General features: G+C 35.5%; 4 protein-coding genes across 9 annotated transcripts in view; all 4 read left to right on the top strand.

Moving 5' to 3' along the window:
• The window catches only part of LOC137407830 (cytochrome P450 2C1-like), a 1,883-nt gene extending 1,321 nt beyond the window's left edge, over positions 1-562 (top strand). Inside the window, exons 3-4 of the mRNA XM_068094210.1 lie at positions 1-164; positions 405-562. The exon at positions 1-164 is cut by the window's left edge and continues 361 nt beyond it. Of these exons, the coding sequence (XP_067950311.1) occupies positions 1-164; positions 405-562 (322 nt within the window). The remainder of the gene's footprint in view (positions 165-404) is intronic.
• Positions 563-5,697: 5,135 nt separating this feature from the next.
• Positions 5,698-9,025, top strand: LOC137407829 (uncharacterized). Its single transcript, XM_068094208.1, has 4 exons — positions 5,698-6,446; positions 6,562-7,042; positions 8,215-8,371; positions 8,814-9,025. The coding sequence occupies exons 1-4, from the start codon at positions 5,698-5,700 to the stop codon at positions 9,023-9,025; spliced, it is 1,599 nt and encodes a 532-aa protein (XP_067950309.1).
• Positions 9,026-18,173: 9,148 nt separating this feature from the next.
• LOC137408214 (cytochrome P450 2D28-like) lies at positions 18,174-63,172 on the top strand. 6 transcript variants are annotated; one of them, XM_068094627.1, is made up of 9 exons: positions 31,471-31,690; positions 32,083-32,127; positions 35,012-35,253; positions 41,321-41,474; positions 41,890-42,414; positions 43,796-43,939; positions 46,485-46,627; positions 49,924-50,074; positions 62,522-63,172. In XM_068094627.1, exons 3-9 carry the CDS (start codon positions 35,044-35,046, stop codon positions 62,695-62,697), a joined length of 1,503 nt encoding a protein of 500 aa, XP_067950728.1. In that variant the 5' UTR covers positions 31,471-31,690; positions 32,083-32,127; positions 35,012-35,043; the 3' UTR covers positions 62,698-63,172. The 6 variants fall into 6 exon arrangements, with proteins under 6 accessions (XP_067950731.1, XP_067950728.1, XP_067950729.1 ...); XM_068094628.1 differs by lacking the exons at positions 31,471-31,690; positions 32,083-32,127 and adding an exon at positions 32,486-32,525; XM_068094629.1 differs by lacking the exons at positions 31,471-31,690; positions 32,083-32,127 and adding an exon at positions 32,984-34,233.
• Positions 19,584-30,147, top strand: LOC137408215 (cytochrome P450 2D20-like). The gene is made up of 5 exons (XM_068094631.1): positions 19,584-19,683; positions 19,924-20,067; positions 26,260-26,402; positions 26,723-26,873; positions 29,626-30,147. Exons 2-5 carry the CDS (start codon positions 20,010-20,012, stop codon positions 29,799-29,801), a joined length of 528 nt encoding a protein of 175 aa, XP_067950732.1. The 5' UTR covers positions 19,584-19,683; positions 19,924-20,009; the 3' UTR covers positions 29,802-30,147.
• Positions 63,173-72,089: the final 8,917 nt, after the last annotated feature.

The following is a 72,089-nucleotide window of genomic DNA, read 5'->3' as shown; positions in this document are numbered from 1 at the left end:
GTACCTATACAACAGCTTTCACGTGTTACGTCCATTCTTTAACCGACATTTCGGTGTACACAAAGAAAGATTTGATGAAAACAACATCGGAGATGTGCTTGATAGATGCATCCTAGGCTCTTGCCAGCCTTTGCTTTCTAAAGAGGATCAGCAGTGTTTTTCTGGTAAGTGTAATCCTGTTGTAAATTTGATGCTAGCTTCTAATTGTTTATGTGAATTATTTTTGCGCGTATCCAAATTTGGCATTTGCTTGCCACTTGCATTTCATTCTTAAATTTTTTTCAAATGCCTATTTTATTTACTTTTCACTACAATCGGAGAGCATTGAATAATACGAATTGCTGTTGATATTTATTGATGACTAGTAATTCAAAAACATGTCGCTCTCTTTGCTTTTGTTGTAGATAACAATTGCATTAGCTTTTGCACCCAGCTATACAGTGCTGGAACTGAAACCACATCTACAGCCCACTCGTGGGCCCTACTCTACATGTGTCTATATCCTGAGGTGCTGCAAAAAACTCAGGCAGAGATAGATGAGCATTTAGGTAAGAAATCTTAGGCTATAATTACTTTTCCAAAGAAATAGGACATACATTTTATTTATTTTAATTTAATGTTTAAAAATAAAAAAATTTTATTATTAAATTAAAATAATTAAATTTAAATTATGAAAAAATAATTTTAATTTCAAAGTTTGATTTTAATACGTTAAAATTTTATGATTTTTGTGTTTGCTCAGAATTGAAAGTGTTTATTTAAAGGTAATTTAAAATAGCTGATCAGTAATACGCATGTACCTTGTTACAAGTACATGTACGTTGATGACCCAGTTAGTTCTGAGTCTATGTATATACTCGCTTATAAGCCGATCTTGCATATAAGCCAATCTCGCATGTAGGCCGATCTCGCATATAAGCCGATCTCGCATATAAGCCGATCTCGCATATAAGCCGATCTCTCATATAAAGCCGACCCAAGAAAAACAGTCCTAAAAGGGGTAAATTTATACAAATTTGCGTAGATGGCGACCTTGAAAATCATCGTATGCCGTATACACCTATCACAGCAAAAGGTTGCAGAAGAGAATTAATGAAAACGATAATCATTGTACTGCAGAGACTCGGACTGAGATAGATGAGCATTTAGGTTGTAGACAAAATTAACACCGTAATAGAAGCTTAATGAGCAGCCATTAAGTTCGCATCAAAACCTTTATTGTGTTGGTTTAATGACAAAATATAGTTGAATACGGTAGATGGTATCTAACATGATTTGCATTCCGTTTGATCACTATTGTGGTTGTGGTCAAAAGGGTTGTGACCACAACGTTCAACTAGTGCACTTTCAGAAAGTAAGCACATGGTTTAGCGTGAGTAGACTTGTGATTAAATCAATAGAATTGTTTATTGGACTTATTTTGTAAATAATTAAACGCTTATAGTGATCAAACGCACCACTATAAATAAGTCCAAAATAAATCTTATAAAGGACCTGCATACTTTTATTGGACTTATTTTGTGAATAAGTTATTGCCAAGGTATACATAAATGAATATATTATCATTAAGCGTAGCAATGGGTTTCCACTATACAGCCGTTGAATGATTCTGTTAAGCCAGTACAGCACATCAACATCACCTTTTTGGTATGGTTTTCACGCGTTAAGGTTTATTAAAACTTGCATGATACAAATTCTAGAAATTCCACTGTCATACAGCCCACGACCAAAGTGATATTGGAAAAAAGAAAGGGTACTGATGGTTGAGAAATGCAATATTAGCAGTCAAATGACACTGCAGTGCAATAGGATAGCTGCAATGGTAGCTGTAATGTACTGGGTGTGGGCGTTATTATATACAACAAACAGCAATAATGAAAGAAAAGATTATATGTTTATATCTCTTCCCCTGCAATAGGAGAAATGCAATATTGGCCAATATTAGAAGTAAAATGCACTGATACCGTATTATTAGAATAACCAAGATTATTAATATAGTAATAATATAAAACCAATGCACAATTTTGTTTACATTTCAAAACGTCGTAGCTAACAATATCAAAAAGTGATATTTATTATATAGCTTTTTAAAAAATCTATTTAAATAAGTGTTTGGTCATAACAAACAGCAATAATGAGAGGAAAAGATTATATGTTTATATCTCTCCCCCTGCAATAGGAGAAAGGCAGTATTAGAAGTAAAATGCACTGATATTATTAGAATAACCAATATTATTAATATAGTAATACAGTAATAATAGAAAACCAATGAACAATTTTGTTTACATTTAAAAACGTCATAGCTAACAATATCAAGAAGTATCAAAAAGAATATCCAAACTTAGTAATAGTAATACAGTAATAATAAAAAACCAATGCGCAATTTTGTTTACATTTCAAAACGTCATAGCTAACAATATCAAGAAGTATCAAGAAGAATATCTAAACTTATAATTAAATATCGTAATCTCATAAAAATTGTTAGAAAAAAATATCATCGTCATATCCTTTACTTACACTGCGTTGGACATCAGTTAGAATACCAAAGTACTCAAATGTGTCTGAAATGTCAGTTAATTTGAAATCGACAAAAATGAAACGATTTCAGTACTCCTACGTTAATCACCGAAACCTTTGACAATGCTATAGACTGGTGAAAAGTGCACGTTATTTTTTCGTAAAATGCGCACGATTAAATCATTCTATTCTTTGTCGCTCGGCGTTTCAATTTCCGGTCTTAACGATTTTCGTCCAAATAAATCTGTTTATTTGTGTATAATCCGATCAGATGGGTAAGGTTTAGGATATTGTTTACACTTTTCAAAGATTTGGTAAAATATTTAAATATGTTTATATGTGTTTTGTATTGTTATTATACTTTAATGACTCTACAAAACAATGGTTAGATTTGTTGATGAAATTTTGATTTAAGGGTTCGTCTCATTGTTGATGAATAATTTTCGGGAGTTGTGTGCACATGTGCATTTATCATAAATCTCCCAACCAATCGCTTCGCTCTGTTCGGTCGTGGGATTACTATGGGTGTGGTGAAAACCATGTGTAAACAAGGAGAACAAAAAAGTTTCCATAAAGGTTGACTTGCAACAAAATTCACATTACAGTTATTTGATATCAAAAAATTCACCATGTCTTACTCTGTTGTGTTGTAGGTGCAAAATATGTGGGAATGTGATTACAAGCTCTTAAAAGCTCAAAAACGAACAGTTAATCGCAGCCACACGAGACCGCCGTAGTTTGGATTCTCTTTCCAAAACGGCTCAAATGTGGCGTAGTTGTGGTAGATGGTTTCTGTTTACACTTTCATGCAACCTTATTCGTCGAAATATTTTCACAAATATACTTCACGCATTCAATAAAACTATGTCTATTGTTCTTATGGGTCTATTTTATCGTCATTGTAATGCTGTCACTTTTAGCACTGATATCTTATAACTTACCGTAAAAATTCATTTAATATTTTAACCTTAGCTCGAAGGAGTACATATCATTGTCTGATAATCATGACTAGTCTGTTGGTCACCTGTGATAATCGAAAAGTGCTGCAAAAATTATTTGCGAAGTATTGGGTCACATGATCAGATTACGACTTGATGATTAGATCAAGCCGAAACAAAACTGTAAAGTAGTGAAGATCTATATTTGATACGGGGTCTTCGGTAAAACCCGAAGTGTTTGTCATAAACTAGTGCTACGATAAGTTACATATCGAGCATCGAGCTTTTTATTGGCCTTTCAATTCACATGAGAACATCACGTGACAAGACAATAACCAAGCTGTAATGACTACATCAGAGAAATAAAGAGATTCCAATCTACGGCAGCTTTTCGTTTTTGAGCTTTTAAGAGCTTGTAATCACATTTCCACATATTTTGCACCTACAACACAAAAGAGTAAGACATGGTGAAACTTTTGATACCAAATAACTTTAATGTGAATTTTGTTGCAAGTCAACCTTTAAGCTGATTCTTTATTATTATATCTACTTCATGTATCATTTTTCTCTTTAGCATCATTCGTAAGCTTCAAGTGGTTTACTAGTCTTATTGTTAATCACGCATCACCTGCTCCCGAAATCACGCATCACCTGCTCCCGAAATCACGCATCACCTGCTCTCGAAATCGCGCATCACCTGCTCCCGAAATCTCGCATCACCTGCTCCCGAAATCGCGCATCACCTGCTCCCGAAATCTCGCATCCATCACCTGCTCCCGAAATCGCGCATCACCTGCACCCAAAATCGCGCATCACCTGCTCCCGAAATCGCGCATCACCTGCTCTCGAAATCACGCATCACCTGCTCCCGAAATCGCACATCACCTGTTCCCGAACTCCTCTGTGTAAATTGTGATTCAACTAGCCATGTTATACAGACAACCTTCGATTGTTCAGATTACAGGGACGACATAACAGGGTCAGGTCTGAGAATTGAAACAGTGTGGACATCGAAAAAGTCTGGACATTGAAAATTGAGTACTTTACAGTACTTTGTTGCACATTAAATAACCTATTTGTCTCTCACACATGCTCCTAAACAACAATATGGTACCATATACAGTATACATGAGAGAGTAAAATAATTTTATACCTGCAATAGGGTACAGTCAAAAGCTTACCACCTTTATAACGCCATTCGGCAGATACAAATGCAAACGCTTACTGTTTGGGATTAGTTCTGCACCAGAGATCTTAAAGCGGGAAATGCAGAAAGCATTAGTGGACAGCGAAGGCGTAATCTGTCAAATGGATGATATTCTGGTTTATGGTGCTAGCCAACAAGAGCATGACAAAAGAGTAGAAGCCGTCCTGCAGAAGCTGAAATTAGCTAGAATTACCTTAAACAGTGACAAATGCCAATTTAACACACCTGAGGTGGTCTTTCTGGGCCATGTTGTTTCTAAAGAGGGCATTAAAGCAGACTCGGAGAAAACTGAAGCAGTGCGAAGTTTTAAGGCACCTACCAACAAGAAAGAGTTAAGGCGGTTTTTCGGAGTCCTGAATTACCTCGGAAAATTTTTTCCTACATTGTCTCGAGGAATGCACAATCTACGGCAATTGCTACAGAAAGACAAGGAATGGGTCTGGGAAAGTGCGCAAGCTAATGAGTTCGATCAGTTGAGACAGACGATCTCCAAGGCACCCATGTTAACACCTTTCTGTTTGGAGGCACCAACAAGACTGAGTACAGATGCTTCTTCATATGGGCTTGGAGCCGCTGTCCTACAGCTGGTCAATGGGGAGTGGCGACCGGTGGCATATGCATCGCGCAGTCTCACTGCAGCAGAGCAAAGATATGCTCAAATAGAGAAGGAAGCACTCGCAATCTGTTGGGGATGTGAGAAGTTCCATTACTATTTGGCGGGTCGTGAGTTTGAGATAGAAACAGATCACAAGCCACTCATATCAATCCTCGGAGACAAGAAACTATCCAAGCTGCCATTACGTGTTCAGAGGTTTAGACTCCGAATGATGGCTTACAGCTACAAAATTATGTATACACCAGGGGCAAAGCTAGTTTTGGTAGATGCGCTGTCTAGGTCTCCATTGAGTGTACCTGAAGTTGAGGGGGGACGCAGATTTGGTTGAATCTCTTGTGTGTGAGTTGGTTGACTCACTGGCTATATCTCCTAATCGACTTGAAAGGATTAAGGCATCTCTTCTGGAGGATGCTGCGGGGATGAGATTGTTGAAATACATTGCAGAAGGCTGGCCGCAATACAAGGATGTAGACCCGACTGTGCGCAGCTTTTACACTTTCAAGGATTTCCTCTCAGTAGTACAGGGGATTGTGTTTTACAACAGCAGGGTGTTCATCCCAGAGCTGGAAAGACAGTCAGTACTAGCCTCAGTGCACAAGGGCCATCAGGGGGAAACGAAGTGTATACGTCGGGCTGTGGAACTAGTCTGGTGGCCAGGAATGACCACTGAGATCCGGGAACTGGTTAAAACGTGTCCTGAGTGTGCCGAGTTCCGTAGACGGCCCAGAGAACCGCTGATGTGCGCAGAACTGCCTGAGAGACCATGGTGGAGGTTAGCTGTGGACATAATGGAGAAAGAGTCTCGGTCATACTTGGTAGTAGTGGACTACTTCAGCAGATTTATCACAGTGCATGAGTTGGTTGACTCAACCTCGTCAGAAGTCATCGTTAAAATTCTCCAAAAGTTGTTCTGTCTGATTGGAGTACCAAATTCGGTTATGAGTGACAACAGTCCACAGTTTAGTTCTGAGAGTTTCAAAAGGTTCATGAGAAAGTGGGACATACAGCATGTCACAAGTTCACCTAGGTACCCTCAAAGTAACGGTAAGGCTGAGCGGGCGGTACAAACTGTAAAAGCTCTGATGAACAAGAATGTCAGTCTTGATGCGGCACTCTGTTCCTATCGAGACACACCATTAGCCAATGGCTACTCCCCTGCACAACTGTTGTTCGGAAGAGGGCTAAATTCGATGGGATTTTTGAATGGCCGCAAGATCGACTATGTGAGGCTACTGGAGACAGAAGTTGCAACGGAACTACCAAATGTATCAGTATAATCGAAGGTACAGGACTAAGGCACAAGAATCAGTCCCAATTGGACAAGATGTAGCCATACAAGACCCAGGTAAAGAGCCAGTGAGGGCAAGAGTTCTGGCAGCACAGGGGCGTGAGGTTGTAGCCATAGGACAATCACAAAGGCTGTGGAGGCGAAATCGGCACTTAACCAGACCTTGTAGGGATTCAGAAGCATCGGTTCCAGGTGTGGTAGCACCTCGTGGTGAAAACTCAAGTCCACAGTCAGAGTCAGGTGTGGTTGCACCAGCGGTTCAAGCTGAGTTCAGCACAGGGGTGGATGTAGAGGTACCAGCGGTACCCGACTCTAGACAGGTGCCGACAATTGCTGAACCGGAGCCATTGACGGGTCATGACAGTGGTACAACGGAGAGATGGTCAGAAGAGAGTCAACGAAGATTTGAGGTTCAACCCTGTGACCGTCGTGCCTCACCAACAGTGACCAGGAGGGTGACAACCAGAAGTGGCCGGGTAAGTAGGGCACCTAAAAGACTGAATATATAACTTTTGTGTGTGGTTTTTTTAGCATGAGAAATAGAGGTTATTATCGCTTTCGGCTTAGGTTTTTGAAGGATGGCCTTCACCCAACCCGAGAAATTGTGAGGCAGTGGGTGAGGGAGCTTAGGGAAGTCGTGATGCTGAATAATGCTAAATGGAGTGGTCTCCATTAGATTTTAATTATATTGCTGATAGGACAGCTAATTAGTTAAATGTACCAAGAAAGACCTTTTGTTTTTCCTTCAGTTTCATGAGAGTGACAGCTCATAAATGATGAAAAAAAATATACTAATAATGTAACTCCATGCACTACTCAACTCGTGATACTGCACCCGTGTTTGGATTGTCGGTTTTAGGTGTGGTTGCACCTTCACTAACACTGGATTGGAAAAGAGCTTAAGAGGGAGGTGTGGTAGTCCCGGAAGTGTGACGCAGCGGGGGACGATTCAAGACGCTCCAGCTCGCTCTCTCTGATCTGCTAGCGACCGAGAAGGACGTGCCTTGACCGACGCTCCGGCTACAATCAGCTATACTGCAACGCACTACCAGGTATAGTACACTTTCAAGTATGTGTTTAGTGAAATAAATTTGTATAAGTTAGATTCAGTGTTTATGTTACACGCTTGTCTCGAAAATAAGAACTCTCCACGTAGTACATTGTAATGTTGCTATGTGTGGTTGTGGAGAAGTGTTATGCATAACTAATCCGAATTCACACACAACATCAGTGTTGAACTTGCTTGTCATATTATTCTATTTGACTATGTTTAGTTTGTGCACTTTTGCTTAGCTTGTGAGAACTAATTTGATTATTACTGGTTCAGGTACAAGTGAAGGTGTTAAGCTATTATAAGCAATACTGATATTTACCAGTAAAAGTTACTTCTTTATTCTATAAGTCAAACAATTGAAATACGCAACTAACCAAATTCTAAACAATAATATTAATGACAAAAGGTTAAAATAGCTAATGAACGTTACATCCTTACTCGAACGGTCGTCCGTGTTTGCTTGGCTCGGTCCATGCAGCTGCGAGTTTCGATAGTCAGACGAGAGTCTTGGCAGTCCTTATATGAAGAAAGGTAGGTAGTTGAGATAGTGGTGTAGAAGAGGCTCAGCTGATGAAGGAAAACGAGGCTCCATAGGCAGAAGAGAGAGAGCAGCTCCTCAGCAGGCAGAGGGGAGAGCGTCCAAGGAGGTCTTCAGGAAGAGAGAAAGATGGAGTTAGAGATGGAGATAGAGATGCTGAGTCATTGGAGCTGTTCTCTTTTATAGATGTCTGGCATGTGGAATGGTTAGCCTGTGGGTGTAGGTTGAGTAGTAAGGTTCAATGCTTTCTGTCAGGCGTATGAAGATATACTATTTGCGTAAGTTTTCAGTTAGTGCACGTGATGTCGGCGTGTAGGGTGGAGCTCGTGACTTACTCCTGGTATCTAGGTCATGTTTGACAGGAGTGGCAGATCTGTATGTAACTCATTTAACTCGTCTCTAATGTTTCTCTGGTGGCTTTTTGATGATGGTGGTTGGTAGGTTTAATTGCTTCGACTTCCTTTTGACATGTTCTCCATCTGGTGTTGACGCAGTTTCTATGATTGATTTCTTCCAATTCTGAAGTTCATAATTTTCTTTTGACGTTTCCAATTATTGAATCATTTGATTAATTTTAGGCGTCCTGCTGCTTGTAGGTAGTATATGCTTATCCTGTGGTTTGGCTACATTCCCTGTTGGTATCTTGTTTTCGCAGTATCTCCATACAACAATGTTATATTTTGTAAATTAGACATTAGCAAAGAAATGAGGGTTAAAGAGTATGCACTAAGAAAAGAGGTTCGTGCACTGAGAGTTCAAAACTCTGATGTTGAATCCAGTATTAGAAACAATATAATTCAAACAAAAAATGAAAAGGGGAATGGGTTGCAGCCAGGTCTGCCAACCCTGGAGTGGGGAAAAGAGTGAGAGTCTATTTTGAGGGCAATGAAAACGCGAGGATTTGATAAGTGGGGTAAATTTTCATAGCGTATAAAAACACCACAGCAAAAGATAATATAACTCTATATGGCTAATTGAAGATTGGGAGCAAAAAAACAGGTTTTCTTGGGTAAAAGGGGCAATTGCGTGACACAGGCATTTGATGCGTGAGGCATGGGGCAATTGCATGTTTCTCACGCCCAATGCGTGAGAGTTGGCAGGCCTGGTTGCAGCCACGGGTACTCTGATCGTTGCGAAAGGCGATGGTGAGAAGAAGACGATGGGGAGTATTTAAAAAAAGGCAATGCTAAGCCCTTTTATAAACACATTAAACAAACTGAAAAATCGAAAAAAAACTTATCAGGCCAACTCTCCCAAATGGCAATACAACAGAAAGTCCGGTCCATTGTGCTACAATGTTGAATAACTTTTTTCACAGTCAATTTTGCCACGAACATCAATTAAAGGCATGCTCTAGTAATCAAATAGACCGGTAATAGTACCAGATGGTATTAAAAACTTACTTCACAACCTTCAAGCTAGCAAAGCAGCTGGGCCAGACATGTTCCGTAAGGAAGATCTACAAATAAATGTGAAATTAACTTCTAAATGCTTAGCTAAAATACACAATAAATCTCTTGAAACTGGAAAATTGCCAAAAGCATGGAAATCAGCAACTTTTACTTCTCTACACAAAAAGGGCAGAATGGACATACCAAATAGCTATAGACCCGTTTCACTAACAAGCATCCCATGCTAAATTCTAGTACATGTGGTGTTGAGAACACTTAATTTTAAACTAGACTCTATACTCCATGACCGCCAGCATGGATTTAGGAGAGGACTTTCTTGCAAAGTGCAGCTTTGTGGAACTCTCCTTGACATATTATACTCAGCTGAGGCATCAAACAACATACATGCGGTTGTACTTGATTGCGAGAAGCTCGCGATACTTTGATCGCGAGCTTCTAATGCAAAACCTTTTTACTATACAAAGTATTGACAGTTGTTTGTTACCCTACAGGATGAAATTATTCGATGGATTTGATAATTGGCGAACTATCGATTCCGCGGATTATTAAAATCTGGGAATAGTTGGTTTTATTTTTAACATGGGAGAATAACTACTACCTCAAATTAAAAATTAGCCGCTAGACAGAGTTAGTAAACATAGCTGAGTTCCAAACTCTTTTAACATCATTGCCAGGGTTTTGAGTTAAGTCCATTGCCAATGCATCACACTTCTTTACAAAATTATTCAAGGTTGTCACAAGTTATACAGAATTCGATACAGCGTCATCATCGTAAAAATCTCTCCTGCATTTCTTTACATTGAAATAACTCATAACTTACCACAAATTGTTGGTTCACCAAAGGCCTTCAAATCTATGAATATTCATAAAAACCTCTGGAGTCAGTCAAAATTTATAGCTTAACATGATCGACATAAATTTTTTAACTAAATAGAAACCTACGCATGTGGAGGTTTTACTCTATTGCTAGCTAGCTAATGTGTTCATCCCCGAGTAATTTATTTCGCGAATATACATGAAACGACAACTCTCACGAAATTTAACTCCGCAAATAATTTCATTCTGTAGGGTAACTTGGATACACGACTTCTTGTCTGAGCGAAATCAATGTGTGGTGCTCAATGATGTTAAATCTACTGTTCTGTCTGTGACCTCAGGAGTACCACAAGGATCTGTATTAGGGCCTACTCTTTTCTTAGTGTACAACAATAACCTCCCAGATTGCATAGACTGCTCAGCAAGTCTATTTGCAGATGACACTCTGATTTACCAAGTGGTCAACAACTCAACTGATGAAAATCGTTTTCAAAAAAACATTGATTCATTGCAACAATGGGCAGATAAATGGAAAATTAACTTCAATGCAACTAAGTGTCACACTATCGGCTTTGACAACAGTAAAGTAATACCAAAATACGCTCTTAGTGATCAAGTTCAAGACCATGTGGAAGACACATGTATCTTTGTGTCCAGTTACAATCTAACCTAAGATTTGACAAGCATATTTCTGAAAAAACAGTAGTTGCAAAGCGACAACTAGGCATGATTAAAAGAACCTTATATTGGGCTCCACAATCTGCTCGGCTGCTGGCATACAAGTCACTTTGTCGTCCACATCTTGAATATGCTGCAGCAATATGGGATCCATTTCTAAAAAAACACATAGCAGATATAGAAGCTGTTCAAAATCAAGCTGTATGTTTTATAAGCCACCTCAAAGGATGAGAAAGTGTTAGTGAAGCGAAAAAAAACTTGGTCTTGAGCTGATACAAAAGAGACGTCGTGACATCAGACTCCGACATGTAATGAGGATACTTAGTGAAGAGCATAAGCATGCAGCACTGAACAGTTCATACGACCAATTTATTAACCAATCCAAGCCTCACATTCAAACTTGAGCAAACAGTAAAGGACTACCATCATCCGTACATGCCACTAAAAGTTAAGCTTGCTACCTAGAACCTGAGTAGAACATACAAGAGTATAGGCAATCATGTAAACATTGTTCTATATAAAGCCTCACTTCCGGTGGCGGCATACGTTCAGAAAATTTGCATTCAATTGCATTGAGCTGAATTTTTCTTACACTTTTTGAAGCTTAGAACCAGTGCTAAAAATATAAATATTGATTGGAGGACTTTTATATTAGTATAAACTAACAAAGAAGTTTAAACTCTAATAATAATTAAAAAATTAATTATTAAGACGGATTTTACCAGTTATTTGATATACAATTTTGAAGTTTTTTTTAAACATTTAGGAAAAGAAAATTTTTAGTATATGGGAATCACCAATAAAGTAAAGTGTGGAGAAGTAGAATTGTTGTGGTTTAGTAATCTTAGATACTTTTTGAAGTAGGTTTTTGGAAGGTGAAAGGTAATGTTTCAGTAATATGTTATTAATTGGAGGTGTGGCATTTCCGCCGCCACGGCTAACGAGTTATGACATCATTGTCTAAACTCTTATAATCTTAAAGGTTGACTTGCAACAAAATTCACATTACCGTAATTTGATATGAAAAGATTCACCATGTCTTACTCTGTTGTGTTGTAGGTGCCAAATATGTGGAAAGGTGATTACAAGCTCTTAAAAGCTCAAAAACTAACAGAAACTCGCAGCCACACGAGACCGCTGTAGTTTGGATTCCCTTTCCAAAACGGCTCAAATGTGATGTAGTTGTGAGAGATGGTTTCTGTCTACACTTTCTTGCAACCTTATTCGTCGAAATATTTTCACAAATATACTTCACGCATTCAATAAAACTATGTCTATTGTTCTTACGCGTCTGTTTAATCGTCATTGTAATGCTGTCACTTTTAGCAGTGATATCTTATAACTTACTGTAAAAATTCGTTTAATTTTTTAGCCTTAGCTTGAAGGAGTACATATCATTGTCTGATTATCATGATGAGACTGTTGGTCACTTGTGATAATCGAAAAGTACTGCAGAAATTATTTGCGGAGTATTGGGTCACATGATCAGATTACGACTTGCCGATTAGACCAGGCCGAAACAAAACTGTAAAGTAGCGAGCATCTATATTCGATACGGGGTCTTCGGTAAAACCCGAAGTGTTTGCCATAAACTAGTGCTACGATAAGTTTTATATTGAGCTTTGTATTGGCCTTTCAATTCACGTGAGAACATACGTGACAAGACGATAACCAAATTTCGTGGTTGCGTCATCGAAATAAAGAGATTCCAATCTACGGAGGCTTTTCGTTTTTGAGCTTTTAAGAGCTTGTAATCACATTTCCACATATTTGGCACTTACCACACAACAGAGTAAGACGTGGTGAATCTTCTGATACCAAATAACTAATGTGAATTTTGTTGCAAGTCAACCTTTAAACTCAGCCTAGAGCCATATGAGACATTAAAATTCCTACAAATAACCACTCAGCTAAAGCACCATAAACTTATATAGCAAGTTAAGCTTGCACTACTGACTAACACTAAACTCAAGTAGTCGGAAATTGAAAACCACTGACAAAATAAAGTTAAATCATATGAGGCACACCACTTTCACATTAAGTGGTCTAGTGTGAAGACAACTACAAGGTAATACGAGGTAATATTATCTTGGGCCCGCAGATCCTAGCCTCAAAACTTATTAAAGTTATTGTAGGTACCTATAGTTACTAAAGTTAGCATAGTATTTTGGCACTATTTTTAATGATGATGATTTGTACCTCTAGCTTATGATATTAGCCTACATGCTAATTTTTGCATGCCAACACTTAAACGAACTGAAATCATATACATGTATACCAAATAATTTTGGATTGTAATCATAGCGAAATAGACTACATTTTATCATCACCTGCTAATTATTTCTCATTCACATTTAAACAACTTTACATTTTTATATTTCCTTCTAATTTATTTCAACGAAACACTTCTTTCAAGAATTTTATGAAATTTTAAATTTACAGTTGTTTGAAAACCTTTACAGTTGTTTTATTGATTTTTAATTTAGTTGTCCTGCAGAAAACTTTTTTTTCGTAATATGAAGTTTGAAAGCTACAGTCGTTTGATAAAGTTTGAAAACCTTTACAGTTGTTTTTATTTTCTCTCTTAATTTAATTCAACTACACAAAACACTTCTCTCATAATATGTAATTTGAAAGTTAGAATGGCAAATGTTGTTATATGTTAAATACAAATCAATTTTCTGTCCAAAGACTTTTTTATTACTCGGGCAATGCCCTAGTAGTACAGCTAGTCAATGTATTTACTGCAATGTTTCCATATAATGATAGCCATCAATAACAAATTAACATACAATCGTACGATATAACGAGTCCGATAAATTAGAACTGCGTAGAGCACTATTTACAGTCCTGAGCACCGCTGCAGAATACTTTTCACGTGTGCAACTAAAAATTTGTATTATGTAGCCTGCTGGACCAACCAGACATTCTATTACTTTTGGGCTAAGACTATAAAAAGCACAGTACATTGTATTGCAAGTATGCGGAACCGAAGGCTATACTATTCCTGAATGGTAAGCGGCCTTCTGTCGTTGAGGCAAACTCTTACAGACTTATTTTTTCATTTTTATCTAGATTTATCTGTTGAGTGCGCATTCAAAGCACGAACAATAAGACAGCTGAGCTAGTAGCACGCGGTTAGCGATGAGGGAAATGACTGTTCCTACCAAAGATTATGATGATGTCTCATCTACAAAAGGTGGTCACGTAAAAATTTGTAATTGAAAAAAAGAAATTTTTCTTTTACAAACTGTTAATGGCAAAAAGGTAATTATTTACATCAATGATGCATATATTTATAGTTTTAGGTAATCTGCTGTAATGCAAGCATTGTTTTAGTTCAAGTTGAGATTTTATCCCAATAGTGAAGCACACAGGTTGTGAAAATGTAAACAAATAGATTTATATCACCCTCTTGAAATATTATCAAGTTTTCTGATTTTGAACATGAGCTTAAGCATAAAGATTAGAGCGTATTTGCAAATATGGGAATCATGAGCATTGTCTAAGATTTCAATCTATGTTATAAATTTTCAAAAGTTATATTTCCAAATTAACTCTGATATTTACTTCATGAAATACTTTTGGGTGATATTTGTTAAATTTGCCGGTGTCTTCAGATTTGTATTGCAGTAATAAACCTATTGCCAATTCGTGAAGGCATTAGAACAGGAAGTGAACGAAAAAAGAAATACTGGGTATAGAATAGTTAATTATAGTAGAATTAACTATTGAATTAACTAGGTTTTGTTCCTTTGATGTAGCGAAACAGTTGTTTAGCTGATATTTGCTGCGGTCCATGTTTGCCCAAATGTTGTGATAGTTTTGTTACGGTCCAGCTAATTTCTGAGCCTGTTCCTGTCATTAGGTATAGCAAGCTACCAATAGCTCTCCGATATGGATTAATTTTTGACATTATTCTCCTCATTTGTAGCCATTCGTGATTGGTATAACAGCTGGCTTACAATCCATCACGTCGAACCTTTTTAGTAGGGCGGCATCGGATCTCTTTTGTGTTATTGGGTAGCCACTGCCGTCTTGTTTAAACTCTCTTCCTAAGAACCACCCCAGCTCGTCATGGTCATCAACCTTACATCTCTTATTCAGCTTGCTTTTGACTTCTAATAGTTCTGGTTGATTACTTGCAACTAGGATGTCATCGACCTAAAATTATAATATAACTTTACCATCACCTGTTTCCTTTGTGCACACACACACAAGTCAGTCAAGTTTGGTGAGTAACCAAGTGCCTTTAAGTAAGTTGTAAGGGTCTCGTGCCAGTTGCGACCACTTTGTTTTAGTGAATACCTTTTAATGATTTTAATCAGCGTCAACCTGGTCCAAAGAAAACAAGGAAAGTGCATCCATCATCCTCACAAACTATTTGAAATTTATGTTAGAATTGCACATATTGATCAATCGTAGTTCTTGAACTTTGCACCGTGCTGCCTGAGTGAATTGGTAGAAACATCTTTGCGTTCAAACGTCACAGCCCAGAACTGCAAAAATTGGATTTATGACTGCCAGTTCAAAGTTTACTACATTGGTTTGCGAATCAGGAAAATGCAGAACTCCACTGCACTGGTCTAAGAAGGCCTAAGGTGTTTCCTAGTAGCACTTCCGAGTCTTGTCTGGTAGCATAGACATAAACACTGGAGGCATGTGAGTTTGTTATAGGAATCCGTATTACATAGAGTCGAGCAAAGAGCTGGGCACCTTTGCAAAATTGCCATCTATGGAATAGGTATCTGCTCATACCAGTTCACATAGTTGTTCCCTCATAGCATTCTTCAAGCATTTTTTTCACGTTTCACCAAAAACTATGCACTTTCTTTACTTTGCAAAACTAACTTGGCGAAATAAATTTTTGCAAAAACACATGCATTTGCTGAGCTGAACTTAGACTTGTGTTCATTTTCACAACTTGTACATTTTTATGACGAATATGATGATTGCGGATATATTATCTATATATATATATATACACTGTATATACTAGAAATTCTCCTGTCATACAGCCCACGACCAAAGTGATATTGGAAAAAAGAAAGGGTACTGCTGGTTGAAAAATGCAATATTAGCAGTCAAATGGGGCTGCAGTGCAATAGGATAACTGCAATGGTAGCTGCAATTGTACCTGTAATTTACTGGGTGTTATTATGTACAACAAACAGCAATAATGAAAGGAAAAAAATGTTTATATCTCCCCTGCAATAGGAGAAATGCAATATTAGAAGTAAAATGGAAGCTACTGTGCAATATACACAGTTTGAAAGTTGGTTGTGTTGAATGTAGAATGGTTTTGACAGCGATCTGTAACAAAAAGCAAGCATTAGCATTCACGTGTGTCTAGAAGTTTTTTGCAAACTGGGGCAAAATGAAGAAATGGGTCATGATCACAGAAACCATGGTTAAGTCGGGTGTGTGAGATTTAGAGATATCTACACTAGCAGAAGGAGAAAATTCTCAGTTATTTTGCCAAAAAAAATCTGATTCCAGCTTAATTACAGCAGATTTTATGGTCAATAACCTTAATGCATGTTTACCATTAGTGTGAAAACATAGTTCTGAGAAAACATGTGTTAAAGTTTGAGAAATGAAAGCCAGTGCACAATTTTGTTTACATTTCAAAATGTCATAGCAACCAATATCAAGAAGTTGTGATATTTATCTAGATTTCTGTATTTATATCCAAAAAATTATACTGAATTTAAAAATCTAAAAAGATTTTAGTTGGTTGTCATAGAAATAGCCGTATATCTATAAGAAAATGTAGGCCTATTACTTAATTTTGCAGATATTAGAAACGGCTTGGCTGTACCACGATATTAGGCACAGCCGTAGTATCATCAACAAAGTCTTTAGAAAAATAATAACAGTAACATATGGCACACCATCGGTCACTATATACTTCGATCTTGTAAATTCGAATGATTATTCTTATAATTAAATCTTATAATAATCTTAAAAAATCGAATAATTATTCTTAGAATTAAATATTGTAATAATCTTATAAGAATCGTTAAAAAACTATCATCGTCATTTCCTTTACTTTCACTGCTTTGGACATCAGTTGGAATACCAAAGTGCTCATTATAAGTGTCCAAAATGTCAGAGCTATCTTTAAAATCGGCAAAAAAAAACGATTACTTTTCAGTACTTCTACGTTAATTACAAAAACCTTCGGCAATTGGACAATGCCATAGACTGGTGAAATGTGCACGTTTTTCTCGTGAAATGCGCACGACTTTATGGTTCTACTCTCTGTTGCACGGCTTTATTAGCGTTTTGTTGGCCGGTCTTAATTTTGATTAAAAAAGGCTTGTCAGGTTTTAATGGCGGTTTTAGGCCAAATTATTCTTTTTAGTTATGTATAATTCGATCAGATGGGTAAGTTTTAGGATATTGTCGACAATTTTCAAAGACTTGGTAACATATTTAAATAGCTTTATATGTGTTTTGTATCATTATTATAAAGCTCCCAAACACTCGTTTCACTCGTGTTTGGTAGTAGGATTATATGATGATTGCGGATATATTATCTATATATATAGTATATGATGACTGCGGATATATTATATATATATATATTATATGATGATTACAGATCTATTATATATATATATATATTTATTATATGATTGTGGATATGGATAAATGCATCAATGGGCTTTAAACTCTACAGAAGGACATGATCTGTTCACCATTGTTTATGAATGCCATTGTTAACTTGATGCATAAGTTGCAAATATACCACTAACAACTGTGTATGACTAGTAAGAAGATCTTGCATTTGGTTCCTGATCATTGGAAAAAGCAGACAAATCATAATCTCATGTTACTGTAGTTTATTGAGCTTACAAAGATGCATTTTTGGTATAGGTTGACTTGCAACAAAATTCACATTACAGTTATTTGGTATCAAAAGGTTTACCATGTCTTACTCTGCTGTGTTGTATGTGTAAAACATGTGGAAATGTGATTACAAGCTCTTAAAAGCTCAAAAACATACAGTTAATCGCAGCCATAATGAAAATGCCGTAGTTTGGGCTCTCTTTATTTCGATGACGTTTTCAAACATTGTGGTTATTTATTGTTTTAGGCTGAGGGAAGTGAGATCTCGGGCTCTTCAAAATGGTGCAGGACCTTATTCCTGATGTTGGCATTACACCTCTGCTTGTGTCTCTGTTCTTGGTGTGTCTCCTCTACTTCATTTTCCATGAAAAGTCTGATGGCTATCCTCCAGGACCAATCAGTTTTCCTATACTCGGGAACGTGCCACAAATATACCTGTCTGGTTCTATCATCAAGTTTTGTGAGGCCAACAGAAAACGCTTTGGAAATGTAAGTTTAACCAAGTAGTGTATTTGTTCAAAATTTGTACTTTTTGTATGGAAATACAAGTTCGCTATGCTAGATTAGCATGCTGTTGTTGAATAGGTCTACACTATACAGCTGGGAGGGCACAAAAGAGTTGTAGTGTCAGGGTATAATAACTTCAATCACCTTCTGGTGAAGAATTCTCAATATTCCAGCACTAGATCTGCCAAGGCTCTCACCTCATTGAATACAGAGATGGCTAAACACTCACCAGGTCTGTAATGTATCTAGTAGGTATGTTGTCTGGTTAGAGTTGTCTTTCCAGTTCATCATGGTCTATCATTCCTATTTAACAATAAACAGTCACCAGGTGAGTTTTGTAACTAGTAGATATGGATGTTTAGTTAGAGTTGTCTTTCCAGTTCATCATGATCTATCATTTCTATTTGAAAATAAACAGTCACCAGGTGTGTTTTGTAACTAGTAGATATGTTGTCTGGTTAGAGTTGTCTTTTCAGTTCATCATGATCTATCATTTCTATTTGACAATAAACACTCACCAGGTGAGTCATAGAACTAGTAGGTATGCTGTCTGGTTAGAGTTGTCTTTCCAGTTCATCATGATCTATCATTTCTATTTGACAATAAATAGTCACCAGGTGTGTTTTGTAACTAGTAAATATGTGTAGAGTTGTCTTTCCAGTTCATCATGATCTGTCTTTTTTATTTGACAATAAACATGTACTTACATATTGATGCTTGTATTTATTTTAGGTATTTTGTGGGCTCCTTTTCCACAATGGAAAAGCCTAAGATCTATGGCTATTAGCTCTCTAAGAGATGAAGGAATGGGCAAAGCTTTTCTAGAGCCAAAGATAATGGAGGAAATAGAAGAGTATATTAAACATTATATCAAGCCACACAGTGAAACACCAATTTCTGTACAACGTAGTCTTTCAAAAGCTTCAAATAATCTTATCAGCCAGATGGTGCTAGGACAGCGTTTCTCTTACGAAGATAAGCAAGTTGCTGCTATCCTCGATTGCTTGAATGAGATGTTTGCATTGGCTGGTAAACTATCAATTCTGGATAACATACCGTTGGCAGGTCTGTTTTTTAAACATCTTCGAGATAGGTACCTATACAACAGCTTTCACGTGTTACGTCCATTCTTTAACCGACATTTCGGTGTACACAAAGAAAGATTTGATGAAAACAACATCGGAGATGTGCTTGATAGATGCATCCTAGGCTCTTGCCAGCCTTTGCTTTCTAAAGAGGATCAGCAGTGTTTTTCTGGTAAGTGTAATCCTGTTGTAAATTTGATGCTAGCTTCTAATTGTTTATGTGAATTATTTTTGCGCGTATCCAAATTTGGCATTTGCTTGCCACTTGCATTTCATTCTTAAATTTTTTTCAAATGCCTATTTTATTTACTTTTCACTACAATCGGAGAGCATTGAATAATACGAATTGCTGTTGATATTTATTGATGACTAGTAATTCAAAAACATGTCGCTCTCTTTGCTTTTGTTGTAGATAACAATTGCATTAGCTTTTGCACCCAGCTATACAGTGCTGGAACTGAAACCACATCTACAGCCCACTCGTGGGCCCTACTCTACATGTGTCTATATCCTGAGGTGCTGCAAAAAACTCAGGCAGAGATAGATGAGCATTTAGGTAAGAAATCTTAGGCTATAATTACTTTTCCAAAGAAATAGGACATACATTTTATTTATTTTAATTTAATGTTTAAAAATAAAAAAATTTTATTATTAAATTAAAATAATTAAATTTAAATTATGAAAAAATAATTTTAATTTCAAAGTTTGATTTTAATACGTTAAAATTTTATGATTTTTGTGTTTGCTCAGAATTGAAAGTGTTTATTTAAAGGTAATTTAAAATAGCTGATCAGTAATACGCATGTACCTTGTTACAAGTACATGTACGTTGATGACCCAGTTAGTTCTGAGTCTATGTATATACTCGCTTATAAGCCGATCTTGCATATAAGCCAATCTCGCATGTAGGCCGATCTCGCATATAAGCCGATCTCGCATATAAGCCGATCTCGCATATAAGCCGATCTCTCATATAAAGCCGACCCAAGAAAAACAGTCCTAAAAGGGGTAAATTTATACAAATTTGCGTAGATGGCGACCTTGAAAATCATCGTATGCCGTATACACCTATCACAGCAAAAGGTTGCAGAAGAGAATTAATGAAAACGATAATCATTGTACTGCAGAGACTCGGACTGAGATAGATGAGCATTTAGGTTGTAGACAAAATTAACACCGTAATAGAAGCTTAATGAGCAGCCATTAAGTTCGCATCAAAACCTTTATTGTGTTGGTTTAATGACAAAATATAGTTGAATACGGTAGATGGTATCTAACATGATTTGCATTCCGTTTGATCACTATTGTGGTTGTGGTCAAAAGGGTTGTGACCACAACGTTCAACTAGTGCACTTTCAGAAAGTAAGCACATGGTTTAGCGTGAGTAGACTTGTGATTAAATCAATAGAATTGTTTATTGGACTTATTTTGTAAATAATTAAACGCTTATAGTGATCAAACGCACCACTATAAATAAGTCCAAAATAAATCTTATAAAGGACCTGCATACTTTTATTGGACTTATTTTGTGAATAAGTTATTGCCAAGGTATACATAAATGAATATATTATCATTAAGCGTAGCAATGGGTTTCCACTATACAGCCGTTGAATGATTCTGTTAAGCCAGTACAGCACATCAACATCACCTTTTTGGTATGGTTTTCACGCGTTAAGGTTTATTAAAACTTGCATGATACAAATTCTAGAAATTCCACTGTCATACAGCCCACGACCAAAGTGATATTGGAAAAAAGAAAGGGTACTGATGGTTGAGAAATGCAATATTAGCAGTCAAATGACACTGCAGTGCAATAGGATAGCTGCAATGGTAGCTGTAATGTACTGGGTGTGGGCGTTATTATATACAACAAACAGCAATAATGAAAGAAAAGATTATATGTTTATATCTCTTCCCCTGCAATAGGAGAAATGCAATATTGGCCAATATTAGAAGTAAAATGCACTGATACCGTATTATTAGAATAACCAAGATTATTAATATAGTAATAATATAAAACCAATGCACAATTTTGTTTACATTTCAAAACGTCGTAGCTAACAATATCAAAAAGTGATATTTATTATATAGCTTTTTAAAAAATCTATTTAAATAAGTGTTTGGTCATAACAAACAGCAATAATGAGAGGAAAAGATTATATGTTTATATCTCTCCCCCTGCAATAGGAGAAAGGCAGTATTAGAAGTAAAATGCACTGATATTATTAGAATAACCAATATTATTAATATAGTAATACAGTAATAATAGAAAACCAATGAACAATTTTGTTTACATTTAAAAACGTCATAGCTAACAATATCAAGAAGTATCAAAAAGAATATCCAAACTTAGTAATAGTAATACAGTAATAATAAAAAACCAATGCGCAATTTTGTTTACATTTCAAAACGTCATAGCTAACAATATCAAGAAGTATCAAGAAGAATATCTAAACTTATAATTAAATATCGTAATCTCATAAAAATTGTTAGAAAAAAATATCATCGTCATATCCTTTACTTACACTGCGTTGGACATCAGTTAGAATACCAAAGTACTCAAATGTGTCTGAAATGTCAGTTAATTTGAAATCGACAAAAATGAAACGATTTCAGTACTCCTACGTTAATCACCGAAACCTTTGACAATGCTATAGACTGGTGAAAAGTGCACGTTATTTTTTCGTAAAATGCGCACGATTAAATCATTCTATTCTTTGTCGCTCGGCGTTTCAATTTCCGGTCTTAACGATTTTCGTCCAAATAAATCTGTTTATTTGTGTATAATCCGATCAGATGGGTAAGGTTTAGGATATTGTTTACACTTTTCAAAGATTTGGTAAAATATTTAAATATGTTTATATGTGTTTTGTATTGTTATTATACTTTAATGACTCTACAAAACAATGGTTAGATTTGTTGATGAAATTTTGATTTAAGGGTTCGTCTCATTGTTGATGAATAATTTTCGGGAGTTGTGTGCACATGTGCATTTATCATAAATCTCCCAACCAATCGCTTCGCTCTGTTCGGTCGTGGGATTACTATGGGTGTGGTGAAAACCATGTGTAAACAAGGAGAACAAAAAAGTTTCCATAAAGGTTGACTTGCAACAAAATTCACATTACAGTTATTTGATATCAAAAAATTCACCATGTCTTACTCTGTTGTGTTGTAGGTGCAAAATATGTGGGAATGTGATTACAAGCTCTTAAAAGCTCAAAAACGAACAGTTAATCGCAGCCACACGAGACCGCCGTAGTTTGGATTCTCTTTCCAAAACGGCTCAAATGTGGCGTAGTTGTGGTAGATGGTTTCTGTTTACACTTTCATGCAACCTTATTCGTCGAAATATTTTCACAAATATACTTCACGCATTCAATAAAACTATGTCTATTGTTCTTATGGGTCTATTTTATCGTCATTGTAATGCTGTCACTTTTAGCACTGATATCTTATAACTTACCGTAAAAATTCATTTAATATTTTAACCTTAGCTCGAAGGAGTACATATCATTGTCTGATAATCATGACTAGTCTGTTGGTCACCTGTGATAATCGAAAAGTGCTGCAAAAATTATTTGCGAAGTATTGGGTCACATGATCAGATTACGACTTGATGATTAGATCAAGCCGAAACAAAACTGTAAAGTAGTGAAGATCTATATTTGATACGGGGTCTTCGGTAAAACCCGAAGTGTTTGTCATAAACTAGTGCTACGATAAGTTACATATCGAGCATCGAGCTTTTTATTGGCCTTTCAATTCACATGAGAACATCACGTGACAAGACAATAACCAAGCTGTAATGACTACATCAGAGAAATAAAGAGATTCCAATCTACGGCAGCTTTTCGTTTTTGAGCTTTTAAGAGCTTGTAATCACATTTCCACATATTTTGCACCTACAACACAAAAGAGTAAGACATGGTGAAACTTTTGATACCAAATAACTTTAATGTGAATTTTGTTGCAAGTCAACCTTTAAGCTGATTCTTTATTATTATATCTACTTCATGTATCATTTTTCTCTTTAGCATCATTCGTAAGCTTCAAGTGGTTTACTAGTCTTATTGTTAATCACGCATCACCTGCTCCCGAAATCACGCATCACCTGCTCCCGAAATCACGCATCACCTGCTCTCGAAATCGCGCATCACCTGCTCCCGAAATCTCGCATCACCTGCTCCCGAAATCGCGCATCACCTGCTCCCGAAATCTCGCATCCATCACCTGCTCCCGAAATCGCGCATCACCTGCACCCAAAATCGCGCATCACCTGCTCCCGAAATCGCGCATCACCTGCTCTCGAAATCACGCATCACCTGCTCCCGAAATCGCACATCACCTGTTCCCGAACTCCTCTGTGTAAATTGTGATTCAACTAGCCATGTTATACAGACAACCTTCGATTGTTCAGATTACAGGGACGACATAACAGGGTCAGGTCTGAGAATTGAAACAGTGTGGACATCGAAAAAGTCTGGACATTGAAAATTGAGTACTTTACAGTACTTTGTTGCACATTAAATAACCTATTTGTCTCTCACACATGCTCCTAAACAACAATATGGTACCATATACAGTATACATGAGAGAGTAAAATAATTTTATACCTGCAATAGGGTACAGTATAATATTAATAACAGTAATAATAACTAAAGAAAATTACTGTACAAAACTCGGACGGGAAACTCACACATTGCCTTCATCATCTGTCTCGAGAGCAACCTATCGGTTAAAGTCATCATTCTTTAGATAGATCTGGCCACATCGGGTGATTTTCTGAAATCCAGGCATCGTCCAGACAATCGAGAGTCTGTGGAAGCGAAGTAAAAAGAAACGGGATCCACGGTACTCGCTAGTAATCCTAAGTCAAAATGATATGTCAGCTCTCTAGGGTATTTTGATTTTTGTTTCAGACTTGTCATATATCAGTGATACTATATAATATATATACACTTACTTATGATTATTTTACCTCAATAATTAATTCATAAGGAAATGCGTTATTGCCGATGGCTGCTGCAATTGTTTTCACTGGATGCGATACAACTCCCAAGTTACAAACCCTTGGTGTTATGGAGTTACAAAACTACAATATACATTGTAAACTAGTTAACTAGTCCACTAGTTTATATTTTAGTTTGATCGTCATTTGCTGAACATGAGCAAAATTTATTGCATATATATCTATTTTGTCTTAGGGACAAAACAGTTTTAACAGTTCATAAGTTTAATGCTATAATTGTCTTCCAACTGCCAAAGGTGAACAACTCCTACATTACACATTTTAGTGAAATGGCACCACCAGCTTACCTCACTATTTTATCAAAAGGTTGAACTGCAAAAGTGCTGACTCTAAGCTTGCTTATAAAAAGTATCAGACAATATCTATGGGTCCTTGCTGTTGGTACTTTTATGGGTTGAACATATTGTGTAGGATGTGAAGAATATTTTGCACCTAACACAGGTATCAGAAATTTTTCCAATACATTTTACCCATTGTTAGCAGAATGCCAAAATTAAAGTTATCGTTGAGTTATTTAAAATCTAATTTAAAGCACATAAATTACATAATTTTTTTATTGTATATTTCAATACATCAGAGTCTTGGCTTTCAAATGAGCTATTGTTTGCCATGGTGAGACAGACGTTGGTTGGTGTTTATAGGATTCCCCAGAGCTCTACCGCGAAAAAGTTTACTGCCATAGTCTCGAAAATTGTGACGTCACAATTCTCATATTCGTTGTTGTGTGCTCTTACCGCTTATTTATCAACCACGATAATGACGCTAGTGGCAGGCAAAGGTAAGACAACTCCAGAGAACGAATGAAGATGACAAGAATCAGTGTCATTAGTTCTCCATGTACATATTATTTCTATGATAAGTACCTCAGACTCCAAGAACCATACTATATTTTCCCGATGATATTATGCACTAGCTCTTTATTTTTAATGTGATGTTGAGGGTAACGACTGAGACTAATTAATTTCAAGCACTGCGTGATCTCGCGAAAGTGCGATTCACATTTAGTCCTAGGGCCACGCAACCGCAGGTCATAATTTAATCGATGTGATTTCATTACCTTTATTAACGACAGTACATTTATTGAAGCATAATTAATTAACTTAGAACATGTGTTTGTATTGGTCGGGCGTTAGCACGATCGATCGCAGGCATTGTTGATTATCTAGAATTTTAGTTTATTATTAGCGCTCTTCGGGTTTAACAGCACCGATTGTTACAGAAAAACGCAGCCTCAATGGCAGCGAAAGGGATTGACGACCTAAGGCTAAATGAGAATTATGACGCCACATTTTGAGTACCTGAACCAAGTGTTGTTTTTTGCAGGACGTACTTTTGACACCCCGTTTTTCATAGTTCTATTATTCTTTGTGTATTGAATATAGGCTCATTCGAAAGCCAAGATTCTGATGTATTGAAATATATAATAAAAAAATTATGTAATTTATGTGCTTTAAAATAGCTGATCAGTAATATGCATGAACTCCATTTGGTGATGGCCTAGGTAGCTTTCGATTGCTGTGGCTCTAAAAGTCTGTAAGTGTGTGCTGGTGGCTGGACTAGTCTTGGCTATGAATGGCCACTGACAGCCCATGGTAGGTGTCATTATACTGTCAAGCAGATGGCGATCGCTCTACATTTGTATTTGAGTCTATGTAATAATTAAATCTAGTTTTGATGAGAGACGATTCCATGTTGAGAGTAATTGATTCATTTCAGGTTCAGACAGGTGTGTGACATCCAAAGAGAGGTTATCATTGCCATATACCGATGCCGTCCTGCTTGAGGTTATGAGAAAGGCCAACATTGTACCTGCGTCGATTCCTCACACTCTGACAACTTCTCTAGAGATCGATGGCAAGGTACAAAATTGGGTGCCAGGCATTGCAAGTGATTGAATGCATGAATGTAAACATCTTAGTAAAGCAAAGTTTTGACAATGCTCCAAGTTAACATGTCAGTCAAGCATACCTATTTAAAATCCTTTGTATCTGAAAAACGGCGCAATCGGAGAATACCAACAATGGAAGCAAACCGATGAAAACAGTTTTTTTGAGTTATTTTAGGTAATTCTTGTTTCATCTCTATTGTCTGTTCTCTGTTATCTATATTAGCTTGCATTTGGCAAGGACGCAGTGGTCATACCACACACTTCTGCGATTCAAAATTAGTATGTTTACAGATATTACCGTCAGGAGCAGATATACTTCTCAACATGACATCTATTCTCTATGATGAGACTGTGTTTGACGAGCCAGACAAGTTTAAACCGGAGAGATACTTGATAGGAGACATTGCTCTCAAGAAACAACAAACTATTCCCTTTGGCATCGGTAAGGAACTTTCTGCTAGCAACATTTGAGCAGTTCGTGTTAGCTGCAAGTTATATGGAGCTGTGCGTCTTCACCCTTTGCTGTGTTTCACCTACGTGGTGTACACTTTTTTGTCATGCACATGTTACTACGTGTCACAACAGGCATCCCAATGCCACCTGTCAGTTACTGTGTATCACCTATAAGGCTAGTGCGCAGAGACGGTAATGGCATCCCTATTATATGGCTAATTCTTACATGCAACTTCTCGGACCTGGTTCCTTCATGGATAGTTAGTTCTCATAGATAGATAGTTGGTTCTGACCTTTCCCAAATCTAATTAAGTTACTGCAAAGGTCCTTTCATTCTTTCTGGTAAGTTCTCCTTTTTCAGTTACTCTGTAAACACAGTTGTTTGGACAAACACTATTCTATTCCAAACTAACAGCACACTTGGACAAACACTAATCTATTTCAAATGAGATGTGATTTATAACTTTATATTAAAGGTTCGGCTATGTTCATGGTTTTCATGGAGTTTAAGTAGGTTGTTTTTAAGGGATGTAGTGCAACATTCGGGGCCTTAAACCTACCGCTGACCAGCTTCTTGCTTGGTCTGTTAATCCGCATTAGCTAATCAGGACACTATAATTTGCTGTCCATAGCCAAAAATAGAACTGGTGATTTAGTCGAATGCTAAGGATGGGAATTACCAATAGATTTTGTAGTTAAAGAGCTGTCCAGTTATTGAATCAATGTAAAATGATTTAGAGAACAGTACTACTTATCCGTTAGTTTTTTACTTGTTCACTATTGACAATTTCATGACCAGCCATTTTTAATCTTCAGCTGGCTACAATAATTTTATCTATAACTCCGTTTTTATAATCCGTTTTGAACTATATTTTCTGGGTTCATCAGCTAAATGAACCTTAGGCTACTCATCTTTGCTTACAGACAGCCAAGCTTACCTTCAGATTTAATTGCATCATCATATCTCTAAATATTATGCCAGTTACCCAACTACTAATAAAATTCATGGTGTCGGTGGCCCTGGCGTTTGTTCATGAAATAATGGCGACTGAATCAGATTTATCCACCTTATGTTATGGATAAAGATTTGCCTAAATTGCCACATAATGTGACTTTTTGTGGCTAGTAAACACCAGCAGTTCACATACCATAAAACCTCTAATTGAACACCATCTTTATTTGAATGCCACCTCTATTTGACCGCCACTTTCACATTATTTGATCTTTACGCACCCATAACAGCAAATGAAGAAGTAGAAAAGCGTCCACAAAATCGTGGTAATAATGACTCGGTTACATCAATAACAATTAATTCTTTCATTTTTTCTGTTCGTATCAAAGTCTGTTTTCCAACTCCAAAGCTTTTCAGTTTGTTTCGGTTAATCTTTGAAAAGAGCACCATAGTAACAACTAATAACTGTATCAGGCTAATAGTAGTTCCTTGTTTAATGCAGTTTTGATACTTCGTCATATGTGAAAGACAGTTTATATTTACAATGGTAAATGAATGACTAATTTTAGGCTAAAAATTGTGCTTCGTGCCCATGGGGCTAAAAAGTTTATCATTGTTTGGGCGAGATGCAACGCGTAAAAGTTTTGCTCTGCTAAAAAATTGTTTTGTCGCTAATATCGACTAGTTCAGCAGTGCAGAAGAAGAGTTGAGGTCAGAAGACATTGTGAAAGGTATTAAACAGCCAAAAGAAAATGAAATCATTTTCGACTAAAGCAAAAATTAAAATGTAACTGGTTGAGCAAACGACAAATATGAAAAATGTTAGTTTTTGTTTCTGCATGTATTATAAGTATGGCTTGTTTATGTCACTTGTTCTTGAATATATATTTGTAGCATTTGATGGACTAACTATTGTTATTGTATAACTTATAAATTTGCAGATTTATAGGATATTAATTGATAGCATCATAGCTGTTATCTTAGCTCGGCTCCTCTGTTGCGCATAAAAAGCCAGTTTAAGCTGCAAACTGTAGCAAACATATCGATGAGTGCAATGAGCTTTTATGCAACATTGTTAAATATATTTAGTTATAAATTAAAAATATGCCTTCAAATTCAGAATGAAATAAAAAATTAATACATATCAACTGGCAGAGATAATTCTCAGTTTCTTAATGCATAGTTATTAAAAGATCTTTGACAAGTAGGAGGTAAGTTAGCAGAAATAATGCATCCAAAAAGTTTAATATTGCTCCACCGGAAAAAGAAAGCAAAATATAGGCGACATTCGCTACGCCCATAAAAGGGTTAAATTTATTTTCCAACAATTCTGACGAGCCATTTGAAAAATACAACGCCAGCATCTATTTGATCGCCACCTCCATTTGCCCGCCATTATAGAGGAAGGGTTGAAAAATAGAGCGCCATAGCACTCAATTAGAGGTTTTACGGTAATTATTTGCATTTATGATGATTAGTATAAAAGAAAAGGCAATTGCTAATTTTATGTTTCATAAATAATAATATATGGTTGATTGTAATATAATCGTGACTTGTTCACTGAATTTGCTAAAGAAAAGCATTTGCCAAGTATCCAATAAACTAATCACAAATTCCCTTTAATATTTCAATAACCCACAAGCACTGCGTTTACAGTGACTGTAGTCTAGAAGACACACGTTAAGCTATAAGCATCAAGGATATTCAGCGATATAGTGTGAACCAGGCTATAGCATCAAGACAGCTAAATAACCTATCAGCAATAAATGTTTGTAATTTTATCTTGCAGGACGACGAGCTTGCCTTGGAGAGAGTTTGGCAAAGACGGAAATTTTTATGTTTTTTGTAACATTCGTGCAGAGATACAATATGAGTCTTCCAGACGGCTGTATGGCCACTGATGAGCCTGTGACTGCAGTTGTGAACACTCCTAAGCCTTACGAGATAATATTTACAGCTCGCTAGGTTACTGACATTCCGGTGGTAGGGTGAACATAAATCATATGCATATTCTTGTAATTACTTTTGTATCAGTTTTCTAGTCTGTCAAAGCTGCAGGTTCATTTCTATTTTCGTATTATATACATTATTATTTTGGTTGTATGCGGTTTATACTTTGTACATGTACACTGTTGTGGCTACTTTTTTACTTTTAACATCCCAACAATTTTTATAGAACTTACATACAAGTGGTGCTGTAATGTTTAGTCATTTTAAATATCTCTCGTTTTTTTAAAAGTATCATTAGCAATAAAAGTACCAACATATTCAGTATTGAATTATGTTGAATAAAGCGTAATATTGAATGTCGTACAATGTAGGGTCTCCTGAGCGCATTCATAAAATTGCTTATCTTCAGATATTCGTTTTGCATTATTCAAGAACTAGTTGAAAGTAGTATCTGATGACCATAGGTTATTTTAAGTGACACGATAAAAATAAACCATTTGTGATGAGAAACTTGTCTATCTGCATGCAGGTATTTAGTACCTAGTTGCGGCTGAAGGTTTGACTAGTAGAGAATTTGTGGTGGTCATCGTTTGAGATTAAAGTAAAGGGACTACTAATACTTGTTTCAGAAGGTCTATCAAGTTGATGGTGAACTGTGTTTTTCTCTTTTTATATCAAATTTCAGAGTTGGCCCTCTGAAATGCACAATTTGAGCAAACCATATTTGGAGACATTTGAGAACTAAAACTTGTTTTTGATGTTTTGTAGCTCAAGGAGTGTCGACTGATCTCTGAGATATTTACCACTAGGAAGGAAATTACAAGATCAAGAATAATACTGCACTGTTAACTAATCCAGATTTTGAAAAGCTGCATATGTTTTTGCAGTTGGGTATATAAGATTTTGGTTGAATTTATGCAAACATGTTGTAATGTTGTTTTTTGTATGATTGTAGTGGCAATTGTTAGAATGCAGACATTGTAGTGAGGGAACAAAAGTTTGTATTAGCTAGTAAATTTATGTGATATCAAAGCGCGTCACCTAAGCTATCTACAACAGAAAGACAGAAAACACACTAAACAGGGTGTGAGCAAGAACTAATTAAATATTGTTGTATGGAGATACTGCGAAAACAAGATACCAACAGGGAATGTAGCCAGACCACAGGATAAGCATATAATACCTACAAGCAGCAAGACGCCTAAAAGAAATCAAATAATTCGATAATTGAAACGTCAAAAGAAAATTGTGAACTTCAGAATTGGAAGAAATCAGTCATAGAAACTGCGTCAACACCACCTGTGAAAACCGCCAAAGGGAAGTGGAAGCAATTAAACCTACCAACCACCATCACCAGAAAACCACAAGAAAAACATTAGAGATGAATCAAATGAGTACACACATATAGATCTGCCACCCCTGTCAAACATGACCTAGATACCAGGAGTAAATCACGAGCTCCACCCTACACGCCGCCATCGCGTGCACCAGCTGAAGACGTACGCAAACAAGATATCTTCATATGCCTGACAGAAAGCATTGAACCTTAACACTCAACCTACACTCACAGGCTAACCATCCCACATGCCAGACGTCTATAAAAGAGAACAGCTCCAATGACTCAGCACCTCTATCCCCCATCTTTATCTCCGGCTCTAGTTCTCACTCTAGCTCTCATTCTCTCTCTCTCTTCCAGAGGGCCTCCTTGGACGCTTCCCCATCTGCCTGCTGAGAAGCCTCTCTTCTCTACCGATGGAACCTCCTTTTCCTTCATCAGTTGAGCCTCTTCTACACCACTATCTCAACTGCTGCCACTCTCTACATATGGCCTCTCAGGACTCTCGTTTGACTGTCGAAACTCACAGCTGTACAGGACTGATCAACAAGCATAGACGACCGTTCAAGTAAGGATGTAATTTTTATTCGCTCTTCTGATTGTTTGTCATTAATATTATTGTTTATAAGAACTTTGTTAGTTGTGTATTTTATTGTTTGACTTATAGAATAAAGAAGTAAGTTTGACTGGTAGATATTAGTATTGCTTACAATAGCTTAACACCTTCACTATACCTGAACCAGTAATAATTAAATTAGTTCCCACAAGCTAAGCAAAAGTGCACAAACTAAACATAGTCAAAATAAAATAATATGACAAGCAAATTCAACACTGATGTTGTGTGTGAACTCGGATTAGTTATGCATAACATAATTTCTCCACAACCAGACATGACAATATAAACAAGAAACATAAATATTACAACTATGAAATGGCAAACGCAATAATGGTTGTTTGCAGGGAAGGATGGATGATGATGAGACTAAGATAAAGAATGTCACACATGTAAGCTCGTAACCCTTGACATTTTGACAAGAAAGCGTATTAGTAGGTTAATATAAAAAAAGTTGAACAAGTATTTTAGCAGAAAATGTTCTGCGGTATAAATCTTCATTTATAGACAGACCGATAACAGACTCCAATTAGCGTTTCAATCATTCTGCACAATCGTTATTAAACGCTTTACAGTTCGTTGAACATGAGATCAATGGTTGGTCACAGCAAAAATGTCTTTACACCAAACTGCTGCGGTTGGGATAAATATCGATAAAACCAGAGCATTTTTGTAGCCTAATCCGCGAAATGATAAATCATTAGACGCTAATTTCAGGGAAGCGCGGCTATTTAAATTTCACGTGTCAAGGCTAAAGCGAGACCTTCAGCTGGACGATACTTCACCTCAGGTATACCTAAAATATTGTATGTTCGGTGTTATCGACTTCTCCAACTCTTTAGAGTTTTACTCATCTCTTTGTTTAGTATCACGCGGTACTACTTTGCACAACCGAACAGACTAAATTATTAGGTCGCTAATTTGGTTACTTTTTGCAGATTGAGTAATCGCGTTTATGGAAAGGTTTTGGTGTAAGGTATACTATTCTGTACTCAACGTTGACTATGGAATATGATACTACTCTAGCTGGTTTGCATTTGTCAAAAGCGTTTCTTAAGGCTTCAAACAACATACTGTGATATGTCAAACGCGTCCGAATGTCAGATTTGTCTGCTTATAAGCTTGCGCTGTAAGTCCTCATTGATATCAGATCTGTAGCGAAAACACCAGTTTGCATGCTTAGATTTAACATTGTAATATCTAGTTGTTTTTAATAATAGATGGTTTCAGATTTAAATTTAATCAATAACAGATTTGTTTTATAATTTTAGAAATACATAACTAATCCGAATTCACACCCAACATCAATGTTGAATTTGCTTTGGCATGTTATTCTATTTTGACTATGTTTAGTTTGTGCACTTTTGCTTAGCTTGTGTGAACTAATTTGATTATTATGGTTCAGGTACTAGTGAAGTTGTTAAGCTATTGTAAGCAATACTTATATTACCAGTAACAGTTACTTTTTATTCTATAAGTCAAACAACTAAAATACACAACTAACAAAATTTTAAACTATAATATTAATGACAAAAAGTTGAAATAGCCAATAAAAATTACACCCTTACTTGAGCGGTTGTGCATGTTCATGGCTCAGTCCCGTATGGCTGTGAGTCTTGACAGTTTAATGAAAGTCATGCCAGTCCATAGGTATGTGTAGGCTCAGCAGTTGAGATAGTGAAATAAAAGACGCTCAGCTGATGATAGGGGTAGAGGCTCCAACTGCAAGGAAAGAGGCTCTGCAGATGCAAAGGGAAGAGAGCTCAGCAGGTGGTGGGAAAAGAGGCTCCACAGGCAGGGGAGGCAGAGAGGTTGTGCAGGCAGAGGAGCAAGAGGCTGAGTCATTGGAGCTGCTCTTTTTTTCTCGATGTCTCTGTTAGCCTGTGAGAAGGTGTTTAGGGGCTCATTTTCTGTTCTTTATATTGCAGAGGGTTAATAATTGGGTGAACTTGTCTTAAGTACATCATTGGAGTGTAATGATTCAAACTAATGACTTACTCCAATTGTTTTGGTCGTGTCTGGTAGAGGTCTAATTTCTTTTAATGGTTTTTTGCCACGTCAATTGATGTCTGTTTTTTCATGGGTTGCTTCCACTGGAGGTTTCTAATCTGTTTGTAGATGGGTATATTGATGAATGTCTTTCCTGATGGTCTTCTAATGAACTAGGTGTTTTTTTGTTTGTTAGAATGTTGCATATATTTTCGGTGGTGTAGGTGTTTCTCCATTTTGCTATCCGCTTTTGCTAATATTTCCCTACAACAATGCAGACGATAAAACTCAGCGATCGGAATTGAATCATCTCAGTCATGTGACCATAACAAGAGGATAACTTCTACATATAAGTATATACATAAATTGTATTAGAATTACTTTACTGAACTCTACATTTTCTCTTTCAAAGTCATTCACTGTGTGACATAATCGGAAGGGTTTTGAAGAAGGATCTTTTCAAGACCGGGACAATGCGTGATATGGCTATGCCCAAAGATAGTGATACTGTGAGATTTTTGTGACTCGTCAACAGACCTATAAACTTCACAGTATTTTACTGTTAAGTATAGTTAACAGGTATATGCTCATCAACTACATTTAGAAAGCTCAAAAAACTCCCTTTTTTTAGACAATTTTATAATGCTTCAAAATAAACCACCCTGTCACTGTGCAGTTCAATGCTATCAGCAATAGACCAAATGCCATACTATATTGCATGATTAGTAAACTCAGGAAATATGGTAAACCAGTGGCATTTGCCTTTAATGGTATCATAAATACTGGAAAGAATTATGCACTTTGAGCAATTTGCAATTGTTTTTGCAGCATTCTAATTAGTATGTCTTCTAAAATCCTATAACCAGCATCCACGCAGATAATGAGCCACTGAAATCGATATGGAAGCAGTCACTTTCAACTCCAGGAGGCTCCTTTTTATCCTGTTTGTCCTACACAAAAATTGTACGAAGCAAGTATGCTTTTTGGAAACCAACTCAGCGAACTTACTGTACTTAACATACTTAAGGCACAGTTTTTATAAATACAGATCTTGCTCTTGGATCTTGGTATTGTTAGTCTATATCAGGATAAGCCAGATATGTATATGTGCGTATCCATGCTGAGGTTTTCATTCAAGAATATAAAAACAAACATCTTTACGACTTGTGGACCTTGAAAAAATCTTCCGTAGCAAAAGTAAAGTATATTTCAATCTTTAACCAGACTGGGATAATTTGAAAAGTTTTGGTGATTTCTACCGCTTTCATCTCTATTTGCGCGTTTTAGACTGAGAGAAGTGAGATCTCGTGATCTTCAAAATGGTGCAGAACCTTGTTCCTGATGTTGGCATTACAACGCTGCTTGTGTCTCTGTTCTTGGTGTGTCTCCTTTACTTCATTTTCCATGAGAAGTCTGACCACTATCCTCCAGGACCAATCAGTTTTCCAATACTCGGGAACGTGCCACAAATATACCTGTCTGGTTCTATCATCAAATTTTGTGAGGCCAACAGAAAACGCTTTGGAAATGTAAGTTCAACCAAATCAAGTCTTCTACAGAATACATACTTCTTTATGTTACTTGCAAATACTTGCTATGTCATTGATGAACCTCTGTAGGTACTTATATTCAAATTTGAATCCGCTGTGTTGTATGTATGTATAACATTTTATTGGCATTAATAATAATCATAATAATCAAACAAATAATCAATCATCAACAAAATAATGTTTTTCATTACATGTCAAAACAAAAATAAAAGGGCAGAAATAAGGAATTATTGAGTGAGTTGAAGAGAAGTGTTTTAAAAGTTGGTAATCTATTGATAAATGCATATGTGCACACAACTCCCGAAAAGTATCCATCAACGGCCATACCCAAACCCTTGTACCGAAATCCCATCAAAAAATTTAACCATTTTCCTTTGGAGTCGTTTAAGTATAATAATGATGCAAAACACTTATACACCTATTTAAATATGTTACCAAGTCTTTGAAAATTGTCGACAATATCCTAAAACTTACCCATCTGATCGGATGATACATAACTAGAAAGATTAATTTGCCCTAAAATCGCCATTAAAACCTGACAAGCCTTGTTAATAAAAATTTAAGACCGGTCAACAAAACGCCCATAAAACCATGCGACAGATAGTAGAACAATAAAGCCGTGCGACAGATAGTAGAAAAACGTGCACATTTCACCATTCTGGCCCATAAAACCATGCGACAGATAGTAGAACAATAAAGCCGTGCGACAGATAGTAGAAAAACGTGCACATTTCACCATTCTGGCCCATAAAACCATGCGACAGATAGTAGAACAATAAAGCCGTGCGACAGATAGTAGAAAAACGTGCACATTTCACCATTCTGGCTGGAATATCGTTTGTTGCTCTCTTGCGTTACTTGTTAACAACTTCGCTAGGGAGCGCATCACTCGATTAGCTATCAATAACCAAATCCTACAACGTAAAAGAAAGGAGACTAGACTGCGCGATCTTTAATAGAACACTGCACTTATCTAACAAAACTATTTCTATTATTTTCTATATGAACTTTTTCTAAACACTTTATATGTCTCCTTTTCTATATTTCTATTATCTTATGTTTCCTTTGTTATTAGTTCGTATACAAAATACTTTACATTTTCTTATATAGGGCCTACATATAAATCTATTTACAACATTATTTTATATCATATACCATTATGCCATTTCTATTACTTTATATACAACTTTACATTCCCCATATACTTTCCATTCACAACATTCCTAACATTTTTCTATACTTACACTTCTAAAATAGAACTTTTTCACCTTTATATATCTATTTATATTACACTACCAAATACAACTGTAATATCAACAATTAACCGATTACTCATATACCTGGTTTCAACCCAACATTACCTCCAAAATAAAGTGTTAGTTGTACCTTTTTGGAGTCGTGCTCTCTCAAATTTATTTTATATCTCGAACAACTCTTATTTGCACTATACTTTGTCAATTCCTGCTTACAACCACTTTTTCAACAACCAGCAGTACCCTTTCTTTTTTCCATTATCACTTTGGTCAGGGGCTGTATGACAGGGGAATTTCTAGCCTAATAGTATTGCCGAGGAATCAGGATAGTGAATTTTAGGTTGTAGTAACAGAAAGTTCATAAACTAAAACATACGATGGTGGATATAGTATGTTCGTGTCACAGAATACAAAATGATGTTTGTCATATATGTGGCAGGAAAGGATAAATACAAATATTCTGGGCATAATTCATGCACTATTTTGAAACCTATAACATAAATGCAGAAATGAGCAAGTTTGGATAAGGCAAAATGTTTTAAGATTTTGTGATGTGTTGGGTTGAAATGTGGTTAGCTGGAAATTTTGATATCCACATGCGAGATAATTTTATTTCCTATCTGGTATTGTTTATTCCTCAAAAAGTGGCTGTTCACCTGGCTGTAAAATCATTGAAGTTTAGATAAAAAATAATGATAGTAACTTCTTTCTCATTACTAAGACCACATTTGAAAGTAATTGAATATAAACTATAATGTGATTGCTTGTTCATGGAGGAAGTGGGTGGCATGTTCAGGGTGTATGCGTAGTGGTGAAGTGAGGGAGATAAGTGTGGGAGGAATGAGCAGTGTGAGAGATTTCATGGTATGTAAGCGCTTATGTATGCGCTTATAATTAATGGTTACTATATAAACAACTAAAAAATTTTACCACAGTAAATTGTTATACATTTTTTTAAATGCTATCATTGTGTGTAGAGCAAGTGGTTTTGATAATTTGATCACCTAACAGGAACATCTGAAATTCACATACATAAATTTGCTGTTGCATTTCAAATGAGTTTTTGTTTGGAAATATAAAATTTATTGTATTTTTTATCTAGAGAGCTCGTATATAGAGATTCCTCCAATTTGTGAAGGGGTTTACTGGTGCATTAAATATGAATAGGGTTACATTGGTGCCCTCAACAAATATATATATATATATATATATATATATATATACTACCTGAATGCCTGGGGTTGCACAGGTAATAAAATAATTAACCAATGAATTTGGGTAACTTAAGCTAGTCTTTGTATTTACTATAATAAGAGCCATGAAGCCAGCTTCCAATCGTTACGCTACGCGTGATGGTCTCTCACACAATCAATCATGATCTTCAAGCGTGCTAGTCGTGCTAACCAATCATATTTTCGCAAGTGTTTCAAGCGTAGGTATTTTAATCGGTGCAATGAGTAATAATCACAATTATTCCATTGTATAGCAATATTACTGCTTGGTCTGGTGGATAGCACGCCTGTCTGCAGACCCGGAGGTTTCGAAATCAATTCCAACGCGATGTGGATTTTCATTACCGTAACTTTATCATTGTAATTGGACACACAAACAATAGGCAGATGACAAACAAACACTAAGATATATATATAGATTTAATATATAATCGTCGTCATAAACTCCATTAAAAAATGTGTATAGACAATACTGAATGCTGGAATGTATTTTTTGTTTATGTTGACATTATTTGGAGGACAGATAGGTGAGTATTCTCAATTAAGTCAGCATTCACATTTGCTGACATTAATTTTGCAAAACGTTTATTGCGAGTCAGCAAAAATGAACAGTGGTTTTTTTTCAACATTGTTTGGTGACATTTTAGATCAGTAATTGCATTCACTTTTTGTTTCGTGAAGAGTGTTGCATTGCTGACGAAGAAATAACACCATGCATTTTTAAGTTCTGTTGTTTTTAAATGACCCAACGGTTTCCAGTTGGCATTATGTGCTACTAGTAGTAAGGCTGGAGATGCATTGAATCTTTTTAATTTTTAATCAGATGGTCTGTAGGTGGGTGTTTAAGAGTCTGGTTCTCATGAACCACGCAGAGTTTTGAAACCAAATATTTTTAGCAACGTGACACAAAGCATATGCTTTTGAAGTCTAAACAAAGTTGGCCAAAACTGGGAAAAACGTAGTGTTTACACAGACTAGTAGACACAATGACATAGCAGCTTAATTAAAGGTTGACTTGCAACAAATTTCACATTACAGTTATTTGGTATCAAAAGATTCACCATGTCTACTCTGCTGTTTTGTAGGTGCAAAATATGTGGAAATGTCATTACAAGCTCTCAAAAACGAACAGTTAATCGCAGCCATCACGAAAATGCTGTAGATTGGAATCTCTTTCCAAAACGGCTCAAATGGGACGTAATTGAACACAATTTGCTTCTGTTTACACTTTCATGCAACCTCATTCATCGAAATATTTTCACAAATATACTTCACACAATCAATAAAACCATGTATATTGTCCTTACATATTTCATCATCGTTGTAATGCTGTGACTTTGATCAATGATATCTCAAAACCTACCATAAAAATTTGTTTAATTTTTTAACGTTAGCTCGAAGAAGTGCATAACATCCTCTGATAAACATGAGGAGCCTGTTGGTCACCTGTGATAGTCGAAAAATGCTGCAGAAATTGTTCGCGCTATTTGGCCGGAAGTATGGTTCACATGATCAGATTACGACTAGATGATCAGACCAGGCTGAAATGAAACTGTGAAGTAGTGAGCATCTATATTTGATACAGGCTTTCCGGTAGAACCCAAAGTGTTTGTCATAAACTAGTGCTACGAGATGTTTTATATTGAGCCTTTTATTTCACGTGATAACATCACATGTAAAAGCAATAACCACAATGTTTGAGAACGTCATTGAAATTAAGAGATTCCAATCTACGGCGGTTTTGGGATGGCTACGATTAACTGTTCATTTTTGAGCTTTTAAGAGCTTGTAATCACATTTCCACATATTTTGCACCTACAACACAACAGAGTAAGACATGGTGAATCTTTTGATATCAAAAAACTGTAATGGGAATTTTGTTGCAAATAAACCTTTAATAGAGATATTCGTGCTGTTATACCTACATTTTACTCCCTTACAAGCATATGCAATGTACTTCTGCAGTACAAAATGATAGATAGTACTAGAATAACCACAAGCTTTAGGTCTAGCCAGAGCTACCAATAGTACCTAAAAGACGAGTATAGCAATAGTATATTACTAGCTGCATGTTTGTAAACTTAGAAGGAAAATTATATCAGAGCCTATTTCAATTCTGCAAAGAACGCCTACAGAGAGGAATGCTGAAATTTGGAAAAACTGTAATAAGTTTTACCTTGTAGTTTATCCAACCAATCAGTAACACTTTCTAGTTTATCCAACCAATCAGTAACACTTTCTAGTTTATCCAACCAATCAGTAACACTTTCTAGTTTATCCAACCAATCAGTAACACTTTCTAGTTTATCCAACCAATCAGTAACACTTTCTAGTTTATCCAACCAATCAGTAACACTTTCTAGTTTATCCAACCAATCAGTAACACTTTCTAGTTTATCCAACCAATCAGTAACACTTTCTAGTTTATCCAACCAATCAGTAACACTTTCTAGTTTATCCAACCAATCAGTAACACTTTCTAGTTTATTCAACCAATCAGTAACACTTTCTAGTTTATCCAACCAATCAGTAAAACTCTCTAGTTTATCTAATCAGCAAAACTTCATCGACGATCTAACCAATTAGCACCAGTTTGTAGTTTATCTAACCAATTAGCACCAGTTTGTAGTTTATCTAACCAATTAGCACCAGTATGTAGTTTATCTAACCAATCAGCAGCACTTTGTAGTTTACCTAACCAATCAGCAGCAAGTTATAGTTTATCCAACCAATCAGCAACACTATAATTTTATGAAGTTCACCGGCCTATTAGACATTCAGCTATTACACGATTGTGTGAAGTCATCCCTTAAAAGTTACTTCAACCAAATTTATAATGCATGTGTATATGCTTACAAAATATCATGTTAAAAATTTTAAAATACCATGATTTTAGGTTCCTGGAAAAAGGCTATCAACCAATCAGCTGTCACAGTATATGTTAGCACTTCTTAACCTTCATAGCGTATGACTATGTTGTTGTGCTGCTTCCTCGCAGTACGCACAGCAACAGGCTCGTGTTCAACGTTTATGGCTTGGTTTATGGCTTATAAACCAATGAAATGCTTTATCATTCAATTACTTTCTATTCTGTTTGCCAAATGTTTTCTCATTCAAAGCAATGCTTTTTAAGGAAGAAAGATAATGCATTCAAGTCTGTTATGAGTTTCTGAACCATTTTTAAATGTGTATGGGCCAATTCTGGTTTCAATCTTACTAATATCGTCATATTAGTATGTTGCCAATGTTTCATACCATGTTTTACCATAAAAAAATTTTTAAGTGTTCTAGTTTCTAGATAGGAATGTTAGAATTTTTCATTAAATGAGCAAGTCTTTCACTGTCTATCGCCATATCATATTAGTAAAGATATTGAAACCACAGTCGTTGTTCAAGGTATAGGACACAAATCCCATGAAACACATTTACCCGTTGCTGATTAAATTAGTTTATGGAGAAATGTAGATTCTCAGCAAATTTAACCAAAGCCATTGGCACAATGGAGTTTATCAATGTTTGCCAATTAAAGATTGAATCTGTTAGCTTGTTATCTTTCCCCAGGTGTTCACTATACAGCTGGGAGGGCACAAGAGAGTTGTAGTGTCAGGGTATGATAACTTCAACAAACTTTTGATTAAGAATGCGCAATATTCAAGCACTAGATCTGCCAAGGCACTGAGTTCATTGAACACAGAACTGGCTAAACACTCACCAGGTGTGTATTATAACTAGTTGCTATGTTGTCTGGTTAGAGTTGTCTTTCCAGTTCATCATGATCTATCATTGCAATTTAACAATAAACACATACCAGGTGTGTATTATAACTAGCAGGTATGTTGTCTGGTTAGAGTTGTCTTTTCAGTTCATCACGATCTATCATTTCTATTTGACAATAAACACATACCAGCTGTGTATTATAATTAGTAGCTATGTTGTTTGGTTAGAGTTGTCTTTTCAGTTCATCATGATCTATCATTGCTATTTGACAATAAACACTCACCAGCTGTGTATTGTAACTAGTAGCTATGTTGTTTGGTTAGAGTTGTCTTTTCAGTTCATTATGGTCGAACACTTCTATTTGACAATAAACATGTACATACAATACATATTGGTACTTGTATTTGTTCTAGGTATTTTCTGGGCTCCTTTTCCACAATGGAAAAGCCTAAGATCTATGGCTATCAGCTCTTTAAGAGATGAAGGAATGGGCAAAGCTTTTCTAGAGCCAAAGATAATGGAGGAAATAGAAGAGTATATTAAACACTATATCAAGCCACACACTGGAACACCAATTTCTGTACAACGTAGCCTTTCAAGAGCTTCTAGTAACCTTATCAGCCAAATGGTGCTAGGGCAGAGGTTTTGTTATGAACACGAGCAAGCTACGACTGTTATCGAATCATTGAATGAAGTTTTTGCCTTGGCTGGTAAGCTATCAATTCTGGATAACATACCATTAGCTGGTCTGTTTTTCAAGCATCTTCGGGATAGGTACTCCTTTATCAGCTTTCACATCATCCGTCCTTTCTTTACTCGGTATTTCGATGAACACAAACAGAAATTCGATGATAACAATCTTGGAGATGTGCTCGATAGATATATTCTAAACTCACGACAGCCGCTTCTTTCTGCAGACGACAAGCAGTGTTTTTCAGGTAACTATTACACTAATGAATACATACTAACACAGATGTGCAGCTAGACCCTCAAATAAGTTGTGTAACCAATAGGTACAGGTTAACCACATGGCATCACTCTGTTAAGTAGGTCATTCGTTTTTTATCTTCTTTGTAAAATACTTTTTTTTCTGATCTATGTTTCATAACAAGTCAAAACATTGAGATGTGAGATAATTATTAGTTAGCTTGCTGTGATTGGTCACTGTAACCTTGACCTACAATCACTTCGACATACATTTTCATCATATGATGTAAAATCTGAGAAAATATTTTACTCTAGATTAAAGTACCTTTAATTTTCATTTTCGATTCTGGAAGCATTGCAGTTCTGAAAGGAAAAAAACTGATGAATATTAAAAATGAAACTTTTAAAAAAATATATATAAAAAATAGAAAAGCAAATCACTTAAGTCAATTTATACTTTATTACTTAGGTTAGTTAATATTTTACCTAATCCAAGTCAGGATTATTTATCTTTTATCTATTTATACAAATGTCACCGTCTGTCATTCGTATGCACAGTTGTAGCGATAAAAAACCGGAATCCCCAGGTCTGCCGACAGATGTGCTACTACGCCACACGGCTCACTTGCCATACTATGGCATAATTGTGCATATGATTATTGCACTGGTTAAAATATGCACACTTTAAGCTCTTGTGAAAATACTATTGGTTATTACTAGCACACTTGAAGATCATGATTGCAGGAGAGATTGTGACGTGTAAAGCAACGATTTTAAGCACAATTATAAGTTCGGCTCTTATTATAGTAAATATTTAGACCAGCTCAAGTTACTAGCTTAAGTTACTCAAATTAATTGGTAAAGAAACTTAGTCAATGGCAACTACATTGCCTGTCACTGTTTATAAGCTGTTCTTCTATTACCAATGCAACACCGGGCATTTAGTTGGGTTGCATATTTACATCACCATCGCTATTCGACTTTCACCTCTACATCACCACCTAAGCATCACTTCTACTTCCATACTCGTAGAGTATCAAGATAAATGTTTTTGCATTGGTTGTTATTATTACATTATTCATTGAGTTTTTAAATTTATTTTCACGTAGTTTTAATACAATGTATTTGTTATATTGTTTTGTGTAATTCCCTGAAATATACACATAATTGGTAAATCTTTAGACTGTAAAATGAATAGCATTGTATTTTTATAAATATCTTTGCTCCAACATGTGACAATGTCAACGTACAAAGAAAATAATTAACAAATAAAGAAACAGATTAACTTTGTTTATCAAGATTGAATCAGATTTATTTGCTATATTTACTCTTATCGATCAGGGAAGGTTTCATATCTTTGCTGCACTCTTCTGTATTTTACACCCATTTTAGATAATAACTGCGTTAGCTTTTGCGCTCAGCTCTATAGCGCTGGAACAGAAACCACATCTACAGCCCTCTCGTGGGCCCTACTCTACATGTGTCTATATCCTGAGGTGCTGCAAAAAACTCAGGCTGAGATAGATGAGCATTTAGGTAAGAAATCTTAGGCTAGATTTACTTTTCCAGAGAAGTTGAACGCATAGGCCTATGTTATTTGTTTTAATTTTATGTTTTAAATTTAAATTTTCCACAAATTACCTAATTAAATTTTAATAGCTAAATTTTAATAACTAAATTAGTCTATTTAATGATTTAATTAATTTTAAAATTTAACTTTAATGTTTTACAACTTTATGATGTTTGTTTGCTCAAAGTTAAAAGTGTTGGTTTAAATCTAATTTGAAATAGCTGATCAGAAATAGCAATCTTTCAAGTAAGTTGATGGCCAAGTTAGCTTTCAATTACTGTACAGTGCATAAAAGCGAACGTGAAAATTGATTGTGCATTTTAGTATTCATTATAATATTTACTATAAATTTTAATTCATTATTCTAGCTTACTTAATATACTAGCTTCATTATAACTATACTAGCTGTGCTACTCGGCGTTGCCCAGCTAATAAAAAAGTCTTTGGATAGAACATTTATTAGTATTTAAAATATGTCAACATTTGCCATTCTATCTTTCAAACTACATATAATGAGAGAAGTGTTTTGTGTAGTTGAAATAAATTAAGAGAAAAACTAAAAACAACTGTAAAGGTTTTCAAACCTTGTCAAACAACTGTAACTTTCAAACTTCATAACTTGAAAGAAGTGTTTCGTTGAAATAAATTAGAAGGAAAAATAGGTGTTTAAATGTAAACGTGAAATCATTAGCAAGTAATGGCTAAATATAGTCTGTTTTGCCACGATTACAATTCAAAATTATTTGGTTTACAATTATATGGTTTTAGTTCGTTTCAGAGTGTTGGCATGCGAAAATTGGCATGCCAATTTTCGCATGCCAACACTGACATGCCAAAATATCGCAGGCTATAGAGGTACATAGAGTGATATAGAAACCCATAGTAATTATCTAATGCAATCACCTCCTGGTGAAAATCATCAAAATCATTATTAAAAAATAGTAACAAAACAATATGTTAACCTTAGTAACTATAGTTACCTACACTGTACAATGACTTTAGTGTATTTCGTGGTTATGATCTACAAGATATAACATTACAACGTACTACATGCAGAGTTCTTACCTTCAAGACAAACGTTTAGCATAAACGCTGAATCTGACCTAAATGAATTTAACTTACTTGAAGGAAGTTTTAGTACATATTTTAGTAAGCTTTAAACTTTTAACTAAAATTTTATCTTTTATCCATTTTGCTATCAGTTTTTACCATATCGGATAACGTATATCTCTTAATAACGTATATCTCTTAATAACGTATATCTCTTAATAACGTATATCTTTTAATAACGTATATCTCTTAATAATGTATATCTCTTAATAACGTATATCTCTTAATAACGTATAACTCTTAATAACGTATATCTCTTAATAACGTATATCTCTTAATAACGTATATCTCTTAATAATGTATATCTCTTAATAACGTATATCTCTTAATAACATATATCTCTTAATATCGTATATCTCTTAATAACGTATATCTCTTAATAACGTATATCTCTTAATAACGTATAACTCTTAATAACATATATCTCTTAATATCGTATATCTCTTAATAACATATATCTCTTAATAACGTATATCTTAATAACGTATATATCTTAATAAAGTATATCTCTTAATAACGTATATCTCTTAATAACGTATATCTCTTAATAACGTATATAATCAGTAATCAAATCGCCAAATTGGAAGTTCGACATAAATTATTGTTGATATCGTGGGGTGTGACAAATTAGCCCAAACGAAGAAAAAGACGAAGAAGCATCGTTTTGCATATACTTCGGTCCTAAAATATTTCTTAATAGGGGCATCATAACGTGTGGGTGCAATCCTAAAATAATTAGCGCGTGCATACGGTCTAAGGTATATGATAACAACTTAGATCTTTACGCCTTGTATGGCTCAGTGGTAGTGCTTGGATTTTAAACTTGCGGTAGCAATCTCTGAGTTCAAATCCATCAGATCTTGAAACTTTAATTCCTTTAGATGGACATACACAATGACAAATACACACACGACCAACTTTGAGAAATATATATATAGATAACTATATGTCTAACTTCAATTTATTAACCTTGGGTTTTATGATTGAGAACAACGTTGAAGGAAGAAATAAGAAAATGCTTACCTTGGCAACGAAGCTAGAGTTATTTTAATAAGTACAGGACTTATAAAAAATTTTGATGTTTTCTTACCAGGGGTGCAATAGACAATTACTACCGTATGTGTTTTTATACCCATCTATATGTAATTTCTGCCTTTAGATGCCAACACCGGAATGAATTAATGTTGTATGGCGGGGTCCACTGTACTTATAGAAAATTTGTATGCTTACTAATGGCTGGACTTGTCTTGGCTATGAATGACAACTGACAGCCCATGTTAGGTGTCATAATACTGTCCGGCAGACGGTGATCGCTCTGCATTTGTATTTGAGTTTATGTAACTATTAAATCTATATTTGCTGAGAGACAATCCCATGTTGAGAGTAATTGATTCATTTCAGGTTTAGACAGGTGTGTGACATCTAAGGACAGGTTGTCATTGCCTTATACTGATTCTGTGCTACTTGAGGTTCTGAGAAAAGCTAACATTGCGCCATCCTCAGTGCCCCACTCCCTGTGCAACTCTGTGGAGATCGATGGCAAGGTGTGAATTTATAATGAATGTACACTTTTGTATCGATATATCTAACAAGATCGGGGCAGCAGCAGAAACTGCAATTGAATTAAATTAATCGGTAGTTTAAACTTGCATTAATAGTGAAATTAATTAATTTCAGGTTTGTGAACATCATTAATAATTCAATTAGCAAATTATTTTCTGTTTAAATTGAATTCAGCATTAAATTACCAAATTAGTTTGAAGATTAATTGCACTCATAGTTGAATTAACAAAATAACTTTGATATAATCTAAATTAAGCTTTAAGTTAATCAATTGGTGTAAGAAATAAATACATTGACAATTGAAACAATTAAATTAAATTTTGCAATTAAATTTAAATCTACAGCAGTCTCGTGATGGCTGCGATTAATTGTTCATTTTTGAGCTTTTAAGAGCTTGTAATCACATTTCCACATATTTTGCACCTACAAAACAGCAGAGTAAGACACGGTAAATATTTTGATGTCAAATAACTGTAATGTGAATTTTGTCACAAGTGAACCTTTAAGTTTTGAATTGATGAGAAAGAATTTTGCAATTCAATTGTTAACCCTTTCGCGGGCAGAGCGACGATTTTGTCGCTTCGCGATACGGCTGCTAATGGGCAGTGCGACGTTTTTGTCGTTTCGGTAACGTATTTTATTATTGCCGTTTCTGGTTAGCTAAATGCCGTTTTTTATTTACTTTTTTACCAATAGCAAGCTACGATATAGTAGTTTCAGTTAGCCTCAAAATCGACTTTAAGGTTGACAAAAAAACGATCGTTTTTAGCAGTGATTAGTGAATAAACCTTCGAAAAAAATTAGAAAATTGTTCTAAATAATTTATCAACTTTTATTTTTCTTGATTCGGTTTTAGTTTTTATTTACTGAATTTTTCGAGAGTTTGAATTTAGTTTACCGTCATGGCGACTTCTAAAAGAACCTCCCGAGATTATTCTAATAAAGCAAGTACTAGTACCGAAATTACTAAGATATTCAGAGCTGACAGTGACTTTTTAGATTTAGTAGCAAGAGATGACAGTGAATCAGGTTCGGATTGTGATTGGAATGACTTTACATCTGGAAGTGACAGTGATGAAAAGGCTGGTAGCAGCAATGATGAGGATGTGAGTTGGAGTGAGGCCAGTGCCTGGAAGAATATAACCAACATGAACAGAGATAAATCTACAATTCAGCAGTTCATAGCAATGACAGGCCCAGTATTTACTCCAATAGATGCTCAACCAGTAGAGTATTTTGAAAAGTTTTTTGAGCCTGTCAATCCAGGAAGTACATTTTTGTGGGAGCTCTTTGTTACACGAATAAGTACATGGTGCAAAGACAGTGATGTGGGCCTTTGTAAAGGAGAATGCTTTTAAAAATATCATTCGTAAATAGACAATTATTATGAAAAGCATATATTTTATGTTATACATTTTTATTCGTTTATAATATATATATATATGCCTATGGACATATACATGTATACATATGCACCTTTAAACATAGATATATGCACATAATAACACACAGAAAAGTGTATGAACCTTTTAAAAAAAATTGATTTTTTGGAAAATTAATTCGCTCATGGGAGTCTGATTTAGTTTTGAAAATTCGCCCGCGAAAGGGTTAATTATTAATTTAAAGAGTAATTCAATGCAATTATTAATGCGCAATATTAATTGACCACAAACCTGGTCCTTAAAGGTTGACTTGCAACAAAATTCACATTACAGTTATTTGGTATCAAAAGATTCACCATGTCTTACTCTGCTGTGTTGTAGGTGCCAAATATGTGGAAGTGTGTGTGTGATTACAAGTTCTTAAAAGCTCAAAAACGAAAAGCCGCCGTAGATTGGAATCTGTTTATTTCTCTGACGTTGTCATTATAGTTTGGTTATCGTCTTGTCACGTGATGTTCTCACGAGAATTGAAAGGCCAATAAAAAGCTAAATATAAAACTTATCGTAGCACTAGTTTATGACAAACACTTCGGGTTTTACCGAAGACCCCGTATCAAATATAGATGCTCGCTACTTTACAGTTTTGTTTTGGTTTGGTCTAATCGGCGAGTCGTAATCTGATCATGTGACCCAATAGTTCGCAAATAATTTCTGCAGCACTTATCGATTATCACAATGTGACCAACAGGCTCGTCATGATTATCAGACAATGATATGTACTCCTTCGAGCTAAGGTTAAAAAATTTAACGAATTTTTACGGTAAGTTATAAGATGTCACTGCTAAAAGTGACAGCATTACAATGACGATAAAACAGTAATAAACAAAACGATAAACAAACAGACAAATAGACATGGTTTTATTGAATGCATGAAGTATATTTGGAAAGATATTTCGACAAATAAGATTGCATGAAAGTGTAAACAGAAACCATCTACCACAACTACGTCACATTTGAGCCGTTTTGGAAAGAGAATCCAAACTACGGCGGTCTCATGTGGCTGCGATTAACTGTTCGTTTTTTAGCTTTTAAGAGCTTGTAATCACATTTCCACATATTTTGCACCTACAACATAACAGAGTAAGACATGGTGAATCTTTTGATATCAAATAACTGTAATGTGAATTTTGTTGCAAGTCAATCTTTAATGTAAAAATATTACCAACTATGACTGCTGGAACGCCTTGGTCATACATACAACAGCAAGCGTTACAAATTGGAAATATTTTCAACAGGCAGAGGAGAATGAATGCCAGAATATATGGTAGCAAAATTTGTATCATTAGTCTTATTTCTGTTTTTTGTTCGATTTTATTTTCGTTTTATTATTGCTCATTTTTACTAGCCGTTAACTCTATTGATCCTTTGCTTTTCACTAGCCGTTAACTCTATTGATCCTTCACTTTTCATAAACCGTTAACTCTATTGATCCTTTGCTTTTCACTAGCCGTTAACTCTATTGATCCTTCGCTTTTCATAAACCGTTAACTCTATTGATCCTTCGCTTTTCACTAGCCGTTAACACTCTTGGTCCTTCTCTTCTCTCTAGCCGTTGACTCTGTTGATCTTTTGCTTTTACCAGCCGTTAACTCTATTGGTTTTTCACCAACCGTTTACTCTATTGATCCTTCACTCTTCACCAGCATTAGAAATGGGCAAACAAGCAGTGCTTCTACAATGTTATACTCATGTTTGAACTATATAAGTTAATAGTTTAATTGTGTCATTTGAGTTATTCTATTGTCTGTTCTCTGTTATCTATATTAGCTTGCATTGGGCAAGGACGCAGTGGTTATACCACACACTTCTGCTATTCAAAATTAGTATGTTTACAGATATTACCGTCAGGAGCAGATATACTTCTCAACATGACATCTGTTCTCTATGATGAGACTGTGTTTGAAGAACCAGACAAGTTTAAACCGGAGAGATACCTGACAGGAGACATTGCTCTCAAGAAACAGCGAACTATTCCCTTTGGCATCGGTAAGGAACTTTCTGCTGGCAACATATGAACAGTTTGAGTTAGGTATTGCTGACATGATCTCGTGTGTCACCCACATGTGATGGCATGTGTTACCCACATGGTGTGATGTGTCACTCACGTGCTCTTGCTTGTCACTCACAATGATTTTGTGTGTCACCCACATGGTGTAGTGTGTCACTCACATGATCTTGTGTGGCACTCTCAAGGTCCTGTGTGTCACCTACATGATCTTGTGTGGCACTCACAAGGTCCTGTGTGTCACCCACATGGTCCTGTGTGGCACTCACAAGGTCCTATGTGTCACCCACATGGTCATGTGTGTCACCCACATGGTTCTGTGTTTCACCCGCATGATCCTGTGTGTCACCTACATGGTCCTGTGTGTCACCCACACAGTCCTGTGAATACGTAGCGCACACATTTCTAACTCACTGACAAAGGACAGGCTCAGATCAGGACAGTAGTCAAAATCAATTAGTCACTTTTTGTGACTGAAATTCGGCCAATTGATTACCAAATAAATTTTTTTTAAATTAAGGTTTCAATATTTATCAATTGAGGTAGGGCGCTTTACATAGGTCATCACTAAATGTACTAATGTAGTATTTGACGGCTGTCATAAAAGTTCTCTTTCTGTCAACTGAGTGGACAACTTCAGTTTTCGATTAGAAAGAGTGTTACATGTACAACTGGGTGTTATCAGATATTTTTCTTGTATGAGGTTCTGGAAGGTGGTGCATCTGTGACATTCAGATTTAAGTGCATATTTCTTAGACAGTTTTTGTTTTTATTGGAGTGCAAGGATACACGACGACCAATTCGGGTACGCTTTGCTAACACTCGACAGCGGAAGGCTATCAAAGCATCAGTAAAGGCATGGCTGGCATAGCCTTAAATAGCTAATGTCTGCAGACGATGATAACCAAGGGCTTTTTCTATAAATAAACAATAATAATAACAACGTACTTGGTGAATGCTACAAATCCTTTTTTGCATTTGAGGGGTCATCCCATAATCGATAGGGTAATCACTGTGTCACTCGTTGAACCTCCCACATATTGAGGATAATTCCAAATTTTATATCAACACTAGCTATCAACACTAGAAAAGGTCTTTGGTCAGAAAATTGATTTGTATTTAATATATAACAACATTTGCCATTCTAACTTTCAAACTACATATCATGAGAGAAGTGTGTCGTGTAGTTGAAATAAATTAAGGGAGAAAATAAAAAAACTGTAAAGGTTTTCAAACTTTGTCAAACAACAATAATTTTCAAACTTCACATCATGAGGAAAATGTTTTGTGCATGTCAAATAAATTAAAAAAAATAAAACAACTATAAAAGGGTTTAAATGCAAATGGGAAATAATTAGCAAGTAATAGCTAAATAGACGTCATTACAATAAAAGTAAACAAATCATTACAATAAAATATGATTTGGTAATGATACAATTAATACGAACTGAGAAAACAAAATAAAATCATGAATATGTTGAATTAATAATAACAATGTTTGCATAGAAGTGCGTGTGTATAAGAAAGGTTACTATTCCACTGTTGCAGCAAAAGCTATCCATCAAAACTTTAAATACGGCTATACTTGTCTCTTGATACTGGTACAAATGCAGAAATAAGATATCGTACTGTGTTTGTCTGGCCAAACGGAAAGAGAATTTTGAGGCTCTTCTTATGGAGATAACACAATTGTCCGCGTGAAAAGAATTGACCTTGATCGCAAATATAGCAATTGAACCTTACGAAAAACCGAAAATAGGAGTTCAAGAAAACACGAAAAAGCATCGTGTTTCATAGAGTTAATAGAATTCATAGAGTTTCGAATAATACGTCATTTAGCATGTACATACGGTATATGATATAGTGATATGATATGATAGTGCCTGCGATCAATGCACTTTGTATAGTTCAGTGGTAGAGCACGTGGATTAATACCGTGCGGTTGCAATCTCTCTCTGAGTTCCATCATAGTGCGGAATTTTAAATTCTAAGATTTTAATAGCTATAGCTGGACATACACAGACACATGCCAACTTTGAGATATATATATATATATATATATATATATATACAGATTTAGTGCTAAACATGCACTCATTCAACATCGTGTAGATATTCTATCTAGAAAGCATCACTAATGCATAGATCTGTACATGTGACACTCGCTAGCAAGTGGCCCAGCAGTTCGTTTTTAACCTCTAATAAACTAATTTTCTTTATATGTTATTTCTGTGTACTAATTGTTAGATCATGCAAAATATTGCAACTAATATATAAAATCTATAGATAAGTATTGTAACCAATGTATAAAATATATATATATATATAAATATTGCAATAATGTATAAAATATATATATATATAAATATTGCAATAATGTATGAAATATATATATAAATATTGCAATAATGTATGAAATATATATATAAATATTGCAATAATGTATAAAATATATATATATATAAACATTGCAACTAATATATAAAATATATATATTGCAACTAATGTGTAAAATATAGTACGATCGTACGCGATCGTACGATTTTAGTACGATCGCGTCTGATGAGTGCTTCGCACGAAACAAATTTGTAGCGCAAATACTAAGTTTACTTTTTTCGCAATAATTTTTCAAATATATATATATACTGCAACTAGTATATAAAATGGATTGGAATATTAACCGTTGTAAAACCTATGTTTGTACACTTGAGAAAATAAACAAGGAAGTTGATTGAAGCAGGTTCAGTTGATAAAACACTTCTAGTCATTCTAGCAGTTAACTTCAAATAATTTATTTTTTTAGCTAGCAATTGTGACCTCTAATAGGTCAAGCTTATGCTTCAACAAGTAGAACAACTTATCTCTCTGTGCATACATACTCTCTTCTCACATCTTTGAGAGGTAATTCTGTAGTTCAATCGCTATACACTGTATGTGCCCTTCTGTTCTGTTCGTTTATTCGCATGCTTTTATTTTACTCAAGTTGCAAATGGCAACTCTTACTTTTTTTTAATTGGACTGCACGTCACAATGTGTGTCATAATTTGGGTCAATGTCTGTACGGAAATACCATTCATTGCTATTCAACTAAACCTGACTTTATTTTGATTACAAATAGCAAAAAAGGACATCCTGATTGGCTAGTCAGGGCTAACAAATGATCACACCGCTGACCAGTCGAAGAACAAAGGCGACCAGCTTTGTTATGTAGCTTGCACTCAGCATAGGGTGAACATTAGCTCTATGTTGTGATGACAGCAAAAACTAGGAAGTTGGTCAGCTGTAAGTTGAAAGGCCACTAATGGAGCGTCACATCCCGATAAACAACCAATTTCTACTCCATGAAAGCCTTGAACATGGTTGAACCATTCTTATAATATTGTAAAACATGTCTCGTTTGAAAAGCGCTAGTGTTTGTCCACGTGTGCTGTTTGTTTTCATGTGATGATACACTTGCAATGACATGCCTATTTATTAGCATCTGAAGCATCCTAAAAGCTGTGTTTACACAGTTGACTAAAAATAGAAAACGTTAGGTAAATATCAAGGGTGTAGTGATCTTGGGTCGGATTGCCAGTGACTAAACTGGCACCACTAGCTACATGTATAAGCTGGGGGTGAATTTGGACATTTTGTTGGAACGAAGTATGTCAGTATGTCTGGAACTGTTACTGCCCGATGGAATACATCTCTGTACTACCGGAAGAGGAACTCTGGTCATGCAAAAGCCAGTGTTCCTTAATACCTTTTGTATGCAGTTTTATGGAAATGGCACAAATCAATAATAATCATAGCGGCTCGAATGCCACCCGGCAGAAAACAGAGCTGCACGGTCAGTGATAAACACAGTCATTGTCAAAACTACTGACTGCGAGAAAGTGATTTGAGAAGGTGTGAGAAAGAGCGTAGCAGGAAGAGAAAGCACTTGCCAGTATATAATATACATCTATGAATATTTTGATGTTTAATGAAACCAGAAGTGACCTAAAAGCAAGAGTTCATTTAATACATTCAAGTTTTATTATTTAACAACTCAATATTTTGGTTTAGTATAATAAGATTTGTAGTAAATTATATTGGGAACATTTATGAAAAAATAAACTATTTAGCCTCTTGTGAATGAAGGATTATTCAGTTTTTAGGATGCTCACACTAGACGATTTTGTAAAAAAGAATTTGTTACAGACTCCAATAGCGCATTCTCAGCTAAATCTCATCTCTGTAAATTCGGGATAGCGAGTGGCGCCTACTAAACCAGTAGGCGCCAAAACCAGGCTGCCAGTCTCCTGTGATCTATCTGTGCTCGGTTGGAGTAACTTAACTCAGTTATGTAGCTATAAGCTGTGCTCGGTTGGAGTGACTTAACTCAGTTATGTAGCTATAAGCTGTGCTCGGTTGGAGTGACTTAACTCAGTTATGTAGCTATAAGCTGTGCTCGGTTGGAGTAACTTAACTCAGTTATGTAGCTATAAGCTGTGCTCGGTTGGAGTGACTTAACTCAGTTATGTAGCTATAAGCTGTGCTCGGTTGGAGTGACTTAACTCAGTTATGTAGCTATAAGCAAATCGGTTTTGTTTTTAGCCATTACTCATTGATTTCTATTTTCATATGACAATTCGAAGACTTGAGTATTTCTGTTTGTGGATAGCTCGTTGATAAAAGGAGATAGATGTGTCTAGCATCAACTAAAAGGGAATCACATGCCAACCTTAATTGCCATTCTCTCAAAATATTTCACCACAAATTGCTTAGTGTAAGCCAAAAGCTTACAAAAGCTTCTTTACTGCTTAGTCAAAAATTTATAAAATAATTACTGGTAGATTATCTACTATATAAACGGTTCGGACTATTACCCGCTACTAGGTATCTAGGGCGCGTTAATGGGAATCTCCGGTTAGTACACGTTTCTATACATGACCTATTCATCGTTTGCCGTTTTCACACAAAAATGACATAGTAATGGCTAACAACTCTATGGCTTTCTCTTAGCTTCATGACACGCGATGCTTTTTTGTCCTCGGCGTATTAGGGCTAATTTGTTTTTGGCAAGACGATATCGATAATAGACTCTCTCGATATTAGAATTTGGCAATTAAATTTTATTAACTCTATGCCGTTTTTGTGAACCTCTATTTCTGGCTTTTCTTAAGGATCAATTGCTAAATCGCTGTTAAGGTCACTACTTTTCACGCGGACAATCGTATTATCTCGAGTAGGAATAGCATCTAGATTCTCTGACCTTCGGTCAGACAAAGACACTACAATATTTTATTTCTACATAGCATATCGTCGTACCAGTATCGTCGTATTCAGAGTTTTGATGGATAGCTGTTGGTGGAACTGTAACTGTTTTTATACACACACTTCTATGCAAGAACTGCTATTATTAACTTAACATATTCACGAATTTTATTTTGTTTCCTCAGTTCGTATTGATTGTATCATTACCGAATCATCTCATATTGTAATCAGACCTGCCAACCCAAGAGTGGGGCAATGCGTGAGATTTGGTTTTGGGGCAATTGATGTATCAATGATAGTATATATGAAATTGTGGAAATTGGGGCAAAAATCTCACGCATTTCTCACGCATTTTCATTTTTTCTTTGGGGTGATTGCGTGAGTCTCACGCCCAATGCGTGAGAGTTGGCAAGTATGATTGTAATCGTAGCAAAACAGACTCAAGTTAGCTATTACTTGCTTATTATTTCACTGTTACATCTAAACCTTTTTATAGTCGTTTTATTTTTAAAATTTATTTGACCTGCCCGAAACATTTTTCTCATGATATGAAGTTTAAAAGTTGTTTGACAAAGTAAGTGTGAAAACCTTTACAGTTGTTTTAGGTAGAATGGCAAATGTTGTTATATGCTAAATACAAATCAATTTTCTGTTCAGTTTTTTTATTACCCGGGCAACGCTGGATTGTACAGCTAGATGTATTAGCTGACACATCTTTCCTTTTAAACCTAGCCAATTAGTTTTTCGTAATTATTTTCACATTTAACCACAAACATTTGTAAGATTACTGTAAGATTTATCGTGTAAGATTGCAAGTATCAGTTATTCTCCACTCTCTTATATTTACATACATTTACATACTTTGAGAAATATATATATAGATATATAAATTTAAATTCTCTTATTACGTTTACAAACTTCTTATGACTTTTGAATTTATAATATAAGTTTTTTAAAGTTTGTTTCATCGTTGTTATTATTTCAACTTGCATTCTTTTAAACATAAATTGAGTATCGTGTTTGAAGTTAAAACATTATTCATTTTCCTTTCACTGTTATTATTACTTGATTAGTTTCCAATCTTTATTATTAATACTATTCTTTTATTCAACCATTTTTGGCAGACATGTTTCTAATAAAATTTCAACTACAAAATACTATGATATTCTGTCATATTTTTCAGTATCGTCGTATTCAAAGAATGGATGGATAGTTTCTGATGGGACAGTAACCTTTTTATACCCACACACTTCTATGCAAGAATTGTTATTATTAATTCAACATATTCACGAATTTTATTTTGTTTTCTCAGTTCGTATTAATTGTATCATTACCGAATCATCTTTTATTGCAATTGTAGCAAAACAGACTCAATTTAGCTATTACTTACTAATTATTTGAAATTTACATCTAGTCCCTTTTACAATTGTGTTATTTTTTTTAATTTATTAGACTGGCATAAAACCTTTTCCTCATGATATGAAGTTTCAAAGTTACAGTTGTTTGACGAAGTTTGATAAACTTTATAGTTGTTTTTATTTTCTCTTAAATTATTCCAACTACACAAAACACTTTTCTCATGATAGGTTACCTATCATGTTTTCTTATGTTACCTATGTAGTTTGAATGTTAGAATGGCAAATGTTGTAATATATGTTAAATACAAATAGATTTTCTGTGCAAAGACTTTTTTAATACCCGGGTACAAGTACAGCTTATGGTGTAAAATGTTGAAAAAATACTTTACCGAAGTTGTTTTCTCGCTTTGAAGCGGATTAAAATTTACATTATTTTATTTCAACGGGAAAAATTGTTTCAGATCTCAAACTTTTGGAACTGATTATGTTCGAGAACTGAGGTTCCACTATACGTTATCAAAAGATGTAGGTCGCTGAAAGTTATGAAATTTTAAATTTACATTGGTTTGAAAACCTTTACAGTTGTTTTATTTATTTTTAAATCAGTTGTCCTGCACAAAACCTTTTCCTCAGGATATGAAGTTTGAAAGTTGTAGTTATTTGAAAAAGTTTGAAAACCTTTACAGTTGTTTTATTATTTTTCTCTCTTAATTTATTTCAACTACACAAAACACTTCTTTCATGATATGTAGTTTGAAAGTTAGAATGGCAAATGTTGTTATATGTTAAATACAAATCATTTTTGAGTGCAAAGACTTTTTTTACTACCCGAGCAACGCCGGGTAGCACAGCTAGGCTTGGGGCCGTGGGGTCACTCGGGTATGCGCGGGAGACCTTTTTCGCTCCGAGTACAGCGAGAGTCTCTAGGCGCGGCTTTCTGGATGAATGAGTTGGCGAGTGCTAGGCGATTGATTGCGAGGCGATTGGTTGCGAGATGATTGGTTGCGAGTGCAAGTTGATTGATTGCAAGGCGAGTTTGAGGTGAATGATTGCAAGGCGAGTGCGAGGCGATTGATTGCAAGGCGAGTGCGAGGCGATTGATTGCGAGGCGATTGATTGCGAGGCGATTGATTGCGAGGCGATTGATTGCGAGGCGATTGATTGCGAGGCGATTGAGTGCGAGGCGATTGATTGCGAGGCGAGTGGGAGGTGATTGCAAGGCGAGTGCGAGGCGATTGATTGCTTGGCGATTGGTTGCGAGGAGAGTGCAAGGCGATTGATTGCGAGGCGCGCAGGCCGATTGATTGCGAGGCGGGTGCGAGCCGATCGATTGCAAGGCGATTGATTGCGAGTGCGAACCGATTGATTGCGAGGCGAGTGCAAGAGCGCGATTGTCAACTGCAAATATAGGCGGGTGTGAACGGATGCATGAATGTAGACACATGAATCTAGAATATTTACTAGGAGTTGTTTTACAGTATGAAAGACAACTCTCAATAAACCTTATGCTGCACGTGAATCTGCTCCTGTAGGCGGGTAATGCAGCTAGTTGACTATAAACTATTTCAACCTTAATCAATTAGTAAGTTTCATATTATATTTGTAAAATTGTTCTACAATTTTAGACTTATCAATATTAAAAGAAAAAATTGAACAAGTGAATAATTTTAAATAACTACCCGAATACCCGGCGTTGCACGGGTATTCCAAAACAGTGGCAGGTAATGTAGTTGCCTGCCACTTGCCATGAGCCTTGCACATTGCCAATGGCTAATTTTAGTAAGCTACTACTATGTATACGTATTGCTAAACTCACCAATAAGAGCTGTGAGAATAAGCTTTAGTGACGTTGCGTAACACGGAATGCTATGCATATTTTAACCTGGATAACAACTCAATTCGCCCAATTAATCCATTGCACCTCTTGTAGCTTATTTGGTAAGTTATTGCCTGGTGAACGGGAGGTTCCGAGATCAAATCTTCTGCGATACGGATTTGTCATTACTAGATACTAAGCAGCTATTGCTGAAAAGATGAATGACGAACTTTGAGATTCATATACTGTATATATACGTTTAGATTAAGATGATCGAGTTACTAATCCATAAAATTTGTATAACGTTCTCATGTAACCTTGGAAGGCAAGTAATAAATTAATATATAATATTGGAGATATTAGATTGATATGAGATATTGGATTAATTGCCATAGACATGCATAAAATGGACATATCATTAGAGCAATTCTGTAATTTTCACATATACTGTAAGTCCTCATGCTCAAGCCGCGCGGCTTGTCGTTGGGCACGGCTTCTGGTTCAAGGTCATAGACCGCAGCTAAAGCCATTCTTTTAAAACTTACGTGGGGCTCTGGGAGGCTTCTCGATAAATTCGGTCTCAGCTCCCGCGATGTAACCATAGAATCGCATTCATGATACACTTTTGTCTTGTCTTCACATTTTATTCAAATTATCAGTGAAGATTTTACTTAGTTTGAATTCATGACATTAAATTTCTTGGGTATGTTTTTTTTTTTGAATAAATTTAAATTCCAAACGAAAATTCTATCTATGAAGATGATGAGGCATGTTTAACTCACCACAGTCATAGGTTATTAACACCTTTTCATTCTTGACCAGCATCTTTCCATAAACATGAAGCCTTCTAACAGCGCAATAAAAATCTATCTGAGACATGGCAAGTAAGTTCTTGATGCAAGGGTTCAGGAATTATAATTCGAACTTGGAAGTAAAAGAAAATTCTTTTCACATGTACTGATGTAGCCTGTTTTCTTATTCAAGAGGACGGGGGTATAGCGAAACTTGTCTCAACACTTTCCCTCACGAAGGGGTCAAGGACGACAAAACCTCAGTCGTTAGCCGCTGTCTGTGGGCATACGCGGCTTGTTGGTAAGGGCGGTTAGATACCACAGACGGCTTGTTGGAGGGTAATTTTTTCCTTTGTGAGTCATGATTGTGAGGACTTACGATAGAGCTACTTCGCATACAGCTTTGGACCACTGTTATAATGCTCTGTGTGTTCTTCTGGTTTGTCAGTACTATTTGTCGCTAAGTTCCTCAATTAAAAAAATGGCAGTGCTAGACTGTTTAGAATTTTCCAGTGACAGATGCTATTGAAAGAGCTATTGCGCTACTTAAAGGTTGACTTGCAACAAAATTCACATTACAGTTATTAGGTATCAAAAGATTCACCATGTCTCACTCTTTTGTGTTGTAGGTGCCAAATATGCGGAAATGTGATTACAAGCTCTTAAAAGCTCAAGAGCTTTTAAGAGCTTGTAACCGTATTCCCACATATTTTGCACCTACAACACAACAGAGTAAGACATGGTGAATCTTTTGATATCAAATAACTGTAATGTGAATTTTGTTGCAAGTCAACCTTTAATGTTTATGATGTTTTAGGAGCAAAACATACGAATGCTTACTTTTGCTTTTTTTCCATCATCATAAATAGAAGAAACAGGATCTACCCGTTTTTATTTATAGTATGCAGTATACAGTACAGTTCATGGTGTGACATGTAAAATACTTTACCGAAGTTGTTTTCTCGCCTTGAATGGATTAAAGTTTACTTACATTCATTCTAATGGGAAAAATTGTTTCGGATTTCGAACAACCTTCTGGAACGGATAATGTTCAAGAACCGAGGTTCCAATGTACATTATTAAAAGATATACATCGCTGAAAGTTATAAAATTTTAAATCTACAGTGCTTTGAGAACCTTTACAGTTTTATTTATACTATTTTTAATTTAGTTGTCCTGCACAAAACCTTTAGTTACAGTCGTTTGACAGAGTTTTAAAAGCTTTTCTGTTTTTTTTATTTTCTCTTTTAATTTATTTCAACTACACAAAATTTTATATACATATTCAAAATTAGCAACAAACTAGTACGTTAACCTTAGTAACTATAGTTACCTACAGTAACATGAGTGTATTTAGTGGTTATGATCTGCAATAAAATGTAACATTATAATGTACTACGTGCAATAGCAGCAGTACGTACCGGCGGGAGTGCTAATCTTCGAGATAGACATATAACATAAACGTTAAATTTAACTAAAGTGAATTCAGCTTACTAAACACATACTTGAAGCTAAGTTTTAGTATTAATATTACTACACCAAACTTCAACTTTGTCATCGTCTAAAATTTTATCACCTGTTTCCGGTTTCGCTTTCAGTATAACTTGTAATGAATAACGCTGAATTGAGAAAAAGAGCAAGCATCGTAACACTTTCAGACGTTGTGAGAGGAATTTCGGCGATTAGCATATCGGAATCTTTGGCATTTCAATGTACTCGGCACACCAAATGCCAAACTTAATTTTGAGAGAGACTTTTGTTGATATTGTTTAACCGAAAAATGTTGTATAGCGAGGACGGAAAACATTGTATGACATCGTAAGGCAAACGAATTGTATAACAGGGATGCTTTAACCCGGGGCCCATTGTATACTCGTATATAAATCTCAGTGTTTGTCTGACTGTCATCTGTTTTCCGTGTGTCCAGTTCTAGCGATTGAAATCTAGGAACAGAAAATCTGCTTTATACTGGAACTTCAGTGTTACGGACGACCTAACCACTATACTATGCTGTCCTTGCCATACCATGGAATAATTGTGCATATACTTATTATACTAGTTATAATACGCTTGCTTAGAGCACGTGCAAAAATACTATCTGTTACTCATGTAATGATTACAAGTTGGCTTCACAGCTCTTATTATAGTAAAGATTTAGACTAGCTTAAGTTACTCACTCAAGTTACTAGCTCAAGTTACACAAAATCATTGCGTAAAATTTTAGCTAATGGCAACTACACTACCTGGCAATGTTTAATAGTTGTTTTTGCTACCGGTGCAATGACGGGCATTCAGTTAGTCTTTACTAAAATGAGAGTTGTGTCTGAAGTACCAGTTGAAGGTTGGAAAAGGACTACACCATACAGGGTTTGAACCCTCTACATTCAGTTCATTAGACCCACACTCTAACAACTGCACCAAGCCATCCATTTGGTATTTTAAAATAATTGTACACATAGTTATTACATCTGACGTTCGCTGATGGCACACCAGACTGCCAGAGTACTAGTAATAGTGATAATCATTAGAATGAAAAAGAGATTAGTTCTGTTTCATGATTAGTGATGCACTCTTTTTGATAAATCATGAACTACATAACTTTGCTAAAAACATTTGCCAAGCATCTAATAAACAAATCATTAATTCCCTGGATATTTCATCAAGCCGCAAGCACCGGGTCTCCTGTTACTTCAGTAAAAATGACACAGGTTACATTATAAGGTTCACACTATATCACCATATCTCGTCGTTTACTTCGGTGATCGTCGATGATAACGATGTTCACACTATCCGCAAACCCATCTTCGTTTGCATCAGCAAATACTCCGGGATGTAGTGTTCTCGTTTTCCTTTTTAATTTTGGCAAAGAAATCTTGTTTTTTTTCATGTGTTCGACTCCAATTCTAGTCCCGCAGCAACTATTATAAACAAAAACAAATAATTTGGCGCTTTTCGCAACCACGAATTATCATTGCCGAAATGGTGCACATTGTACAAGCTGCCGTCGATGTTTGGCAAAATATCGGGGAAACTCTGACAGCTGCAAACTTTCTCGACAATCCCACGTTGCTTCATCGATGCTATCGGTCCGCGATGCGCATAGTCGCTGATAAACGCCGAGAAGACAACTCCAACTAACAGCGATATAATGTGAACCAAGCTTTAGCATCAAGACAGCTAAATAACAAATCAGCAATAAATCTTTGTACTTTTATCTTGCAGGACGACGAGCTTGCCTTGGAGAGAGTTTGGCAAAGATGGAAATTTTTATGTTTTTTGTAACATTCGTGCAGAGATACAATATGAGTCTTCCAGACGGCTGTATGGCCACTGATGAGCCTGTGACTGCAGTCGTGAACACTCCTAAGCCTTATGAAATAATATTTACAGCTCGCTAGAAGGATACAGACGTCTTGGTAAAAGGGTGAACATAATTTATATGCAAAATTATGTAATTACCACTGTATCAGTTAATCAACTGTCAACAAATTGGGTATACATTTATATTTTCACATATATATTATTATTTTTATTATTGGTGTTTTATTACTATTGCTTAAAACTTACAACCAATTAAGGGGTGCTGTAATGATCAGTATTGTCCTACATCTCTATTGTTTTTCTAAAAGCATCAATCATTATAGTAAGCATACATTATTTAAAAATATATGATTGACAGATTATAAATAATGGCCGGCCAATGACTATCAAGGTCGTGTTTATGAAGCACAGAACAATGGATCGCAAAATGATTGAAATTTGTTTTGAAGTTGCATTCTTTTGTAAAATGGTTATTGACTTTCATTGGTTGATCACTAAATTACTAACATTGCTAACCTTGAAAAATGTTTCTATTTGAAATAAAATTATTGTCAATAAAAAATATATATAATAAAACCTCGACATGCATGTTTGGTTACTAACATGACATGTTAGTAACCAAACATGCATGTTTAGCACTTGTACATAGTTAGTTAGAGTACAAGTAAGAATCTATGAGCGCAAGTGTTATTATAGGTAGAAAAATCAATATCCAGCAAAAGTGGCTGATGCAAAATAAACATTCATTATTATAGATGCTACTGCGAATCTGTCATGAGACAGCAAACGAGTGAAGGGTTGTCCTTCGAAATGTTGTTGTTAGGGCAGCAAAACTTTGCTTACTCCAACCGATTTGTTTTTCGTAGAACTTCTAAGACCTTTTCAGATTGTATTGAAGTTATTTGATTTTAGCACAAATTTACACGTTTCATCATCAACAGTAGTAGTACTAGCTATTATGCTAGGGGGTATTTTATAAACTGCACAACCTGCTATACAACTGCTACATCCCTAGAACTACAGGGTACATGACCATAGAATGCTACATCCCTAGAACTACAGTGTACCCGACCATAGAATGCTACATCCCTAGAACTACAGTGTACACGACCATAGAATGCTATATCCCTAGAACTACAGTGTACACGACCATAGAATGCTACATCCCTAGAACTACAGTTTACACGACCATAGAATGCTACATCCCTAGAACTACAGTGTACACGGCCATAGAATGCTACATCCCTAGAACTACAGTGTACACAACCATAGAATGCTACATCCCTAGAACTACAGTGTACACGACCATAGAATGCTACATCCCTAGAACTACAGTGTACACGACCATAGAATGCTACATCTCTAGAACTACAGTGTACTCGACCATAGAATGTTACATCCCTAGAACTACAGTTTACACGACCATAGAATGCTACACCCCTAGAACAACAGTGTACACAGTGTGTGGATTCTTAGTATTCAGAGTACGGCGTGTTCAAACTCTTAGACAAACAACAAGTAGATATTTTACACTATTTCTGACGTAGACATTTTTTTACCATCTTCTCTCCTAACAAAAACATTTAGTTCATTTCAAGATGAAATTAAATCAAGTAGCAAAATAATGGCCTTGACCTCTCCTTTTACTTAGGTGCTGTTTACCAAAGCTTTTTTGTTTCATAATTAAAGTTCAAGTTTCATTCACAAAACTTACCTTTAAATTTATCAATCACAAACCCTTTCGGTGCAAAAAGGTTACTAACAAAGTAATGTTTGTTTATTTAAGTAATATCGATAACCTTTGTTATAGTCCTTGCTGGTTCATCGACCAGCAAAAATACACCGCAGTTAGTATTTGTATTAAGTTATTAGACAAGCTAATGAACATGACGCTAAATTTTATTTCAATGTATGTTTAAAGTAAATTTTTACATGCGACTTTTAATTTCAATTTTATCGAATTATAATATAAATAAATGGGTCATCCACGTGCAAGCATTACTTTGATCACACATTTATTTGAGCAATTGCTTTTTATGGTTGTTATTCATTACTACTGTTGTTATTGCTTCATTAATCAATCAGCTAAACACAAAGGTGCTGAAACTTCTTTGAAGTTGATATGCACTTTTGTGACATTGTTGCCTCATTGCTTTGAACTTTATGTGCATTTACATATTTCTAAGGTATGAATTTTTTGGCTAGCGGAAGACTTGAGAAACTATTGAGAGTTGACTATCAGATTTCCTTACAGGGAGTGTATAGTTATGATGGTGACATGGCTTGTATATGTTATTAGTAATTCATCGTGACTAATGGTTATGTTTGCAGATCATCTTTGAAGTTTTATATCTGTTTTATGTTATAGATATACATTCTAAAATCTGCAAAGGTTTTAGTTTTTCTATTCTTATATATTGAAATATAAAATAGCTATTTGCTGAGCTAATTTTCTAAATTGTATGCAAGAAGATCCCTTAAAGGTTGACTTGATTCTCAATTAGGCAGAAGTAAACAAAAACATGCTATTCATTCGTTAGCCTTATACTCTGATCAACCAAGTGTTTTCTCACTGAGAAAGTTTGCTATAACAACGACTGTACTCTTTAAAGGTTGACTTGCAACAAAATTCACATTACAGTTATTTGGTATCAAAAGATTCACCATGTCTTACTCTGCTGTGTTGTAGGTGCAAAATATGTGGAAATGTGATTACAAGCTCATAAAAACTAAAAAACGAAAAGCTGCCATAGATTGGAATCTGTTTATTTCTCTGACGTAGTCATTACATTTGGTTATCGTCTTGTCACGTGATGTTGTCATGCGAATTGAAAGGCCAATAAAAGGCTCAATATAGAACTTCTCGTAGCACTAGTTTATGACAAATACTTCGGGTTTTACCGAAGACCCCATATCAAATATAGATGCTCGCTACTTTACAGTTTTGTTACGGCTTGGTCTAATCTCTAGTCGTAATCTGATCATGTGACCCATACTTCGCGGATAATTTCTGCAGCATTTTTCGATTATCACAGGTCACCAACAGGCTCGTCATGTTTATCAGACAACAATATGTACTCCTTCGAGCTAAGGTTAAAATATTAAACAAATTTTCACGGTAGGTTATAAAATATCAGTGTTGAAAGTGACAGCATTACAAGGACGATAAAATAGACACGTAAGAACAATAGACATGGTTTTATTGAATGCGTAAAGTATATTTGTGAAAATATTTCTACGAATGAGGTTGCGTGAGAGTGTAAACAGAAGCCATCTTGTACAACTACGTTCCATTTGAGCCATTTTGAAAAGAGATTCTAATCTATGGCAGTCTTGTGATGGTGAGATTATCTGTTCGTTTTTTAGCTTTTAAGAGCTTGTAATCACATTTCTACGTATTTTGCACCTACAACACAGCAGAGTAAGACATGGTAAATCTTTTGATACCAAATAACTGTAATGTGAATTTTTTTGCAAGTCAACCTTTAAAGTAAATTTGAACTGAATAACTAGGGAAGTTCCAAGTTAAGTCACAGCAGACAGAAGTCTTACACACAGTCAAACATGTTCATACATACAAAACCTTTGCTATAATAAGAGCCATGTGAGTTCGAAGCCATTGTTTGAGGCTGCGAAAAAATATTACACCATACAGGATTAGAACTCATGACCTTCAGCATGGTAGACTAACACTATGAACAGCACACTTTCCAACAATGATAATTGTGCAGTTACCTATTACACCTGATGATCTTTCACAGCATGTAAGACCTCCAGGGTAGCAGGTTTGATAAGAAGAGACATAGGAGATTACTTCAAAATGCTTGCCTCTAGTGGATATAAGTCTGGCATATAAAAAAGGAAAGACAACTTTAAGGAGTTTTTGCTAAAGGACAATTAAATATTAAAAAGGTTTTTGCCAAATAGATATTTAACTTACCGGTCTAAAAGTTACCTGAGCAGTGGCAGCAGATATCTTGAGATTATAAACTAAGTATGTTGTAATAGATAAACTAAAAATTGGCAGCTGGCTGACAACATGTATGAATCATCACGAGCAGTGATCTATTTATATCTGTTTCACAGGTAAGAAAAACTTTGTATGTGTGCACTATAACTTACTTTAAATAAAATTTTCCACCATTAAAAACAAAATTTCAACTCCAAATTCTAAACAGCCTATAAGTCCTTATCTGAGCATTAAATTTTAGATTTATACCCTACTCATAAGGGTAAAGAGGTTGTTGCTTAGGTACACACTTGAAGTTTACATCCACTTGGGTTACTAAACAAGCAACTATACTATATCAAATATGTTGAACTACAAAGTGTTAGTTTGGTAAAAACTAGTAACCCTCAAATTTTTGGTTACTCATAAAAACAACACTTTTAAGTTACAGATAAATGAAAATTCTTTTCGCAAGAGAGTCAGCCAGGCTTGCAGTTCATCATGTAGGGACCCAAGAAACCACATCCATGCAGGCATCTAGGCACAAACGTATTGATTCCCTGCTAGGAGACCTTTCGTGATCGTCATAGATATCTAGGACTCCGAGGTTTAGCCCTACGCTGACCAGGTCAAAATTTATATTCATATGAACTGAAAGAGTTTATCGTATCCGCCAAAAACCTGCTTCGCACAAAATTGTGGTTTAGCAATACGTGCTATTTAGCAGTAGGTGGCCATCTTGCTTTGATTGTTAAATAGCAATACAAGGAATTGGCATTTCCTGTGACGTAATACAATACACACGCATGGCAACATTCAAAGGTCTTCATCGATTGGTAATCTTGCATTCAGTTTCACAGTTGGTATAGTATTTGCTGACACTAATCTTGTAAAACGGACTCAAGGCTTGCAAGCAGAAATAGCAACATCCTGATTCGTAGTACATGTGACCTTTTTAATTCTAAACTCTAGCTATGACACTGATGGCAATGAGCCTTCACTATTATGCATCTACATACCAAGTACAACTCAACACTGACTACCACACGTGTCATCATATTTAACAACAACACATCCTCTCACAGCTGATTACAACACATATCTCTCTAACACTGACTAAAACTCAAGTCTTTCTATTGTTGACTAAAATTTAACTATCCCTAATGCCGTCTATCAAGTCTTACTAATGCTGTCTACAATTCAAGTCTTACTAATGCTGCATACAGTTCAAGTCTTACTAGAGCTGTCTACAATTCAAGTCAATTTAACAATCTTCCACCAAATATCCGTTCTCTCAGCAGAGAAAGGCATTTTAAACACTATTTGTCAGACTATTTATTCAATTTTAATGGCTAACTGTTGCTTTTTTCCCTTTTTTTTGTTTTACTATTGTTGTATGGCCTAATTTGCAAAACATTTCTATTTGTGAAATGAAATTATTGCCAATAAAGTACTATATATATATATATATATATATATATATATATATATATATATATATATATATATATATATATATATATAAGTCTTACTAATGCTACCTACAGTTCAAGTCTTACTAATGCTGTCTACAATTCAAGTCTTACTAATGCTGCCTACATTTCAATTCTCTCTATTGCTGACTACAACTCAAATCTCCCAAATGCAATCTAAAATTCAAGTCTCCTTAATGCTGCCTACAACTCATATCTTCATGATACTGACTCCAATACATGATTCACTAACTTTGACTACAATCCGTTTCGTCAGCTCTGACAACTACACAAGTTTAGCTAGTTTAGTCGAGTTTAATTTTGGCAAAACTCAAGTGCTGCAAACTCCCTTCTTGTTAATTCTTGTCATAAGTTTAGTAATGCTGTCTCTGATTACAACCCACATTTTGTTAAAGCTGACTCCAACTCTTGTCGAACCAACAGTTTTTATGACTTGTCTTACTAGAATAGAAACTAGAAAGATTATAAGACTGACCACAGTTGTTGTCTAGTTAACTCTAGCCACAGCTCAGGTGTTCCACAACGCTGATTTAAACTTCTAGCTGTAATGAGCTGATTGTACTTCTTTTTCTAAAGTTCAAACAGCAATGTTCTTAACCAAAAGTATAACTGGTTGACGCCCAATTGGAAAAAGCTTGTTGACAGCTCGACAGTTATGTTCACTGTACCTGTTAGAAGTTTTCAAAGTAAGATAAAACCTCTATAAAAAAACAAGAATTTAGTAAACTAGAAAATTTTTATGTTAAGCCATTTACATTTGTTCCCCGATTCCAGATTATAACATGAACTCATCAGTAAATTGTCTTCTAGTATCACATTCGTATTGGCCTTTTATTTCATCTACTAGGGCCTTTTTTGTTCCTTAATCAAGATATAATCAGGATATCATATCAAGTTTCATTTATTCAACTGACCTTTAAATTTATCAATCATAAACCCTTTCAATTGAAAAAAGGTCAACACCAAAATATTATTTTTTATTCAAGTAATACTCAAATCATCATTTATTATAGTTTTTCCGTTCATTATATATTTTGTTGGCTTATTGACTTTCAAAATACATTGCAGTTATCATTTGTTCTAAGTAATTAGACAAGTTAATAAAAATAAATTACATTTTAATCTATGCTCAATATTTTCTTTGAAGTAAATATCCTCAGTTGCGACTTTGTATTTCCATATTTTCGAGTAATATTGTAAATTGTTGGCTCATTTGTCTGGAAAGCATTTCTTTGATCACACATTTGGTCGCGGGAAGATACTTCAATATCAACCCATTTTGAAAAGTTTATACCGCTGTATATTACAAATGTGATAAGAGAACAAGTCTGCCAATATCGGCTTTGTACCCATCAGTAACCAGTAAGACCCCTTCGCCAGAAACAATTGATTTACCTCAGAGATTGGCACAAAAAGGTCTGACGATTCAGCCATATTTAGCTTTAGCGCATGTTTTTGTAACCTTTGACAAAATAAAAAGACAAGCGTTTCCGATTAGAGATCAGGTATAGGGAAGAGGAAAACTCAGTTATGACAAATAAACATGTAGGCAACTGCAGCAAGCCCTCGACTTTGGCCCTACAGTGTTGTAGACTCGTTGTACCAAACTCTAGTTGAAATATTTACATACCAGGAAGTAAACTGATGCATTCTACTAATCAGTTCTTTGTATTAACAAACTGTCTAGTTGTGGGCTCTGCGTAACCACAATTACAAAAACACAAAAGATTTTTTTTGTCAAAACTGGCTCATGGGGAGATTTTTGACCAGATTGTCTCATCTTATATGTATCTTGCATCATGTTATAATAATGAGCTGTTCTCTTATTTGGTAGTATATTCCACTGTCTACGTTCTAAAAATATCTGTGGCATATACGTAGAAGCGGCAAAAAGTGTTTACGCCATACAGGGTGTGCCAACGTGTATCCGGCGCATTTCACGGCCTAACTATAGTTATAGTTATTCATATTCTATAGTTATACTTATTCTATGAGTTGACTATAGCGGCGGTATAGCGCTTGAAGAGGTTATTTTGTTTTTGGTTTAAATTATTGTAATGTTGACCATGTGTTTATCCAACACAAGATTATGCATATATTAGTTGCAAATAGGGTTGCGAAGATGTTGCAAATAGGCTACCTCTTCTACTCAGAAATAAGCTAATGGTTTACTGTTTTTTACTCTACGATAATGTGTTCATTACAATCAATAATCGTTTGAGTTAATCTTGACTAAACTCAAATCTTTGACAATCTGTCACTAATCACTTTCTTACTACGATAATCACATACCGTACATTAAATTTGCTAGCTAATAGTTGAATTTATAGTGCAGTTTTAACATTGTTCAATGCGAATAACTTATTAATAACAGTAAATTTGGTTTCATTTGGGAAGCATCCTACAGTGGGAGATTCAAATCATCCTACAGCGGGACATTCAAATCATCCTACAGCGGGACATTCAGATCATCCTACAGTGGGACATTCAAATCATCCTACAGCGGGACATTCAAATCATCCTACAGTGGGACATTAAAATCATCCTACAGTGGGACATTCAAATCATCCTAAAGTTGGACATTGAAATCATCCTAAAGTTGGACATTGAAATCATCCTAAAGTTGGACATTCAAATCATCCTACAGCGGGACATTCAAATCATCATACAGTGGGACATTCAAATTGAAATACCAACAGAAAAGTGATAACATTTATTATGACCTACATAAAAAATGTTTGCTGATGATTGGCTAAAGAAGAGACCGTATATTTATCTCTCACGGACTCTTTCCAAGCACAATCACTATACGTATCATGATAAAACCACCCACTTATATCTGTTCTTTCCAAAAAATCATCTCACTCAGATTCTTATATCTCTGTACAGGACTAATATTGCATTGTCTTTTATTGGTCTTAATTTCATTTGAATGACGTCAATCGTGCAATCATATCTTTTTAAAGTTGGCCATTTCTGATGGCCATTTATAGATAATTACGATTAGCTTGCAAAGCTCTTTCTTACATACATCTATGAACAGCTACATACATCTATAGACAGCTACATACATCTATGAACAGCTACATACATCTATAGACAGCTACAAACATCTATAGAAAGCTACAAAAACTATTGAATTGTTGCGAGCCAATTTACATCTAGATTAGACTTATAATTCAATTCTGACTAGTTGAAGATGAACTTAAAGAGAATTTTGAAAAGATTTTATCAGGAACTAACAGAAACCTTCTATCAATTGCGATTGATTTTAATGTTTGAGGTGATCTGACTGATAGGATGTTTTATGATTAAAATCAACCTAACTTGATCACTGGCAAAACGCTCAGATTCACGCAAAAGCCCGAATATTACATCTATAGTTGTAATTCAACAAAAACACCAACAGAATAGAGACATGTAACACTGCGACTCTAAAGCAATAGCCGATGCCAACTATAGCAATGATAACAGCTAATGATGTCATATCGTATTTTTCTTCTGAGCATTTCAACTGTCAAGTTTGGTTGATTTTAATCTAGAAACATCCAGTCAGTCAGATCCCTTCAAACATCTAAAACAACCATAAATGATAGAAAAATACTGATACTTTCTGATAAAATCTACTAAAATTTTGCATAAGTTCATCTTTAAATAGAAAGAATGCTTCCTGTTTTGCGTTGCGTAAGAGTGCTGCAGACCTCCTCATACATATATGAAAGGTAGACTATTACCATTAAAAAAAGGCTTCCATCAGCTAAACGCCCCAGCCTGCCGCACAAACCATTTAGTTATAAATCAATCCCTCTGATCCTCTTTGATCAGAAACTCCAATTATTTGTCAGAGAAAATTACTGGAAATATAGTGGTAGGTGTATTAATTCTATTTTGTGGTTTTTTATGGGTGATATTGCAGGAGGCAGCTATTTCAGGAATCTAGTTATTGCCTAATAATATCCTATGTCTCTATAAACCCCTCATAGTACAAATACCCGACAGAAGCATGCATCATGAGAACATAGGAAAA

This window comes from Watersipora subatra, chromosome 11 (genome assembly GCF_963576615.1).
Source record: "Watersipora subatra chromosome 11, tzWatSuba1.1, whole genome shotgun sequence".
Lineage (NCBI taxonomy): Eukaryota > Metazoa > Bryozoa > Gymnolaemata > Cheilostomatida > Watersiporidae > Watersipora > Watersipora subatra.
Note: the sequence above shows the minus strand (reverse complement) of the source record. Positions and strands in the feature narration are given on the sequence as shown.

What these genes read in the sequence shown, in the direction of transcription:
- LOC137408215 (XM_068094631.1), top strand. Translation starts at nt 20,010, where the DNA reads ATGTGTCTATATCCTGAGGTGCTGCAAAAAACTCAGGCAGAGATAGAT. An exon ending in AGAGATAGATGAGCATTTAG is followed by an intron (nt 20,068 to 26,259) that starts GTAAGAAATCTT and finishes GATTCATTTCAG; the next exon opens with GTTCAGACAGGTGTGTGACA. An exon ending in CTCTAGAGATCGATGGCAAG is followed by an intron (nt 26,403 to 26,722) that starts GTACAAAATTGG and finishes GTATGTTTACAG; the next exon opens with ATATTACCGTCAGGAGCAGA.
- LOC137407829 (XM_068094208.1), top strand. Translation starts at nt 5,698, where the DNA reads ATGAGATTGTTGAAATACATTGCAGAAGGCTGGCCGCAATACAAGGAT. An exon ending in TGACAACCAGAAGTGGCCGG is followed by an intron (nt 7,043 to 8,214) that starts GTAAGTAGGGCA and finishes GAGGCTCCATAG; the next exon opens with GCAGAAGAGAGAGAGCAGCT. An exon ending in GCATGTGGAATGGTTAGCCT is followed by an intron (nt 8,372 to 8,813) that starts GTGGGTGTAGGT and finishes TTGTTTTCGCAG; the next exon opens with TATCTCCATACAACAATGTT.
- LOC137408214 (XM_068094630.1), top strand. Translation starts at nt 18,199, where the DNA reads ATGGTGCAGGACCTTATTCCTGATGTTGGCATTACACCTCTGCTTGTG. An exon ending in ACTGGCTAAACACTCACCAG is followed by an intron (nt 41,475 to 41,889) that starts GTGTGTATTATA and finishes TATTTGTTCTAG; the next exon opens with GTATTTTCTGGGCTCCTTTT. An exon ending in CGACAAGCAGTGTTTTTCAG is followed by an intron (nt 42,415 to 43,795) that starts GTAACTATTACA and finishes CACCCATTTTAG; the next exon opens with ATAATAACTGCGTTAGCTTT.